The sequence below is a fragment of the Phyllobates terribilis genome, unplaced genomic scaffold, assembly GCF_046119375.1.
Source record: "Phyllobates terribilis strain yellow unplaced genomic scaffold, ASM4611937v1 Scaffold_6__1_contigs__length_29720123, whole genome shotgun sequence".
Taxonomy (NCBI): Eukaryota; Metazoa; Chordata; class Amphibia; order Anura; family Dendrobatidae; genus Phyllobates; species Phyllobates terribilis.
Window position 1 is genome coordinate 10,027,229 of NW_027362766.1, and position 63,815 is coordinate 10,091,043.

General features: G+C 49.7%; 1 protein-coding gene and 16 pseudogenes across 1 annotated transcript in view; all 17 read right to left on the minus strand.

The window, feature by feature from the left end:
* MRPL9 (mitochondrial ribosomal protein L9) overlaps positions 1-304 on the minus strand; it is a 20,627-nt gene extending 20,323 nt beyond the window's left edge. Inside the window, exon 1 of the mRNA XM_073637186.1 lies at positions 143-304. Coding sequence (XP_073493287.1) covers positions 143-202 — 60 coding nt within the window. The 5' untranslated portion in view covers positions 203-304. The remainder of the gene's footprint in view (positions 1-142) is intronic.
* A 4,794-nt stretch (positions 305-5,098) lies between these two features.
* Positions 5,099-5,215, minus strand: LOC141152796 (U2 spliceosomal RNA; annotated as a pseudogene).
* Positions 5,216-5,878: 663 nt separating this feature from the next.
* Positions 5,879-5,979, minus strand: LOC141152801 (U2 spliceosomal RNA; annotated as a pseudogene).
* A 641-nt stretch (positions 5,980-6,620) lies between these two features.
* LOC141152770 (U2 spliceosomal RNA) lies at positions 6,621-6,719 on the minus strand (annotated as a pseudogene).
* A 655-nt stretch (positions 6,720-7,374) lies between these two features.
* Positions 7,375-7,486, minus strand: LOC141152775 (U2 spliceosomal RNA; annotated as a pseudogene).
* Positions 7,487-29,958: 22,472 nt separating this feature from the next.
* On the minus strand, positions 29,959-30,164 carry LOC141152769 (U2 spliceosomal RNA; annotated as a pseudogene).
* A 2,566-nt stretch (positions 30,165-32,730) lies between these two features.
* On the minus strand, positions 32,731-32,831 carry LOC141152787 (U2 spliceosomal RNA; annotated as a pseudogene).
* Positions 32,832-33,486: 655 nt separating this feature from the next.
* Positions 33,487-33,586, minus strand: LOC141152785 (U2 spliceosomal RNA; annotated as a pseudogene).
* A 673-nt stretch (positions 33,587-34,259) lies between these two features.
* Positions 34,260-34,360, minus strand: LOC141152777 (U2 spliceosomal RNA; annotated as a pseudogene).
* A 668-nt stretch (positions 34,361-35,028) lies between these two features.
* LOC141152773 (U2 spliceosomal RNA) lies at positions 35,029-35,135 on the minus strand (annotated as a pseudogene).
* Positions 35,136-35,758: 623 nt separating this feature from the next.
* Positions 35,759-35,859, minus strand: LOC141152780 (U2 spliceosomal RNA; annotated as a pseudogene).
* Positions 35,860-36,487: 628 nt separating this feature from the next.
* LOC141152772 (U2 spliceosomal RNA) lies at positions 36,488-36,607 on the minus strand (annotated as a pseudogene).
* An 8,038-nt stretch (positions 36,608-44,645) lies between these two features.
* Positions 44,646-44,746, minus strand: LOC141152776 (U2 spliceosomal RNA; annotated as a pseudogene).
* A 628-nt stretch (positions 44,747-45,374) lies between these two features.
* LOC141152788 (U2 spliceosomal RNA) lies at positions 45,375-45,489 on the minus strand (annotated as a pseudogene).
* An 890-nt stretch (positions 45,490-46,379) lies between these two features.
* LOC141152783 (U2 spliceosomal RNA) lies at positions 46,380-46,493 on the minus strand (annotated as a pseudogene).
* A 659-nt stretch (positions 46,494-47,152) lies between these two features.
* Positions 47,153-47,268, minus strand: LOC141152803 (U2 spliceosomal RNA; annotated as a pseudogene).
* A 2,845-nt stretch (positions 47,269-50,113) lies between these two features.
* Positions 50,114-50,214, minus strand: LOC141152790 (U2 spliceosomal RNA; annotated as a pseudogene).
* Between the last annotated feature and the right edge of the window lie 13,601 nt (positions 50,215-63,815).

Here is a 63,815-nt window from a genome sequence, read left to right on the forward strand (position 1 = left end):
ACCTCTGACAATAGGCTGGTCTCCAGACCTCCCCCGCAGTGCTCTGCGCTCACTCTCTGGGCCCGGAGACATGCTCTGGATATCATACATGGGGAGCACGATGTGGTTTATGGGTGACACACAGGACATGACGGACACTCACCCGGGTGTGGGTGACTCTCGGTAACCGGAGGCTCAGGAGACTGCTGCAAGTCCTCAACATCCCGGCCAGAGACACAGACGACAAGGGCAGCACGTGTGAGTCTGCGGCCAACCAGCGCCGTCGCTCTGCATCAAGTGACCGAAAGGCGCGCTCTAGAGAGGTAAAGTAAGAATTGTAGGAGTTTGCCTTGTGGTACAGAAGTGCAGGCGCCGGCGGCCGCCATCTTCCCGGAGACCAGTAGTGATCTCCCACGTTATCACATATTGATAGGGAGGGAGGAGTCGGCAGACCCCACTGGTCTCAAAAACAGCCCGCTCTGACTGGTGGGAACACCGAGCAGAGCCCAGCACTCACCTATCCCACCTGCTCTACCTCTGCTCCATTCATCCTCTATGGGACTGTAAGAGATAGCAGAGCCTAGCACTCACCTATCCCACCTGCTCTACCTCTGCTCCATTCATCCTCTATGGGACTGTAAGAGATAGCAGAGCCCAGCACTCACCTATCCCACCTGCTCTACCTCTGCTCCTTTCATCCTCTATGGGACTGTAAGAGATAGCAGAGCCTAGCACTCACCTATCCCACCTGCTCTACCTCTGCTCCATTCATCCTCTATGGGACTGTAAGAGATAGCAGAGCCTAGCACTCACCTATCCCACCTGCTCTACCTCTGCTCCATTCATTCTCTATGGGACTGTAAGAGATAGCAGAGCCCAGCACTCACCTATCAGACCTGCTCTACCTCTACTCCATTCATCCTCTATGGACTGCAGGAGATAGCAGAGCCCAGCACTCACCTATCCCTCATGTTCTACCTCTGCTCCTTTCATCCTCTATGGGACTGTAGGAGATAGCAGAGCCTAGCACTCACCTATCCCTCATGTTCTACCTCTGCTCCATTCATCCTCTATGGGCTGCAGAAGATAGCAGAGCCTAGCACTCACCTATCCCTCATGTTCTACCTCTGCTCCTTTCATCCTCTATGGGACTGGAAGAGATAGCAGAGCTCGGCACTCACCTATCCCTCATGTTCTACCTCTGCTCCTTTCATCCTCTATGGGACTGTAAGAGATAGCAGAGCTCGGCACTCACCTATCCCTCATGTTCTACCTCTGCTCCTTTCATCCTCTATGGGACTGTAAGAGATAGCAGAGCCCAGCACTCGCCTATCCCTCATGTTCTACCTCTGCTCCTTTCATCCTCTATGGGACTGTAAGAGATAGCAGAGCTCAGCACTCACTCATCCCTCATGTTCTACCTCTGCTTCATTCATTCTCTATGGGCTGTAGGAGATAGCAGAGCCCAGCACTCACCTATCCCTCATGTTCTACCTCTGCTCCATTCATCCTCTATGGGACTGTAAGAGATAGCAGAGCCCAGCACTCACCTATCCCTCATGTTCTACCTCTGCTCCATTCCTCCTCTATGGGACTGTAAGAGATAGCAGAGCTCAGCACTCACCTATCCCTCATGTTCTACCTCTGCTCCATTCATCCTCTATGGGACTGTAAGAGATAGCAGAGCTCAGCACTCACCTATCCCTCATGTTCTACCTCTGCTCCATTCATCCTCTATGGGACTGTAAGAGATAGCAGAGCTCTGCACTCACCTATCCCTCATGTTCTACCTCTGCTCTTTTCATTCTCTATGGGGCTGCAGGAGATAGCAGAGCCCAGCAATCACCTATCAGACCTGCTCTACCTCTACTCCATTCATCCTCTTTGGGCTGTAGGAGATAGCAGAGCCTAGCACTCACCTATCCCACCTGCTCTACCTCTGCTCCTTTCATTCTCTATGGGCTGTAGGAGATAGCAGAGCCCACCACTCACCTATCCCTCATGTTCTACCTCTGCTCCATTCATCCTCTATGGGACTGTAAGAGATAGCCGAGCCCAGCACTCACCTATCAGACCTGCTGTACCTCTACTCCATTCATCCTCTATGGGCTGTAGGAGATAGCAGAGCCTAGCACTCACCTATCCCACCTGCTCTACCTCTGCTCCTTTCATTCTCTATGGGCTGTAGGAGATAGCAGAGCCCACCACTCACCTATCCCTCATGTTCTACCTCTGCTCCATTCATCCTCTATGGGACTGTAAGAGATAGCAGAGCCCAGCACTCACCTATCAGACCTGCTCTACCTCTACTCCATTCATCCTCTATGGGCTGTAGGAGATAGCTGAGCCTAGCACTCACCTATCCCACCTGCTCTATCTCTGCTCCTTTCATTCTCTATGGGCTGTAGGAGATAGCAGAGCCCAGCACTCACCTATCCCTCATGTTCAACGTCTGCTCCATTCATCCTCTATGGGACTGTAAGAGATAGCAGAGCCCAGCACTCACCTATCAGACCTGCTCTACCTCTACTCCATTCATCCTCTATGGGCTGTAGGAGATAGCTGAGCCTAGCACTCACCTATCCCACCTGCTCTATCTCTGCTCCTTTCATTCTCTATGGGCTGTAGGAGATAGCAGAGCCCAGCACTCACCTATCCCTCATGTTCAACGTCTGCTCTTTTCATTCTCTATGGGGCTGTAGGAGATAGCAGAGCCCAGCACTCACCTATCCCTCATGTTCAACCTCTGCTCTTTTCATTCTCTATGGGGCTGTAGGAGATAGCAGAGCCCAGCACTCACCTATCCCTCATGTTCTACCTCTGCTTCATTCATTCTCTATGGGCTGCAGGAGATAGCAGAGCCCAGCACTCACCTATCCCTCATGGTCTACCTCTGCTCCTTTTATTCTCTATAGGGCTGTAGGAGATAGCAGAGCCCAGCACTCACCTATCCCTCATGGTCTACCTCTGTTCCTTTTATTCTCTATAGGGCTGTAGGAGATAGCAGACCCAGCACTCGCGTATCCCTCATGTTCTACCTCTGCTCCTTTCATTCTCTATGGGGCTGTGGGATTAGCAGAGCCCAGCACTCACCTATCAAACCTGCTCTACCTCTGCTCCTTTCATTCTCTATGGGAATGTAAGAGATAGCAGAGCCCGGCACTCACCTATCCCTTATATTCTACCTCTGCTCCTTTCATGCTCTATGGGGCTGTAGGAAATTGCAGAGCCCAGCACTTACCTATCCCACCTGCTCCACCTCTCCTCTTTTCATTCTCTATGGGGTTGTAGGAGATAGCAGAGCCCAGCACTCACCTATCCCTCATGTTCCACCTCTGCTCTTTTCATCCTCTATGGGACTGTAAGAGATAGCAGAGCTCGGCACTCACCTATCCCTCATGTTCTACCTCTGCTCCATTCATTCTCTATGGGCTGTAGGAGATAGCAGAGCCCAGCACTCACCTATCCCTCATGTTCTACCTCTGCTCCATTCATTCTCTATGGCTGTAGGAGATAGCAGAGCCCAGCACTCGCGTATCCCTCATGCTCTACCTCTGCTCCTTTTATTCTCTATGGGGCTGTAGGAGATAGCAGAGCCCAGCACTCACCTATCCCTCATGTTCTACCTCTCCTCTTTTCATTCTCTGTGAGGTTGTAGGAGATAGCAGAGCCCAGCACTCGTCTATCCCACCGGCTCTACCTCTACTCTTTTCATTCTCTATAAGGCTGTAGGAGATAGCAGAGCCCTGCACTCGCCTATCCCACCTGCTCTACCTCTGCTCCATTCATCCTCTATGGGGCTGTAGGAGATAGCACAGTCCAGCACTTGCCTATCCCTCACGTCCTACCTCTGCTCCTTTCATTCTCTATGGGGTTTTAGGAGATAGCAGAGCCCAGCAATCACCTATCCCTCATGTGCTACCTCTGCTCTTTTCATTCTCTATGGGGCTGTAGGAGATAGCAGAGCCCAGCACTCGTCTATCCCACCTGCTCTACCTCTGCTCCTTTCATTCTCTATGGGGTTTTAGGAGATAGCAGAGCCCAGCAATCACCTATCCCTCATGTACTACCTCTGCTACTTTCATTCTCTATGGGCTGTAGGAGATAGCAGAACCCAGCATACACCTATTATACCTGCTCTACCTCTGCTCTTTTCATTCTCTATGGGCTGTAGGAGATAGCAGAGCCCAGCACTCACCTATCCCTCATGTTCTACCTCTGCTCTTTTCATTCCCTATGGGCTGTAGGAGATAGCAGAGCCTAGCACTCACCTATCCCTCATGTTCTACCTCTGCTCTTTTCATTCTCTATGGGCTGTAGGAGATAGCAGAGCCCAGCACTCACTCATCCCTCATGTTCTACCTATGCTCTTTTCATTTTCTATGGGGTTGTAGGAGATAGCAGAGCCCAGCACTCACCTATCCCACCTGATCTACCTCTGCTCTTTTCATTCTCTATGGGGCTGTAGGAGATAGGAGAGCCCAGCACTCACCTATCCCTCATGTTCCACCTCTGCTCTTTTCATTCTCTATGAGCTGTAGTAGATAGCAGAACCCAGCACTCACTCATCCCTCATGTTCTACCTATGCTCTTTTCATTTTCTATGGGGTTGTAGGAGATAGCAGAGCCCAGCACTCACCTATCCCACCTGATCTACCTCTGCTCTTTTCATTCTCTATGGGGCTGTAGGAGATAGGAGAGCCCAGCACTCACCTATCCCTCATGTTCCAACTCTGCTCTTTTCATTCTCTATGAGCTGTAGTAGATAGCAGAGCCCAGCACTCACCTATCCCTCATGTTCTACATCTGCTCATTTCATTCTCTATGAGCTGTAGTAGATAGCAGAGCCCAGCACTCACCTATCCCTCATGTTCTACATCTGCTCATTTCATTCTCTATGGGGCTGTAGGAGATAGCAGAGCCCAGCACTCGCCTATCCCTCATGTTCTACATCTGATCATTTCATTCTCTATGGCGCTGTAGGAGATAGCAGAGCCCAGCACTCACCTATCCCTCATGTTCTACCTCTGCTCCATTCATCCTTTATGGGGTTGTAGGAGATAGCAGAGCCCGGCACTCACCTATCCCTTATATCCTACCTCTGCTCCTTTCATTCTCTATGGGGTTGTAGGAGATAGCAGAGCCCAGCATTCGTCTATCCCACCTGTTCTATAGGGTATTAAACTCATAAGAAAAGATACTACACTTGATTTTAGCCAAAAGGCCAAGAAGCGATTACCTGAATTGGTTTTGGCCTATGTCTGCACCATGGCCCCAAGAAGGCACCCATTGTAAGGATAGGGACAAAGACTCCCCTTAGGAAGACATGTTGTTCATCAATAGACACCTTAAAACCCACAACTATACTGCTTGTTGCAGATACACCCCACACATTTTTAATCTCCATAAGTCCATCTATTTTCACACATTCTGCCCCCCCAATATTCCACGCGCCTCTAGACTGGGAGGGGGGTAGAGAGCATAACTAATTAATGAACAAACGAGCAGCAATCCCCCCCTACTTCCCAGTCTGTAGGCTCCCTACAGACTGAAGCTGACTGCTGCAGCACTGCCAGATAAAAGCCAGGAGCCCATTATGACATGCGCAATGTTTGTTCCATTTTTCCATTCATGCATTATTCCATTGTCCCAGTGTTCCATTGCCCTCTAACAAAGGGACAATGGAATAATGCAAGAATGGAACAGACATTGTACGTGTCATTATGGAATCCTGGGTGTTATCTAGCTGTGCTGCAGCAGCCAGCTTCAGTCTGTAGGGAGCCTACAGACTGGGAAGCAGGGGGGACCGCTGCTCATTTGTTCAATAATTAGTTACCCTCTCTACCCCGCACCCTTCACGGTCTTGAGGCGCATGGTACATTAGGGGAGAGAGGAGAGGAGAATGTGTGAAAATAGGTGGACGTATAGGGGACGTATCAGGTATTACACTGATAAGAAAAGATACTACACTTGATCTTAGCCAAAAGGCTGAGAAGCTATTATCTGAATTGGTTTTGGCCTATGGCTGCACCCTGGCCCCTAGAATGCACCCATTGTAAGGACAGGAACAAAGACTCCCCTTAGGAAGACATGTTGTTCATCAATAGACACCTTAAAAACCACAACTATACTGCTTGTTGCAGATGCAACCCACACGTTTTTAATCTGCATGAGTCCACCTATTTTCACACATTCTGCCCCTCCCCCAATGTCCCATGCACCTCAAAACTGGGTGGGGGGGGGAGAGGATAACTAATTAATGAACAGACTAGCAACGGTCCCCCTTGCATCCCAGTCTGTGGGCTCTCTACAGACTGAAGTTGGCTGCTGCAGCACTGCCAGATAAGAGCCAGGAGCCCATTATGACATGTACAATGTCTGTTCCATTCTTTCATTCTTGTTCCATTGCCCCCTAACAATGGGAAAATGGAATAATGCAAGAATGGAACAGACATTGCACATGTCCTAATGAGCTCCTGTCTTTTATCCAGGTGCGCTGCAGCAGCAAGCTTCAGTCTGTAGGGAGCCTACAGACTGGGAAGCAGGGGGGACCGCTGCTCATTTGTTTAATAATTAGTTAATCTCTCTACACCCCACCCTTCCCGGTCTTGAGGCGCTTGGGACATTAGGGGGGAGAGGAGAATGAGTGAAAATAGGTGGACGTATAGGGCACGTATCAGGTATTAAACTGATAAGAAAATATACTACACTTAATCTTAGCCAAAAGGCCGAGAAGTGATTACCTGAATTTGTTTTGGCCTACGGCTGCACCCTGGCCCCAAGAAGGCACCCATTGTAGGGATAGGGACAAAGACTCCCCTTAGGAAGACATGTTGTTCATCAATAGACACCTTAAAACTCACAACAATACTATTTGTTGCAGATGCACCCCACACATTTTTAATCTGCATAAGTCCACCTATTTTCACATTATCCCCCCCCCCCCAATGTCCCACGCACCTCAGGATCGGGAGAGGGGGGTAGAGATGGTAACTAATTAATGAACAAACGTGCAGCGGTCCCACCTGCTTCCCAGTCAGTAGGCTCCCTACAGACTGAAGCTGGCTGCTGCAGTGCAGCATTGCCCGATAAAAGCCAGGAGCCCATTATGACACGTGCAATGTCTGTTCCATTCTTGCATTATTCCATTTTCCCATTGTTCCATTGCCGCCTAATAATAGGACAATGGAATAGAGCAAGAATGAAAGAATGGAACAGACATTGCACGTGTCATAATGGGCTCCTGGCTTTTATCGGGCAATGCTGCAGCAGCCAGCTTCAGTCTTTAGGGAGCCTACAGACTGGGAAGCAGGGGGGACTGCTGCATGTTTGATCAATAATTAGTTACCCTCTTTGCCCCGCACCCTTCCCGGTCTTGAGGCGCTTGGGACATTAAGGGGGAGAGGAGAATGTGTGAAAATTGGTGGACGTATAGGGGACGTATCAGGTATTAAACTGATAAAAAAAGATACTACACTTAATCTTAGCCAAAAGGCCGAGAAGCGATTACCTGAATTGGTTTTGGCCTATGGCTGCACCCTGGCCCCAAGAAGGCACCCATTGTAGGGATAGGGACAAAGACTCCACTTAGGAAGACATGTTCATCAATAGACACCTTAAAACCCACAACTATACTACTCGTTTCAGATGCACCCCACATGTTTTTAATCTGCATAAGTCCACCTTTTTCATACATTCTCCCCCCTCCAATGTCCCATGCACCTCAAGACTGGGGGGGGGGGAGTGCTAGAGAGGATATCTAATTAATGAACAAACAAGCAGCCGTCCCCCCTGCTTCCCAGTCTGTATTCTCCTTACAGACTAAAGCTGGCTGCTGCAACAAGAAATCCCAAAGGCATATTGCCTTATAGCACACAACATTGCCTTATTGCCTTATAGCACACAACATATCTATGTACTCCATTCATAGAGTGGCATTTATGTTCTGTGTCTTTAAATGCACCCTATGTTATGTTGCTACCCACATTCTGTGCGCGTGCGTGTGGCGCGACCTTGCCCCGTTCAGCTGCGCCCGGCGTCTTCCCTTCTGTGATTATGCAGCCTCTTGCTGCGTACTCCCAGAAGTGACTGCCGTGTTGCAGCTGCGGGACCTGCTCGTTCCACTGCGCATGCGCCGTATTATGGATGTTATTGGCTGCTTGACGGTCACGTGGTGCACCACCTGACCTCCCACCTGATGTATTTTAAGGTCCTGTCTCCACACTACCATACCTTCCCTTGAGAAAGCCGATCAGTTTACACGCGAAACGCGCGTTGGGAAGCGGCTTTTCCCTTCTATTTGTTGATATACTGGCCTAGGGTAAGCATTGCTGCTTGTCATCCTCCTCTACTGTGTTTTTTTCTATATGCCCCAATGGGGGGTTCCTTTTTTCTCTTGTTTACTGGACTTTTATGGCTGACATATTTATTAGTGTCTGACTTTAATTGAATACTGCCATAATCCACAGTCTATTTGCAGGGCTCTACTCTGTGGAGTCTTACTGCCACAGTGAGGGATCTAGGGGATTCATGGGTGCAAGCTATATTTATTGATGTATGACTACCATTTTGGCATGTATCCCTCTGTAATCCCCATCCCCCCCTAGTACTGCCAGTATTCGCTGCTATTGATCCTAGCCCTCTTGCACATGTCTTTTTATTATGTGTCTTGTTTTGTCTCATATTCTGTGTCAATAAAATTTATACATTTTTTATCTTTAAACAAAAGCTCCATTCTCTCTTTTTGTGGTATAAAGCTGGCTGCTGCAGCACTGACAGATAAAAGCCAGGAGCCCAATATGACAAGTGCAATGTCTGTTCCATTCTTCTATTCTTGCATTGTTGCATGTTTCCATTGTCCCATTGTTACATTTCCCCGTAACAATGGGACAGGGGAATAATGCAAGAATGGAAGAATGGAACAGACATTGCACATGTCCTAATGAGCTCCTGTCTTTTATCCAAGTGCGCTGCAGCAGCCAGCTTCAGTCTGTAGGGAGCCTACAGACTGGGAAGCAGTGGGGACTGCTGCTCTTTTGTTCAATAATTAGTTACCCTCTCTACCCCCACCCTTCCCGGTCTTGAGGCTCGTGGGACATTAGGGGGGAGAGGAGAGGAAAATGTGTGAAAATAGGTGGACGTATAGGGGACGTATCCGGTATTAAACTGGTAAGAAAAGATGCGATTATCTGAATTGGTTTTGGACTATGGCTGCACCCTGGCCCCAAGAAGGCACCCGTTGTAGGGAGAGGGACAAAGATTCCCCTTAGGAAGACATGTTGTTCTTCAATAGACATCTTAAAACCCACAACTATATTGCTTGTTGCAGATGCACCCCACAAGTTTTTAATCTGTATAAGTAAGCCTATTTTAACACATCCCCCCCCCCCCCCAATGTCCCATGCACCTCAAGACTGGGGGGCTAGAGAGGATAACTAATTAATGAACAAACGAGCAGCGGTCCCCCCTGCTTCCCAGTCTGTAGGCTCCCTACAGACTGAAGCTGGCTGCTGCAGCATTGCCAGATAAAAGCCAGGAGCCCATTATGACATGTGCAATGTCTGTTCCATTCTTCCATTCTTGCATTATTCCATTGTCCCATTGTTCCATTGCCCCTTAACAATGGGACAATGGAATAATGGAAGAATGGAACAGACTTTGCACGTGTCATAATGGGCTCCTGACTTTTACTCCTGGCTTTTATCTAGCTGTGCGGCAGCAGCCAGCTTTAGTTATGAGCGAGCATGCTCGCTCATGCTCGGTGCTCGCCCCAGCATCTCCCCGAGTATTTCCGGGGTTGCTCGGCGGGAGCTCGGGTCTCCTCCCTGCATGTTTGGCGCTCTTTACAGTGCCAATGAACATGCAGTGATTGCCTGCCATTCACTGTAGTGCAGTAGCCATGTTGGATTGGCTGGCCACACAGCGTCATCAGGTCTATATCAGACCTTGCGCTGCCATGCTCGTCACAGTCACTCCGGAATCAGACAGTGTAGAGAGAGGTGCTGCTGAGCTGGCGAGAGATTTGCTTGTTTCTAGTTAGTGTAGGTATACCAAACTATATTAGAGACACATATCCATCTCAACAAACAGTCCTTCTGAGGACTAATCCATCTGCAAAGATATTAGGCAGGCAGTGTATATAGGCAGGCAGGCTGGGTATATAGCAGACTGCAGTGCACATAGCACAAGAGGCTCCAATCCAGTTATGTCTGCTGCTGTTAGATATTTCTAGACATAGGCCCAGGTCTCAGGGGCCAGGAATACTTTTCTTTGGATCTTAATCCTCATTATTTGCTTAAAAATCAATCCAGAGAACACCGTTGTTCTGCGCCATTTGCTTGTTGGCACTGCAGAATACAGCGAGGTCCTTTCCATATTACAGAGCTAAAAATCCAGCTATTTAAAACTGTGGTTTGTCCGTCACACAGATCACATATAATTGCGCTGAAAATACTGCCATTTCTGGCATCCATTAAAAATTTGTTTCAGTGTGTCAGTGAAGCAATTGACATGAGTTTGCTGTTCAAAATAGTTACCTACAAGCCAGGTATTGAAAACTGTGTTTTCTCCGTCACACGGATCACATATACGTTTTCAGAAAATACTGCCATTTCTGACCTCCATTAAAAATTTGTTTCAGTGTGTCAGTGAAGTAATTGACACCAGTTTGCGGTTCAAAATTGATACCTACAGGCCAGGTATTTGAAACTGTGGTTTGTCCGTCACACGGATCACATATACGTTTTCAGAAAATACTGCCATTTCTGACTTCCATAAAAAATTTGATTCAATGTGTCAGTGAAGTAATTGACACCAGTTTGCTGTTCAAAATATTTACCTACAGGCCAGGTATTTAAAACTGTGGTTTGACCGTCACACAGATCACATATAAGTTCGCTCCAAATTCAGTGATTTGTAGTGAGCGTGGAAGATATTGTCCTCCATTTAAAATGGACAAGACAACTGATCCCATACTTGGACACTCCGAAGAGCTGTTCACTTTTCCATTTATAGATTCGGGCCTCTCGCCCGGTCCACTTGAAGCGGAGCAAGAGGAGATCGCATGTAGCGATGCCCAAATATTTGAGCAGCCACGGTCACACGAACGCGACGGTGGGAAAGTGTCCCAAGAAGTGGACGATGATGAGACACAATTGCCAGAAAGTCAGGAGGAGGACCACAGTGCAGAAGTGGAAGACGAGGTGGTGGATGATATAGTAACTGACCCAACCTGACAGGAGGACATGCAGAGCGAGGAGAGCAGCACACAGAGGGAGGGAGGCAGAGCACCCCAACAGGCAGGAAGAAGCAGTGTGGTGGCCGCAGAAAGAAGGCAGGCAACCGTTCCCCGTAACACCAACACAAAGGAAGTTGCCAGTACAACTGTTAGGTCTTCCCGTGTCTGGTATTTTTTAAAGACTCTGCCGATAACCCCAAAAAGGCTATTTGCACCACCTGCCAGGCCAGCATCAGCAGGGGTGGCGAAACAACCAGGCTGACCACCACCAGCATGATAAGGCTCATGGCAGCAAAGCACCCGACTTTGTGGGCCGAACCCCAGGGCCCAGGAACAGTGTCTGCGGGTGGCAGCACTGCTTCTTCCACTGTTGTGCATGCAAGCCAATCCCCTGTCCATGGTGCATGCGAAGATGCCTCCTGCCCTGCACCTGTCATTGCACACTCTCAAGTAGCAGCATCAAGAAACACATCCACGTCCTTGTCCCAGCGCATCGTTCAGCTGTCCATACCCCAGTCCTTGGGACACAAGCGTAAATACGCAGCCAACGCCCAACAAGCCACACTACTAAATTCCCACATTTCGCGACTGCTTGCGCTAGAAATGTTGCCTTTTAGGCTTGTGGAGACCGAAGCATTCCGCAACCTGATGGCGGCGGCCATTCCTCGGTACTCGGTCGCCAGCCGCCACTATTTTTCCCGGTGTGCCATCTCCGCATTACACAAGCACGTGTCCCAAAACATTAGCTGTGCCCTCAACAACGCAGTTACCGGGAAAGTCCACCTAATCACGGACACGTTGACAAGTGCTTGTGGGCAGGGCTGGTACATCTCGCTGACGGCACACTGGGTTAACATAGTGGAAGCCAGGACCCAGTCGGACCTTGGAATGGAACATGTCCTTCCGACGCCAAGGATCGCAGTCCCTAGGTTAATCAGGGTTGCCCCCACAGTCTACTGCTCCTGCAACTCATGCTCCTCAGCCTCCTCCTCTTCAGCCTCCATCTCCGAAATGACCACATCAGTCACAAGCTGGAAGCACTGCTGCACAGCCTCAGCCAAGCGGCAACAGACTGTGTTGAAGCTAATATGCTTAGGTGACAAACCGCATAATGCTGAAGAGCTGTGGACAGCTCTGAAAGAGCAGGCAGATCTGTGGCTCACACCGCTGAACCTACAGCCAGGCATGGTCGTGTGTGACAATGGCCGGAACCTGGTGGCTGCTCTGAGGCGAGGCGAGCTCACACACGTACCATGCCTGGCCCATGTGCTTAACCTCGTGGTTCAGCGATTTCTCAAATCCTACCCAGAGCTACTGGATCTGCTTGTCAAAGTACGCCGCCTGTGTGCCCATTTTAGAAAGTTAACTACAGCTTCTGCTGCCCTTGCCGTGTTTCAGCAGCGCTTGCAGCTTCCAGCTCACCGACTGATCTGTGATGTCCCCACGCGTTGGAACTCTACACTGCAGATGTTGGGAAGGATTTGTGAGCAGAAGAGGGCAGTTGTTGAGTACCAGCATCAACAAGGCCGTCAGTATTCAGTTCAGACTCCACACATAAGATCTCAGAAGTGGACATGGATGTCAGACATCTGTACCATCCTCCAAAACTTTGAGGACTCCACCAAGATGGTGAGCGGTGATGATGCCATAATTAGCATCACCATCCCGCTTCTCTGTCTTCTGAAATGCTCTCTGCTCATGATCAAAGAGCATGCATTGCAGGCGGAGCACGATGAGATGGAGAAAGGAACCATACAGGGTGATTACACACAGCCAAGCCTCATCTCATCCCAATGTGAATTGGGTGACAATGAGGAAGAGGAGGAGGAAGAACAGGAGCTAGTTTCAAGCGCTATAGACGGTACTACCTGCACAACTGTCATACCGTCTGTTCAGCGTGGATGGTCTAAGAACAGAGAGGAGGAGGAGGAGAGCATGGTCACTCATCCTCCTGGTGAGGACACGGAAGTCTTGCCTGTTTGCAGTCTGGTATGCATGGCTGAGTTTATGTTATGCTGCCTTTCCCATGACCCTAGCGTTCTCATAATTTTGGGTGACAGTCATTACTGGTTGGTGACACTTCTAGACCCACGCTACAAGGAGAACTTTATATCTCTTATTCCTGAGTCGGACAGGTCTACAAAAATGGGGCAGTACCAGAAGGCCCTTGTTGCGGAACTATTAAAAAAATTCCCATTTGAATACGCTGGCAGCAGAAGTCATAGTTCGTTGGACAACCAAGGAGTACAGACGTGGGAGACACAAATGCAATCCAGCAGAGGCAGGGGAACACTGTCAAAGTTCTGGGAGAATTTTCTCAGTCCCCCCCATCGCACAGGCCCTGAGGCGCGTGGCACTCTCACAAGGAGTGCAAAGTTTGGTAAGATGCTGAGGGAGTACCTTGCTGACCATACCAAGATCCTCCGTAATTCCTCTGTGCCTTAGAATTATTGGGTATCCAAGTCCAAGGTGGATACGTGGAATAAACTGGCTCTCTACGCCTTGGAGGTCCTGGCCTGCCCTGCCGCCAGCGTTTTATCAGAGCGGGTTTTTAGTGCCGCTGGTGGAATTATAACTGATAAGTGCATCCGCCTGTCAACTGAAAATGCTGACAGGCTGACTCTTATAAAAATGAACAAGGGCTGGATTGGGCCGGACTTCTCAACACCACCGAATGATAGCAGCGTAACATAAACTCAAATCCAGTGTCTTTTCTTGGGAGGTGTATTCCCATGCACCTCTTCACACCCACACATGGGTATACGCTTCCTGATTTTGTCTATTTGCTCTTGTCCTCCTCCTTCTCCTCATCCTCCACCACCATATCACCAGAGTGACCGTGGTCCATGATGCAACACCACCATCATTTTTTTAAAGGGTGTTTATGATGACTGTAAAACCCCACAGGGGTAAATGTTTGTCAACCCATACACTTAGTGCATGGGCATTACAAGTATAAGAGACCCGCTCCTTTCTAATGGGAACATTTTTTTATGAGGCCCTCTAAGTCTCTTCCAAAGGGCATTGGAGTGCCTCCCAATTTTTGGCAGCCCTTGCATTCACTGCATAGGCCAACACTATGGGAGACCCTCTCCTTTCTAATGGTAATTTGTGGTTACTGTGGCCCTGGTCTATGTGTCTTAAATTCTTAGTGGGGTTTTTCCTAAAATTGGTCAGCCGTTGGACTCACTGCATACCCTATAACTGTATAGCAGACCCTCTCCTTTCTAATGGAAACATGTCGTACTTGTTACTGTGGCCCTGCTCTATGTGTCTTTAAATTCTTAGTGGGGTTTTTCCCAAATTTTGGCAGCACTTACAGTCACAGCATGGGCATTACCACTATAGGAGACTCTCTCCTTTATAATGGGAACATTTTTTTTACTGAGACCCTCCTCTATGTCTCGTCAAAGGGGTATTCGCCCTTGCATACACAATAACAGTATAGGAGACCCACTCGTTAATAATGGGAACAACAAAGCATAGCCGGCTGATGGCTCTCTAACAATAGCGAGGGCTGACTGCTGGCCTTTTAAGAATAGTAAGGGCCGCCTGATGGCCCTATAAAAATAGGCTTTGTAACTTTCAGAGTCCCTCCATCATAGATGAAACAGGATGTGTCTGATGATGTGTCACACACCACATTGCCAGATAAGGTTGTAAAATGTTAAAATAACATTTCCCCGTGAATGCATTTGTCTTAAAAATTAACGTAAAAAAAAAAAACAGTAGAATCTTTCTTTAGTATAAAAAACAGAGTCGCCAATGTAACCTCAATGTAATCACATTGTTCAGCTCATGCACCTCCTCCATCTCCGAATTGACCACATCAGTCACAATCTGAAAGCACTGCAGCACTGCCTTGGCTAAGCGGCAACAGGCTGTGCTGAAGATAACATGCTTAATGCTTAGGTGACAAACTGCCCAGCACTGCAGAGTTGTTGAAAGCTGTAACACAGCAGCCTGATCTGTGGCTCTCACCGCTGAACATACAGCAAGGCATGGTCGTGTGTGACAATGGGCGGAACCTGGTGACGGAGAAATAACAGTCGGAGTAGATTCGATTTCCCTCTATGCCAGTCCTTTCACCGAGCTAAAGAATATGGCGGTGGTGAAATACAACTCTCAGCAAAAAAAGCTGTGGACTGGCTCCGTACTGTCCCTGGCCACATTCACCTGTCCACGTGTTTATGGTTAGGTGGTCCTTCCCAGTAAGTGCACTGGGGAGGGCATGAGTAATGTTGTGGGACCCGTGCTTGTGGAAGATGGAGACGATACCGGGAGAAATAGTGGTGGCTGGGGACAAAGTATGGACACCCGTCCACCGCCCGCATTATGTTGTGAAAAGCTTCCGCCTCCACGAGCCTAAAAGGCCACATTTCAAGTTAAAGCAGCCTTTGAGGACTTCCTGGGAGAAATGAAAGCTGGAGTAGATATGGTTCGCCAAGTCCTTTCACCAAGCTAAAGAATATGGCTGTGGTGAAATACAACTCAACAAAAAAAGGTGTGGACTGGCTGCGTACCATCCCTGGCCACATTCACTTGACCACGTGTTTGTGGTTAGGCGGCCCATCCCAGTAAGTGCACTGGGGAGGGCACGGGTAATGTTTTGGGACCCGTGCTTGTGGAAGGCAGAGACGATACCGGGAGAAATAGTGGCGGCTGGGGACCGAGTATGGACACCTGCTGGGCAGAGACACCGATCCCCTCACCGCTGCGGTCCCGGTCCAGCGTCCTCCGGCTCCCCTCCTGCATCTGCAAGGGGTGCGTGCACCGCGCGCAGTTCCCCGGGCACTGTACTTAGGGCGTGTGCACGCTCCCTCCCTCTTAAAACGGCGGCGCGTGCCGTCCTAAAGAGTCCCTGGCCAATGGTCGAAGGACTGCCCTCATAAGGCACCTCTTCCAAAATGGAGGTGCATGTGCAAGATTGTTGTTTGTGTGCTAACACTTTCCTCAGTCCTCAGGTTCCAGTGCCCGCCTGCCTGTCTATCAGCCGTGCCTGCCAGTCTGTCTATCAGCCGTGTCCGCCAGCCTGTCTGTCAGCCGTGCCCGCCTGCTTGTCTACCCGCAGCACCTGCCTGTCTACCAGCCGTGCTCATCTGCTGTGCCTGTCGGCTTCGGCCATCTGTCCTGTGGGAGTCGCCTGCTCTCACACAAGGTCGGTCCCAGAGTGGCACCTGGTTCACCTTCCTGGTCCCTCCTTGGTTCACAGAGTCGACTAAGCCGCCGTGTGGCCAGGTTCGGTCCGGGTAGGCACTTAGTTACACCCCTCTGGTCCCTCCTTGTATCACAGCACAGAGGCTCCACCACCCGGATCCGTAAGTTTCCACAGGCCATGAAATCCGTTGGCTACCAGGCTCCTTTGCTCTCAGACCTGTACCAAGAGGTCTCTCACCAGAGATCCCAACAGGATACTATCCTGTCCTATCTGCGGACAGTCAACTCCTGCCTGGACGCGCTGTCCACCCCGACTGTGTCCGACTCTAACCAAGCGGCACCTGCTCTGGCGGCACCTAAACCCAGTGGCGCTGTGGTATCCAGCTTAGGACCCCGGCTTTCTGCGCCTCCACCTTTTGGTGGTGACCCTGCCCTATGTCGGTCTTCATAAATACTGTCCATTGTTTGAATCAGAAATTCGTATAACTTGGTCTTCATAAATCAGTGCACGCTGCACTTTGAGCTCCTGGCACACCAGTTCACCTCCGACTGGGCCAACGTGGCATTCTCACCTCACCGGAGAGGCGTTGGCGTGGCTTAACCCTCTGTGGCTTAACCCGCCGACCTCCAGGCCTTCCTCGCGGCTTTCTGGAAGGTGTTCGATGAGCGTTTCCGCACCCTCGCATCTGAACTTGCCTGGAACAATGAGGTTCTGGTGTCCACTTTTTGGGAGGACCTTTCCGGACGGATCAAGGATGAGCTAGCTGGTCGTGACATATGTCCCCCTCTTGACGACCTGGCGTCATTAGCTACGCGGATCGACATCCGTTTTCAGGAGGGTTCTAAGGAGGAGACCCGTGAGAGAAGACCCCTGCGCCTCGCACCAACCTTCCAAAGGCCAGTCTCGCAACCTGCATCCCCTCCAGTGTCTTCTCCAGAGTCTATGCAAATAGACCAAGTTAAGATGGTTAAGTCTCGCCAGGAGGTCCGCCGCGCCGAGGGGAGTTGCTTCTACTGTACAGAGCATCTTATCCGCTCCTGTCCGGTGAGACCGGGAAACTCCAGTGTCTAGGGTCGCTCGGAGAGGTTGTCCTAGGCAAAAGTTCTTCCTCTCTGCACTTGACTCTGTCCGTTTTGGTTACGAGTAGTGAGACCCACTTCTTTGAGACTGCCTATCTGGATTCCGGAGCCGCTGGGAACCTTATTCAACAGGCCGTTGTGGAGCGATATCAGATTCCTACCATACTTCTGGATGATCCTTTAGCGGTTTCCTCTGTGGATGGAAAGCTTCTCTCTGAGACTGTCTTCTTTGTCATTGAGACTGTAACCCCTCAGGTGGGAATGCTACATTCGGAGAGGATCTCCTTTTACGTACTGTCCGGTCTCTCTCATCCCCTTTTGCTTGGCCTGCTTTGGTTACAGAGACATGAGCCCGTCCTGAATTGGAGCTCGGGTGAGGTGCTCCGTTGGGGTCAGGAATGTCATAAGTTCTGTCTGGTTCCGGTTCGTCCTGCTCGACCTCCGTCTACTCCAGCTAACCTACCTGGCCTGCCGACACCCTACTGGTCATATGCGGACGTCTTTGATAAACAGGAGGCAGAGACACTACCACCTCATAGGCCGTATGATTGCCCCATCAACCTAATACCTGGTGCTTCACCTCCTCTAGAGCGAATCTGAGTACATAGAAGAGAATCTTGCTAGGGGATTTATCCAGAAATCCACCTCTCTGGCTGGAGCAGGTTCATGTATTGACTATAGAGGCCTAAACCAGATCACCATCAAAAATAAGTACCCCCTTCCTCTCATCTCGGAGCTGTTTGACCTCATAAAAGGCGCGAAGATCTTCACTAAGCTCAATCTTCATGGGGCATACAATCTGGTCCGGATTCGCCAGGGAGACGAGTGGAAGACAGCATTCAACACTTAGGATGATCACTACGAGTACCACGTGATGCCCTTCAGTCTCTGTAATACTTCAGCCGTCTTCCAGGAGTTAGTTAACGACATCTTCCGACATCTCCTGTATTCCTGCGTGGTGGTGTACCTGGACGACATCTTGGTGTTCTCCCCTGATCTGCCCTCTCACCGGAGGGATGTTCGTCAGGTACTGCTAAGGCTCCGGAAAAATCGCCTGTATGCAAAGTACGAGAAATGCCTCTTTGAGCAGACCTCCCTACCATTTTTGGGGTATATCATCTCTGAGGCCGGACTGCGGATGGATCCCGAGAAGGTGTCTGCCGTCTTAAAGTGGCCCCAACCTGAGGGGTTGAAGGTTATTCAGCGGTTTCTGGGATTCGCTAACTATTACCGCCTCTTCATTCCTCATTTCTCCTCCCGGACTGCTCCCATCTCTGCTCTCACCCGTAAAGGAGCAAATCCCAAGGAATGGACTTCTGAGGCGGAAAGTGCCTTTGTCTCTCTTAAACAAGCCTTCTCCTCCACTCCAGTGCTACATCGTCCAGATTGCAATAAACAGTTCTTCCTGGAGGGTGATACCTCTTCCTCCGGGACCGGAGCAGTGCTCACCCAGAAATCCTCGTCCGGGCGAATGGTGACCTGCAGCTTCTTCTCCAAACTCTTTTCTCGGTCCGAGCGCAATTACTCCATAGGATATCGAGAATTGCTGGCCATCAAATTAGCACTGGAGGAGTGTCGCTACTTGCTTGAGGGGGCTCTGCACTCGGTGGTCATCTACACTGACCATAAAAACCTCGCTTACTTGCAGACCGCCCAAAGACTAAACCCGCGTCAGGCCAGAAAGTCTTTGTTCTTTGCTTGTTTTAGTTTCACTCTCCATTATCGCCTGGCAGACAAGAATATTAAAGCTTACACTCTATCCCGCTCTTTCCTGTCTACCGACCAAGAGGAGGAGCCTCTACACATCTTTGACCCCTCCAGAATAATGACTGTTGCTCCATTTGACTTGTCTCATCTACCTCCTGGTAAGACCTTTGTAGCGGCTCAGGATCTGAAGAGGGTCTTACTCTGGGGTCATTCGTCCAAACTGGCTGGTCATGCCAGCTGTTAGAACCTTGCTGTTAGGTTTTTTTTCCCTTTGCTGGTCACATGACCTTGTTGGCCTATTTAATCCTGCTCCGCCCTTCTGGCTTTGCTGGACTTTATTGTATATCTACTTTCTGGCTAGCCTGTGCTCTGTATCTAACTCTGTTAGTTTGCTTGGTCTTCGGACCTCTATGTTCTATCTATTTTGTTTGTTCGTCTGTCTGCTACTATTTCTGTTAGGAGGTGTCCCATATTCCTCCCAGTCCTTAGTACTTGTAGGGATTCCCTCCCCACATCTATAGGTCTTCGTACAGACTAGATTAGGACTTTAGCAGGTCTGATCGCAGGATCAGGTTCCCTGTTACATCGTAGGGATTCAGCTGAGTCTTATAGTAGGGACAGATCTCCTCTCTTTCCTTAGCTTTGGTAGCAGAACATAACAGTAAGTCCAGCCAGCAAATTCTCTAAGGAAAGATTTTTCTGTTCCATCATGGTGTCGGTTCAGGATTTGGCTCATCGCCTGCAGGGACTCTCTCTGGAGGTGGCCGAGCTCCGTCAGCACGTGAGTAACTGTCCTGGAGCACATTTCTTGGAGCCTAAGGTATGTTTGCCGGATTTATTTTTTGGTGAACACCGAGAATTTTTTTCATTTAAAAATGCTTGCTTATTGTATTTTCGTTTGAGACCCAAGTCCTCTGGGGATGAATCCCAGCGCGTAGGGTTCATAATGTCACTTTTGCGCAAAGAGCCTCAGGAGTGGGCCTTTTCTTTGCAACCTAGTGATTCATGCTTCAGATCAGTGGATAGTTTTTTTTCTGCTTTGGGACTATTATATGATGATCCTGACCGTGTCGCATCAGCTGAGACTGAGTTGAGACGTCTAAAACAAGGATCGGGTAATGTGGAAAAATATTGTACACATTTTCGTCGTTGGTCCACTCAAACAGGGTGGAACGATTCTGCTCTGAAAAGTCTATTTCTTGCTGGGCTCAGTGAAAGGGTTAAAGACCTGCTAATTGCTTATCCTACACCTGAAGATTTGCAACAGGCTATGCAATTAGCTATACGGGTGGATAGAAGACTGCGTGCTAGGGTTAATGAGAGCAAATCCTCTGCTATGTCAGTTTCTGGTTATGATAATGTGTGTACTAACAGTGGTGAACCGATGGAGATTGGATCGGTGGCACCTCGCTCTCAAGAAAAAGACCGTCGTTTTTCAGAAGGCTTGTGCTTCTATTGCGGAAAATCTGGTCATTTGATTAAAGGCTGTGAGCTTCGTATGAAGAAAGAAAAAAAAATGGTCAGTCACGCCCGTATTGCCTGTTTAAATTCCAAGGGTGTATTTTTAGCTGCTTCCACGATTGCTCAGGAAAAATTAATGGAATTTCGGGTGTTTGTTGATTGCGGGTCTACACTGAATGTAATTGATGGGGGATTCGTGGAAAAACTCAATTTAAAACCTGAACCTTTATCATCCCCCATTGCTGTGGTTTCTGTGGATGGCTCCCCTTTGAAGAATATTACTCTCAAGGTCAGTGAATTTCCTCTCACTATTAATGGTGTTCACCATGAGAAATTGGATTTGGTAGTGTTGAATAACTTGCCTTCTCCAGTAATATTGGGATTGCCCTGGTTAAAATTTCACAATCCTGTACTGGATTGGTCTACCAGTGAAATTAAATCCTGGAGCCATAAATGTTATGACAAGTGTTGTAACGGGCGTATTGCAGCTTTGGATAGGGGAGAATTGCCTGTTCCTATTCAGGATTTTTGGAGAGTTTTTTCTGAGAAGGAATCGCAGGTTTTGCCTCCCCATAGAGACTATGATTGTTCTATTGAATTTGTCCCTGGAGCGACTCTTCCTAAAAGTCGTTTATTTAACCTTACTATTCCTGAGAGGAAGGCTTTGGAGGAATACATACAGACAAGTTTGGCCGCCGGTCACATTAGGCCCTCTAAGTCTCCTGTGGCGGTTGGATTTTTTTTTGTAAAAAAAAAGGACGGCGGTTTACGTCCTTGTCTGGATTTTCGTGAGATTAACAAAATTACGGTACGCAATCCTTACCCACTGCCATTGATTCCTGATCTGTTTAACCAGTTATTGGGGGCCAAGTGGTTCTCTAAAATTGACCTTAAGGGGGCATACAATCTGTTGCGCATGAAGGAGGGTGATGAATGGAAGACTGCTTTTAACACTCCTGTGGGTCATTTTGAGAATCTGGTTATGCCTTTTGGTCTTACTAATGCTCCTGCATTTTTTCAGAATCTGATTAATGACATCCTTAGACCTTTGATCGGTAAAAATGTGGTTGTGTATTTGGATGACATTCTGATTTATTCGCCAGATCTGGAGTCTCATTGGCGGAGCGTGCGTGAGGTATTACAGTTATTAATGGACAATTCGCTTTTTGCTAAGCTGGAGAAATGTGAGTTCGCTGTACAGAGAATTAGTTTTTTGGGCTACATTATCTCCAGCAAAGGTTTTGAGATGGATCCGGTTAAGGTTCAGGCTGTGCAGGAATGGCCTAGGCCTATTGGTTTGAAATCAATACAGAGGTTTTTGGGTTTCGCCAATTACTACAGAAAATTCATAAAAAATTTTTCTATTATTGTCAAACCTCTGACTGATCTCACCAGGAAAGGTGCTGATGCGGTTCAGTGGTCTTCTGAGGCCATTGAAGCTTTTGTGTATCTCAAGGAGAGGTTCACCTCTGCTCCCATCCTTATGCAGCCTGATGTTACTAAGCCGTTTTTGGTTGAGGTTGATGCTTCCTCTGTGGGGGTTGGCGCAGTATTGTCTCAGGATAACGGGGATGGATTACATCCCTGTGCCTTTTTTTCAAAAAAATTTTCGGAGACTGAACTGAATTACGATATTGGTAATCGGGAATTATTGGCTATTAAACTCGCATTTGAACACTGGCGCCACTTCTTGGAAGGTGCGGAATTTCCCGTTCAGGTTCTTACGGATCATAAAAATCTGATATATCTTGATGCTGCCAAGCGCCTGAATGCCCGTCAGGCTAGGTGGGCACTGTTTTTCTCGCGGTTTAATTTCTCCGTTACTTACATCCCTGGTACTAAGAATGTTAAGGCGGATGCCTTGTCTCGCAGTTTTTCTCCCATAGTCGGTGCTGAGAAAGAGGAAAACATTCTACAAGAAGGTGTTGTGATAGCTGCTTTAGACTCCGTTTTGGAAGATGAGATTCTTAAAGCTCAGGAGAATGCCCCATCTAACACTCCTCATGGGAGGTTGTTTGTGCCTGGGACCTTTAGGAGAGATTTGTTTGTTGAGTGTCACGAATCTCGATTGGCAGGTCATCCCGGAATCTCTGAGACCAAGAGACTGGTGGGTCGCAGTTTTTGGTGGCCTGGATGGCAGAAGGAAGTCATTAAGTGGGTGCGCCAATGTACTATATGTGCTAGATCTAAGTCCTCACATACTCCTGCTGCGGGGTTGCTTTGTCCTTTGGAGGTCCCCAGTGCTCCTTGGACACATTTGGCTATGGACTTTATAACTGACCTTCCCCCCTCTGAGGGTTTTACTGTCATCTGGGTGGTCGTGGACCGTTTTAGCAAGATGTGTCACTTGGTTCCCTTCGTCAAACTGCCCTGCGCTAAAACTCTCGCTAAGGCCTTTGTCAAGGAAATTGTCAGACTTCATGGCGTTCCTACTGACATTGTTTCTGATAGGGGTCCTCAGTTCGTGGCTCGTTTTTGGCGTGCCTTTTGTGACAGGTTGGGAATTCATTTGTCGTTTTCGTCCGGATATCATCCTGAATCTAATGGCCAGACAGAAAGGAAAAACCAGGATGTTGAGCAGTTCTTGCGTTGTTTTGTGGCAGACAATCAAGAGGGGTGGTCTGAGTTTCTGCCACTTGCCGAATTTGCTCTGAACAATCATACATCTTCTTCTGCTGGTTGTTCGCCTTTTTTTTGTTGTTCTGGGAGACATCCGTCGTTTGGGTCGTTCTCCAAGTTGGGATCTGCCGTGCCTGAGGAGGAGAATTTTTCCGGTGATTTGGAAAGAGTTTGGACGGATGTGCGTGGTAATCTTCAGGAGGCCAACAGAAAATCTAAAGACTACTTTGATAGGAAACGACAGGAGGTTTTGTTCGCTGTTGGTGACATGGTTTGGTTGTCCTCTAGGAATCTGCGGTTGAGGATTCCTTCTAAGAAATTGGGTCCCAAGTTTGTAGGGCCCTTTAAGGTGCTTCAGGTTGTCAACCAATCTGCTGTTAGGTTGGAGGTTCCTACCTCCTGGAGAATTAATCCGGTCTTTCATGTCTCTCTGTTAAAAAAAGCTGTTGTGTCGGATGGTGACGCCTCTGCCTCTGTTCCTCCGGTGGTGGAGGACGGGGAATATGAAATTTCTCGCATCCTTGACTCTAGACGGTATAGAGGTAGTTTGCAGTATCTTGTGGCCTGGAAAGGTTTCGGACCCGAGGATAACTCTTGGGTGAGGTCAGATGATGTTTCCGCGTCCAGACTTATCAGAGCGTTTCACAGGAGATTTCCTGATAAGCCTGGTCCTAGGGGATCCGGAGGATCCTCTTAGAAGGGGGGGGTACTGTTAGAACCTTGCTGTTAGGTTTTTTTTCCTTTGCTGGTCACATGACCTTGTTGGCCTATTTAATCCTGCTCTGCCCTTCTGGCTTTGCTGGACTTCATTGTATATCTACTTTCTAGCTAGCCTGTGCTCTGTATCTAACTCTGTTAGTTTGCTTGGTCTACGGACCTCTATGTTCTATCTATTTTGTTTGTTCGTCTGTCTGCTACTATTTCTGTTAGGAGGTGTCCCATATTCCTCCCAGTCCTTAGTACTTGTAGGGATTCCCTCCCCACATCTATAGGTCTTCGTACAGACTAGATTAGGACTTTAGCAGGTCTGATCGCAGGATCAGGTTCCCTGTTACATCGTAGGGATTCAGCTGAGTCTTATAGTAGGGACAGATCTCCTCTCTTTCCTTAGCTTTGGTAGCAGAACATAACACCAGCTAGAGGAAGACGCATCTGCTCATTGCCCGACATTATTGGTGGCCCACCCTGCGCAAGGATGTTGTGGATTTTGTCGCGGCTTGTTCCTGTGCCCGTAACAAGATACCTAGGCACCTTCCAGCTGGTCATCTTCTTCATCTCCCCGTGCCTTCTGCTCCTTGGCAACACATTGCTATGGACTTCATCACTGATCTTCTGGTATCTGTCGGTTCTACCGTCATATGGGGGGTCGCTGACCGCTTCTCCAAGATGGCTCACTTCATTCCTTTGCCTGGTCTTCCATCCGGACCTGTGCTGGCTAAGGACTTCATCCGTCACATCTTTCGTCTCCACGGCTTACCCCTCCACATTGTCTCGGACAGAGGAGTTCAGTTCACTTCTCGCTTCTGGAGAGCCACGTGCAAGCTGCTGGATGTCACTTTGGACTTTTCTTCGGCCTCTCATCCTCAGTCCAATGGTCAGGTGGAACGTATTAATCAGATTCTTACCAGTTTTCTTCGGCACTTTGTCAATGCTCACCATAGCGATTGGGTAGAACTTCTGCCTTGGGCCGAGTTTTCTTATAACAACTATGTGAGTGAGTCCTCTGCTAAGTCTCCTTTTTTTGTGGTTTACGGTGGACACGTCTGAATTCCGTTTCCCGTCTCTTCTTCTGCGGACAATCCTGCCGCGGAGTCTCTCGTCAGTGACTTTTCGGTGATTTGGGAAGACACTAGAACTGCGTTTCTTCAGTCCTCCGAGCGGATGAAGAAGCATGCTGATAAGAGACGTCTGGATCAACCTATATTTCGTCTGGGAGACAAGGTCTGGCTTTCCTCCAAATATGTCCATCTCAAGATACCATCATGCAAGTTGGGCCCACGGTTCATTGGTCCTTTCGAGATTTTAAACCAAATAAATCCAGTGGCGTAAAAGTTGAAACTCCCTGCCTCCTTACTGATTCCCAATTCCTTTGGGGGGGGGGGTACTGTAGCAACGGCATCTCTGCCTCCTGCCGGGCAGAGACGCCGATCCCCTCACGGCCGTGGTCACGGTCTGGCGTCCTCTGGCTCCCCTCCTGCGACCGCCCGGGGTGCGCGCACCGCGCGCAGTTCCCCGAGCACTGTACTTAGAGCTTGCGTGCATGCGCTCCCTCCCTCTTAAAGGGGCCGCACGCTTGAGGACTGCCCTTATATAAGGCACCTCCTCCAAAATGGAGGTGCCTGTGCAAGATTGTTGTTTGTGTGCTAACACGCTCTCAATCCTCAGGTTCTAGTGTCCGCCAGCCTGTCTATCAGCAGTGCCCGCCTGCCTGTCTATCAGCCGTGCCCGCCGGCTTGTCTACCCGCAACACCTGCTTGTCTCCAGCCGTGCTCATCTGCTGTGCCTGTCGGCCTCGGCCATCAGTCCCGTGGGAGTCACCTGCTCTCACACACGGTCGGTCCCAGAGTGGCACCTGGTTCAACTTCCCGGTCCCTCCTTGGTTCACAGAGTCGACTAAGCCGCTGTGTGGCCAGGGTCGGTCCGGGTAGGCACTTAGTTACGCCCCTCTGGTCCCTCTTCGTATCACAGCATCAGAGGTTCCACCACCCGGATCCGTAACAAGTGATTACCTGAATTGGTTTTGGCCTATATCTGCATCCTGGCCCCAAGAAGGCACCCATTGTAAGGATAGGGACAAAGACTACCCTTAGGAAGAAATGTTGTTCATCAATAGACACCTTAAAACCCACAACTATACTGCTTGTTGCAGATGCACCCCACACCTTTTTAATCTGTATAAGTCCACCTATTTTCACACATTCTCCCCCACACCCAATGTCCCACGCGTCTCAAGAACGGGGGCGGGTAGAGAGGATAACTAATTAATGAACAAACAAGCAGCGGCCCCCCTGCTTCCCAGTCTGTAGGCTCCCTACAGACTGAAACTGGCTGCTGCAGCAGAGCTAGAAAAAAGCCAGGAGCCCATTATGACACGTCCCATGTCTGTTCCATTCTTCCATTCTTGCATTATTCCATTGTCCCATTGTTCCGTTGCCCCTTGACAATGGAACAATAGAATAATGCAAGAATGGAAGAATGAAACAGACATTGCACATGTTATAATGTGCTCCTGGCCTTTATCTAGCTGTGCTGCAGAAGCCAGCTTCAGTCTGTAGGGAGCCTACAGACTGGGAAGCAGGGGGGACAGCTGCTCTTTAGTTCAATAATTAGTTACCCTCTCTACCCCCCACCCTTTCCTGTCTTGAGGCGCGTGGGACATTGGGGGGAGAGGAGAATGTGTGAAAATGTAACATCCCTGGCGGCGTGCTGGCATAGCTTACCACCTCCCACCATGCAAGACCACCATCTTACCTACCAGTCCTGGCTTCACACTTTGCTCCAGTATCTGCTGTGTGCATGTCTCTTGTCTGATTGCTTAAGGCGGCGGTGCGGTTACTGTCTGATTCTTATAGTTACTGTGTGCGCACTCCTAATGCGTCCCCAGCCTATTGTTGTGAGTCACTGGATACTTAAACCCCCTCCACCCAGTAGGAGGGGCCTGAGCAACAGTGTGTTCTGTGCAACTTAGTTGCCAGGTCCTGTCTTGTATCTTGTCTGTTTCCGCCACCCTGGGGGCTGAGTACCCAGGCCTGTTACATGTATCTGTGACTTCTAGTCTGTTCCGCCACCCTGGGGGCTGTTTACCCAGGCCCGTTACCTGTATCTGTGACTTCTAGTCTGTTTCCGCCACCCTGGGGGCTGAGTTCCCAGGCTCGTTCCTGTATCTTGTTCTTGGCTCAGTTCCTGTCTGGACAGTGTCCTAACCCGTTACTTGTTTGTCTCTATGTTTGTTTCTTCCCTTTTCCTGCAGTGTCTGAATCTGCAACTAACTCCAATTCGTTGTCTCTGTACTTCTGTTTGTGAGTTTAGTGTCCACTCGCTACTTCATTGTAAGTACCTTGTGTGTGTCTGCTTTGCTTGTCTGCCGCATCTGCGGATTTTGCTCTGCTCTGCTTGTATACCGCACCTGCGGTTTTGCTCTGCTCTGCTTGTGTACCGCACCTGTGGGTGTTGCTCTGCTTTGCTTGTCTACCGCACCTGTGGTTTTGCTCTGCTCTGCTGGTCTACGGCACCTGCGGGTTTTGCTCTGCTTTGCGTGTCTACTGCACTTGCGGATTTTGCTCTGCTCTGCTTGTCTACCGCACCTGCGGGTTTTGCTCTGCTCTGCTTGTCTACCACATCTGTGGTTTTGCGCTGCTCTGCTTGTCTACCGCACCTGCGGGTTTTGCTCTGCTTTGCTAGTCTACCGCACCTGCTGGTTTTGCTCTGCTCTGCTTGTCTACCCCACTGGCGGGTTTTGCTCTGCTCTGCTTGTCTACTGCACCTGCGCGTTTTGCTCTGCTCTGCTTGTCTACCGCACGTGAGGGTTTTGCTCTGCTCTGCTTCTCTACCGCACCTGTGGGTTTTGCTCTGCTCTGCTTGTCTACCGCACCTGCGGGTTTTGCTCTGCTCTGCTTGTCTACTGCACCTGTGGGTTTTGCTCTGCTCTACTTGTCTACCGCACCTGCGGGTTTTGCTCTGCTCTGCTTGTCTACCGCACTTGCAGGTTTTGCTCTGCTCTGCTTGTCTACCGCACCTGTCAGTTTTGCTCTGCTCTGCTTGTCTACCGCACATGCGGGTTTTGCTCTGCTCTACTTGTCTACCACACCTTGGGGTTTTGCTCTGCTCTGCTTGTCTACTGCACCTGTGGGTTGGTTATACTCTGCTTGTCTACCGCACCTGCGGGTTTTGCTCTGCTCTACTTGTCTACCGCACTTGCAGGTTTTGCTCTGCTCTGCTTGTCTACCGCACCTGTCAGTTTTGCTCTGCTCTGCTTGTCTACCGCACATGTGGTTTTTGCTCTGCTCAGCTTGTCTACCGCACCTTGGAGTTTTGCTCTGCTCTGCTTGTCTACTGCACCTGCGGGTTTGTTATACTCTGCTTGTCTACCGCACCTGCGGGTTTTGCTCTGCTCTGCTTGTCTACCGCACTTGCAGGTTTTGCTCTGCTCTGCTTGTCTACCGTACCTGTCAGTGTTGCTCTGCTCTGCTTGTCTACCCCACATGCGGGTTTTGCTCTGCTCTGCTTGTCTACCGCACCTTGGGGTTTTGCTCTGCTCTGCTTGTCTACTGCACCTGCGGGTTTGTTATACTCTGCTTGTCTACCGCACCTGCGGGTTTTGCTCTGCTCTGCTTGTCTACCGCACTTGCAGGTTTTGCTCTGCTCTGCTTGTCTACCGCACCTGTCAGTTTTGCTCTGCTCTGCTTGTCTACCGCACATGCGGGTTTTGCTCTGCTCTGCTTGTCTACCGCACCTTGGGGTTTTGCTCTGCTCTGCTTGTCTACTGCACCTGCGGGTTTTGTTATACTATGCTTGTCTACCGCACCTGCGGGTTTTGCTCTGCTCTGCTTGTCTACCGCACCTGCGGGTTTTGCTCTTCTCTACTCGTTTATCGCACCTGTGGGTTTTGCTCTGCTCTGCTTGTCTACTGCACCTATGGCTCTGTTCCTGTATTCCAGTCTGTACTGGTCCCTATCCTGCCTGCTTTCCTAACTGCCAGTACCCACCTGTCTGCATACCAGCCGTGCCTGCCAGTACTCACCTGTCTGCATACTAGCCATGCCTGCCAGTACCCACTTGTCAGTATGCCAGCCTAACTTGCCTGTTCCTGCATTCCCCGGTGTGGGTCAACATCTGTGACCGGGGTCTGACCTGGAGTAGCACCTGGTCCCTCTGCTCGGTTCCTCCCTGGTTCACGGAGTCGACTGAGCCGCCGTGCGACCTTGGTCGGACTGAGTTGATACTTAGTCACGCCCCTCCAGGCACTCCTCGGTTCATGGTCCAGTGGGATCACTAACCACGCTCATGCCAGTCAGTCCGTGCGTGTGCGTAACAGAAAATAGGTGGATGTATAGGGGACATATATGAGGTATTAAAGACATATATGAGGTATTAAAGTGATAAGAAAAGACTACACTTGATCTTAACCAAAAGGCCGGGAAGTGATTACCTGAATTGGTTTTGGCCTATGGCTGTACCCTGGCCCCAAGAAGGCACCCATTGTAGGGACAGGGACAAAGACTCCCCTTAGGAAGACATGTTGTTCATCAATAAACACCTTAAAACCCACAACTATACTGCTTGTTGCAGATGCAACCCACACGTTTTTAATATGCATAAGTCCACCTATTTTCACACATCCCCCCCCCCAATGTCCCACGTGCCTCAAGACCGGGATGGGGGGTTAGAGAGGATAAGTAATGAATGAACAAATGAGCAGCGGTCCATCCTACTTACTAGTCTGTAGGCTCCCTACAGACCGAAGCTGGCTGCTGCAGCACTGCCAGATAAAAGCCAGGAGCCCATTATGACACGTGCAATGTCTGTTCCATTCTTCTATTCTTGCATTGTTGCATTGTTCTATTGTCTCATTGTTCCATTGCCCCCTAGCAATGGGACAATGGAATAATGCATGAATGGAAGAATGGAACAGACATTGCACGTGTCATAATGGGCTCCTAGCTTGTAACTAGCTGTGCTGCAGCAGCCAGCTTCAGTCTGTAGGGAGCCTACAGACTGGGAAGCAGGGGGGACCGCTGCTAGTTTGTTCAATAATTAGTTACCCTTTCTACCCCTCACCGTTAACGGTCTTGAGGCGCGTGGGACATTAGAGGGAAGAGGAGAGGAGAATGTGAGAATAAAGGTGGATGTATAGGAGACGTATCAGGAATTAAACTGATAAGAAAAGATACTACACTTGATCATAGCCAAAAGGCCGAGAAGCGATTACCTGAATTGGTTTTGGCCTATGGCTGCAACCTGGCCCCAAGAAGGCACCCATTGTAGGGATAGGGACAAAGACCCCTCTTAGGAAGACATGTTCTTCATCAATAGACACCTTAAAACCCACAACTATACTGCTTGTTGCAGATGCACCCCACACGTTTTTAATCTGCATAAGTGTAGCATCGGCGTCTCTGCCCCCTGCCAGGCATAGATGCCGTCCCCCTTACCGTCGCGGTCCTGCTCCGGTGTTACGGGTCCGGGTGGTGGAACCTCTGTGCCGCGGTGCAAGGAAGGACCCAGAGGGGCGTGACTAAGTATCAACCCGAACCGACCCTGGTCGGACGGCGGCTAACGACTCCGTGACCAGGGAGGATCCGGGCAGAGGGACCAGGTGCTACTCTGGGGATGACCTTGTAAGAGAGCAGGTGGCTCCCATGGGTCAGATGGCTGGGGCTGACCGGTATGATGGATGGACACAGCAAGCAGGCAGAAGTCTCTGGTTAGCTGACAGGTGGTCACGGTACGTGACAGCAGAGCAAGCAGGTGGTCACGGCGGAGCCTCCAGGTAGGCAAGCAGGTAACAGACGGGTGCTCCCAGGTGAGCGGGCTGACGAACGCAGCAGGTAACAGGCGGGTGCTCCCAGGTGAGCGGGCTGACAGGCCAGGCAGGTAACAGGCAGGTAACATGTGAGCGCTCCCAGGTGAACGGACTGACGGGCACAGCAGGTAACAGGCGGGTGCTCCCAGGTGAGCGGGCTGTCAGACAAGGCAGGTAACAGGAAGGTGACAGGTGAGCGCTCCAGGTGAGCGGGCTGGCAGGCTCGGCAGGTAACGGGCAGATAACAGGCTGGCAGGCAGGACGAGGAGTCAGGCTAGCAGCGGAACCTGAGGGCTGAAGCAGAGATAAGTAACTGTGCAACAACTTTGCTCGGGCACCTCCATTTTGGAGGAGGTGCCTTATATATGGGAGGTCCTCCGGCTATTGGCCGGGGACTCCTTAGGGCGGCGTGTGCGGCCCCTTTAAGAGAGAGGGAGCATGCGTGCGCGCGCCCTAAGCACAGTGCCCGGGAAGGAACGCGCGCCGGCCGCTGCAGGAAGAGGAGCGCAGGAGGACGCCGCGCGGGGATTGGGGAGGTGAGAGGGGCGGCGTCTCTGCCTGGCAGGAGGCAGAGACGCTGATGCTACATCCGGCGTCTTCTGGCCTCCCTGCAGTGCTGCTGGTGCACGCAGCTTCCCTGGCTCTGTGCTTAGGGCACGTGCGCTCCCTCCTTCTTAAAGGGGCCATGCACGCCGTCCTAAAAAGTCCCCGGCCGGAGGACTTTCCCTATTTAAGGCACCTCCTCCAATATGGAGCTGCCCGTGCCAGGTTGTTGCTCTGTGATACTTACTTTGCTTCAGCCCTCAAGTCCTCTGCAAGTCAGTCTTGTCCGCCAGTCTGATCTTCAGTCCCGTCCGCAGTCTGTTCTTCAGTCCAGTCCGCCAGTCTGACTACTTTCCAGCCCGACAGTCTGATCTTCAGTCCAGTCCGCCAGTCTGTCTATGGGCTCTGCCCGCCTGCTTACCTGGAAGCACCTGCCTGTTACCTGCCATGCCTGCCAGCCTGCTTACCTGGAAGCACCTGCCTGTTACCTGCCGTTACAGCCGGCCTGCTTACCTGGAAGCACCTGCCTGTTACCTGCTGTGCCTGCTTGCCTGCCTTTACCTGCCGTGTCCACCTGCCTGCTTACCAGGAAGCACCTGCCCGTTATTTGTTGTGCCCACCAGCTTGCCTACCCGGAGCACCTGTCTGGCTATCAGCTGAATCAGCCTGCTTGACTACCTGGACCACCCGTCAGCCTGCCTGACGTGCTTTTCTGCTGTGCAGGTAAGTTCCTGCCTTCTGACCCGTGGGAGTAACCTGCTCTCATACAAGGTAGGTCCCAGAGTGGCACCTGGTCCCTCTGCTCGATCCCTCCCTGGTTCACAGAGTCGACTGAGTCGCCATGCGACCTTGGTCAGGCTGAGTGGATACTTAGTCACGCCCCTCTGGTCCCTCCTTGCACCGCAGCACAGATGTTCCACCACCCGGATCCGTAACAATAAGTCCATCTATTTTCACACATCCCCCCCCCCAATGTCCCACACGCCTCAAGACCGGAGGGGGGGAAGAGGATCACTAATTAATGAACAAACGAGCAGCTGTCCCCCCTGTTTCCCAGTCTGTAGGCTCCCTACAGACTGAAGCTGGCTGCTGCAGCACCACCACATAAAAGCCAGGAGCCTATTATGACATGTGCAATGTCTGTTCATTCTTCCATTCTTGCATTATTCCATTGTCCCATAGCTCCATTGCCCTCTAACAATGGGACAATGGAATAAAGCAAGACTGGAAGAATGGAACAGACATTTCACATGTCATAATGGGCTCCTGGCTTTTATCTAGCTGTGCTGCAGCAGCCAGCTTCAGTCTGTAGGGAGCCTAAAGACTGGGAAGCAGGGAGACCGCTGCTCGTTTATTCGGTAATTATTTACCCTCCTTACCCCCCACCCTTTCCGGTCTTGAGGCACGTGGGACGTTAGGGGAGAGGAGAATGTGTGAAAATAGGTGGACGTATAAGGGACGTAACAGGTATTAAACTGATAAGAAAGGATACTACACTTTATCTTAGCCAAAAGGCCAAGAAGCAGTTACCTGAATTGGTTTTGGCCTATGGCTGCACATTGACTGCAAGAAGGCACCCTTTGTAGGTATAGGGACAAAGATTCTCCTTAGGAAGACATGTTGTTCATAAATAGACATCTTAAAACCCACAACTATGCTGCTTATTACAGATGCCCCCACACATTTTTAATCTGCATAAGTCCACCTATTTTCACACATTCGCCCCCCCCAATTTCCCACGCGCCCCAAGCCCGGAGGATCACTAATTAATGAACAAACGTGCAGCAGTCCCCCCTACTTCCCAGTCTGTAGGCTCTCTACAGACTGAAGCTGGCTGTTGCAGCACTGCCAGATAAAAGCCAGGTGTCCATTACGACACGTGCAATGTCTGTTCCATTCTTCCATTCTTGCATTCTTGCATTATTCCATTGTTCCATTGCCCCCTAACAATGGGACTATGGAATAATGCAAGAGTAGAAGAATGGAACAGACATTGCACGTGTCATAATGGGCTCCTGGCTTTTATCTAGCTGGGCTGCAGCAGCCAGCTTCAGTCTGTAGGCAACCTACAGACTGGGATGCAGGGGGGACCGCTGCTCGTTTGTTCATATTTAATTACCCTCTCTACCACCCACCCTTCCCAGTCTTGAGGTACGTGGGACATTAGGGCGGAGAGGAGAGGAGAATGTGAGAATAAAGATGGATGTATAGGGGACGTATCAGGTATTAAACTGATAAGAAAAGATAATAACTTGATCTTAGCCAAAAGGCCGAGAAGCGATTACCTGAATTGGTTTTGGCCTATGGCTGCACCCTGGCCCCAAGAAGGCACCCATTGTAGGGATAGGGACAAAGACTCCCCTTAGGAAGACATGTTGTTCATCAATAGACACCTTAAAACCCACAACTATACTGCTTGTTGCAGATGCACCCCACATGTTTTTAATCTGCATAAGTCCACCTATTTTCACACATTCTACCCCCTCCCAATGACCCACGCTCCTCAAGACCGAGGGGTGAAAGTATAGAGGATAGCTAATTAATGAACAAACGAGCAGCGATGCCCCCAGCTTCCCAGTCTGTAGGCCCCCTACAGACTGAAGCTGGCTGCTGAAGTACTGCCAGATAAAAGCCAGGAGCCCATTATGACACGTGCAATGTCTGTTCCATTCTTCCATTCTTACATTATTCCATTGTCCCATTGTTCCATTGCCACCTAACAATGGGACAATGGAATAATGCAAGAGTGGAAGAATGGAGCAGACATTGCACATGTCATAATGGGCTCCTGGCTTTTATCTGGCAGTGCTGCAGCAGCCAGCTTCAGTTTGTAGGGAGCCTTCAGACTGGGAAGCAGGGGGACCGCTGCTCGTTTGTTCAATATTTAATTACCCTCTCTATCCCCCACCCTTCCCAGTCTTGAGGCGCGTGGGACATTAAGGGGGAGAGAAGAGGAGAATGTGTGAAAATAAATGGACGTATAGGGGACGTATCAGGTATTAAACTGATAAGAAAAGATACTACACTTGATCTTAGCCAAAAGGCCGAGAAGCGATTACCTGAATTGGTTTTGGCCTATGGCTGCAACCTGGCCCCAAGAAGGCACCAATTGTAGGGATAGGGACAAAGACTCCCCTTAGGAAGACATGTTGTTCATCAATAGACACTTTAAAACCCACAACTATACTGCTTGTTGCAGATGCACCCCACACGTTTTTAATCTGCATAAGTACACCTATTTTCACACATTCTCCCCCCTCCCAATGCCCCACGCTCCTCAAGACCGGGGGGTGGAAGTAGAGAGGATAACTAATTAACGAACAAACGAGCAGCGATGCCTCCAGCTTCCCAGTCTGTAGGCCCCCTACAGACTGAAGCTGACTGTTGAAGTACTGCCAGATAAAAGCCAGGAGCCCATTATGACACGTGCAATGTCGGTTCCATTCTTCCATTCTTGCATTATTCCATTGTCCCATTGTTCCATTGCCCCCTAACAATGGGACAATGGAATAATGCAAGAGTGGAAGAATGGAACAGACATTGCACGTGTCATAATGGGCTCCTGGCTTTTATCTACCTGTGCTGCAGCAGCCAGCTTCAGTCTGTAGGGAGCCTTCAGACTGGGAAGCATGGGGGACCGCTGCTCGTTTGTTCAATATTTAATTACCCTCTCTATCCCCCACCCTTCCCAGTCTTGAGGCGCGTGGGACATTAACGAGGAGAGAAGAGGAGAATGTGTTAAAATAAATGGACGTATAGGGGACGTATCAGGTATTAAACTGATCAGAAAAGATACTACACTTGATCTTAGCCAAAAGGCCGAGAAGTGAGTACCTGAATTGGTTTTGACCTATTGCTGCACCCTGGCCCCAAGAAGGCACCCATTGTAGGGATAGGGACAAAGACTCCCCTTAGGAAGACATGTTGTTCATCAATAGACACATTAAAACCCACAACTATACTGTTTGTTGCAGATGCACCCCACACATTTTTAATCTGCATAATTCCACCTATTTTCACACATTCCGCCTCCTCCCTCAATATCCCACGTGCCTCAAGACCGGGAGGGGGGATAGGGTAGAGAGGATAACTAATTAATGAACAAACTAGCAGCGGTCCCCCCTTCTTCCCAGTCTGTAGGCTCCCTACAGACTGAAGCTGGCTGCTCCAGCACTGCCAGATAAAAGCCAGGAGCCCATTATGACACGTGCAATGTCTGTTCCATTCTTACATTATTCCATTGTCCCATTGTTCCATTGCCTCCTAACAATGAGGCAATGGAATAATGCAAGAATGGAAGAATGGAACAGACATTGCATGTGTCATAATGGACTCCTGGCTTTTATCTAGCTGTGCTGCAGCAGCCAGCTCGTTTGTTCAATAATTAGTTACCTTCTCTACCCCCACCCTTCCCAGTCTTGAGGTGCGTGGGACATTAGGGGGGAGAGGAGAGGAGAATGTGTGAAAATAGGTGGACGTATAGGGGACATATCAGGTATTAAACTGATAAGAAAATATACTACACTTGATCGTAGCCAAAAGGCCGAGAAGCGAATACCTGATTTGGTTGTGGCCTATGGCTGCACCCAGCCCCCAAGAAGGCACCCATTGTAGGGATAGGGAAAAAGACTCCCCTTAGGAAGACTTGTTGTTCATCAATAGATACCTTAAAACCCACAACTATACTACTTGTTGCAGATGCACCCCACACGTTTTTAATCTGCATGTCCCGCACATTTCAAGATCGGGGGGATGGAATAGAGAAGATAACTAATTAATGAACAAATGAGCAACGGTCCTCCCTGCTTCCCAGTCTGTAGGTTTCCCACAGACTGAAACTGGCTGCTGCAGCACTGCCAGATAAAAGCCAGGAGCCCATTATGACACGTGCAATGTCTGTTCCATTCTTCCATTCTTGCATTCTTGCATTATTCCATTGTCCCATTGCTCCATTGCCCCATAACAATGGGACAATGAAATAGTGCAAGAATGGAAGAATTGAACAGACATTGCACGTGTTATAATGAGCTCCTGGCTTTTATCTAGCTGTGCTGCAGCTGTCAGCTTTAGTTTGTAGGGAGCCTGCAGACTGGGAAGCAGGGGGGACAGCTGCTCGTTTGTTCAATAATTAGTTACCCTCTCTATCCCCCATCCTTCCAGGTCTTGAGGCGCATGGGACATTAGAGGGGAGAGGAGAATGTGTGAAAATAGGTGGACGTATAGGGCACGTATCAGGTATTAAACTATTAAACTGATAAGAAAAGATACTACACTTGATCTTAGCCAAAAGGCCGAGAAGCGATTACTTGAATTGGTTTTGGCCTATGGCTGCACCCTGGCCCCAAGCACCTCAATACCGGGGGGGGGGGGGGGGGGGGGGTAGAGAGGATAACTAATTAATGAACTAACGAGCAGCGGTCACCCCTGCTTCCCAGTCTGTAGGCTCCCTACAGAGTGAAGTTGGCTGCTGCAGCACTGCCACATAAAAGCCAGGAGCCCATTGTGACACGTGCAATGTCTGTTCTATTCTTGCATTATTCCAATGTCCCATTGTTCCATTGCCGCCTAACAATGGGACAATGGAATAATGCAAGAATGGAAGAATGGAACAGACATTGTGTAATGACCGGAGGTCCGAGAGAGATTCAGTATTGCATGAATTAGTCTTAGGTTCTACCTGGGACACTGTCTCTACTAACTACACACAATCAGCAAAAGCTGAAATCAATGTGTCAATCTCAAGGTTTCCAGTTTACGTGAATTATACTAAAGATCTGGAACAATTTTACCTAAACACTGTGTCAATCTAGTGCGGGTGTTCTATAGGGACCCCTGAGATGGCACACTGAGTACAATCCTACCAGTATTAACAATAACAATGCATGAAACTATACCAATTGCTCTTAAACCCCTAGTATAGGGATACCCGGGCATTTTAAAGTTACGGTACCATTATCCTCAGATGCAGTCTATCACAGGCCTGTGAATCGCGGTGGCTGCAGCTAGTCCCGGAAAACTTTGGCGCCAAATAAAAAGCAACATTTACAAAAACAGCAGAGGTTCCTTGTCTTGTCAGCCGATGGCAAGCCCACACGCTGGGGACTTTAGTCCTGTATCATCAGGTTAAGGTCTGTGAAGAACTCTTCACCAGGCTTGTCAGTATCTTCTCAATGTGAATGGCAACGGACCCCGTCTCTTCTCTCGCAGTCACTCACTGTTTTCCAGACCACCGACCACGCGCTCCGTCACAGAGAAGATATCCTCAGTCTCTTTCCCTCTCACTCAACACTTGGCTCATTCAGCACAAAGTCTCTAGTCCACTCAGCATGGACTTCCACAAAACTCCAAAGAGCCACACAGCTTTCCCCAGCTCAGCACTCATTTTTAAGCAGGGGCAAAGCTTCACCAGGAAAGCTTGTAGAAAGAGAGTCTTGTTGAAGTTCAGTCCTCACAGTTCTCCTCAGACACTGCAGCGTCTCACACAGCAGACACACTCAGAACACACAGGGTCTCCCGATCTGACCCTGCTCTGATCTCAACCAGGCAAAACCCACAGGGTCCTAATGCTCTCCTGCTGCTATCACAGTTCATACTCTCACATGTCACCCCACCAGAGGTTGGCGTCCTTGACACACCTCCCCACTCAAATTCGTCTTGTGCATAGCGCTGTGGGGGTATACCCGCCGTAGCTCGAGTAGTTCTCTTGAGACCCACCCCAACAGGCTCGGTCCCCGAGGGGGCAGAAGTCTCTTCAGCGGTATCATCAGAGGGAGCCAATGAGGCTGCTCCCTCCTGAGGTGTGGCGCCCTGTTCCACATCATCCGGGTCAGGTAACTGACCTGATTTCCTCTTCTCTGAAGGACATACCACATTCTCAACACTTTCTCTACATGGGGACAGATTGATCGCAGGGGGCAAGTAAGCAGGCACAGAGGGAGTCTCACCATCAAATTCAAGAGCATTAGGAATACCCACCCCTCGGGACGCGGCCTGTGGTTCTGTGGGAACTGGGACTGCATCTTCAAAACAGCACCGTTGTAGCATGTTACGATGAAGATTACGGGTTGGTCCCCACTGGCTCGACCTCGTAGACTGGAATCTCAGGGCTCACCCGTTTTTTTTACCAGATACGGAGTCGCCTCCCATCATTCACTCAGCTTTCCGGACTGTCGTTTGATTCTCACCAACACTCTATTCCCCGGGGAGAAAGGCTCGGCTTGAACGGGACGTGCGTCCCTATGGGTAACCTGACTGAGTGGATCACCCACCACCTGATGCACCACCCTTAATCGCCGCCGGTGTTCTCGAACCTATTCTGATGCGGTCCGAGGGGGATTGGAGGAGGGACCTGGCATGCTCAAATTCTCAATGTCCCGCCCTGGTCTCCCGAACATCAACATGTGTGGTGAGTAGCCAGTAGTGCTGTGCACTCTATTATTGCAGGCCCACATCAATTCGGGGAGATAGTCAGATCAGCGTACCTGCTGTTTACCCTCTAACGTCCTCAACATCTGCAACAGAGTCCGATTAAAGCGCTCACAAGCTCCGCTACCTTGGGGATGGTAAGGTGTCGTTCTCGACGGTGCGATGCCATACAGCGGGTATAGATCCTTCATCAATGCCCCCTGGAAACATGCCCCTTGATCCGAGTGTATTCTTTGCGGACACCCAAACACCTGGATGAAATGTCAACACACGGCCTCAGCCGCCGACTCCACCGTCTGATCTCTTGTCGACACTGCTACAGCATAGTGGTGAAGTGGTCTGTCATTACCAAGCAATAGGAATATCCTATCAAGACATAGTCAATCATGAGCAGCTCTAAGGGAGCGGAAGTCTTAATAGATTGCGTGGGCGCCCGGTGCTCAGGGCTCTTACTGAGCCCACAGACCCGACACTGCTGACGAGCCTCTGTCACTACCCCCCCCAATTCAGGACAATAGAGGACTCGCTGTAGCCACTGGAGTGTCTTTTCACTCCCAAAGTGGGCCCCTTTCTCATGCACCTCGCGAGCGACCACCGGACCCATCCCCATAGGGATTACTAACTGGTACCGGTGCTGCAGCTCAGATGGCAGGTACACCTTACGGTACAAGAGGCCCTGTTCCACGCACAACTTATCCCACTGTCGCAGTAGTTTCATTCCTTCCGCGGACAGCTGGGCCTTTTCCTCTGCACGCGGCCAGACCCCTTTTTGTACCCAATTGCGCACTAGTGCAATGTCAGGGCAATCGTTCTGGTTTTTCGCCCAATCCGAGGGTGTTTTTCCTAGAACACACGGCATCCCTGACGCCACCCCACTTGAATGTACCACACTTCGGAAGATAGGTACCTGCCCCAAGTCAGGGGTTTCAGTGTCCTCAAGCTGGTCATCAACATTTTCCCCCGAGGACCCAAGGGGCACGCTTGAGAGTGCATCCACATTTCCGTTTTCCCACCCAAAGCGAAACTTAATTTGATAGTTAAACTTAGCAAGGCGAGCAACCCACCGCTGCTCCAACACCCCCAGTTTTGAGTTTTCTAGGTGAGCCAGAGGGTTATTATCAGTCATGACTAGCACCTCAGCTCCTGTTAAATGCTCGGCAAAGCGTTCTGTCATCGCCCACACCAGGGCTAGTAGCTCTAGGCAAAACGAGCTGTAGTTAGCTGGGTTGCGTTCAGTGTCTCTTAAGGACCTGCTGCCATAGGCGATTACTCGCTCCTGACCATCCTGCACTTGTGCTAGTACCGCCCCCAGCCCATGCAGACTGCCATCGGTGTATAACAGGAAAAGGGAATCAAATCGGGCAAACGCCAACAACGGAGCACTCACTAGGGCAGCCTTCACCTCCTCAAATGCCTTTTGCTGCTGGGGTCCCCATGGGATGGGACGATTTTGGGGGCCCTGTGCCGTCCGTCTTAAAAGCTCATTCAGGGGACTCACTACCTGTGAAAACTTATGTACAAATCGCCGATAGTACTCCGCTAAACCCAAGAAGGCCAAAACCTCTCGCAAGGTACGGGGAGGTGACCACTACTGCACGACCATGACCTTACTGGTCACGGGCAGCACCCCGTCCGGAGTCACCACGTGGCCTAAATACTCAATCTGACTCTGTAAATTCAATATATTCGACCCCAAGGCTGTAGGTCTAGTGGGGGGAGAAACAAAAAACATGCGCAGATCTAAGTGTAGATTTGTATATATATATGGGAACAGAAAAAAATGAACTGCTCACCTTTAGCAGATCTTGTACCAAGGCTTATCGACCAATTCTGGTCTAATGTGGATAGCTGGTCCCACCGGTATGCAGCTTCTATCCGGATTAAACGGATCTCCCAGCTGAGGAAGGCTATACATCTTTCATTTTAATAGCCGAAATGCGTTGTTTTATATATCAGTTTTATCTATTTATGAACTTGAATTAATCTTTTGAAGAAGAAAATCCTTTTTTGGATAATCATTCCTTGTGATCCTGGGAGCGCTCAATCAGCCGGATACACACTCCCAATCTGACTCTGTAACAATGGGCACTTCTTTGGTTTTATTTTTTGCCCGTAACAACTGAGCCGCCAGAGAACTTGACGTAACTTCTCAAGATGGTCTTCAAATGAGGTCCCGAACACCACAATGTCATCTAGATATATCAGGACTGATTCAAAATTCAGATCGCCTAACATTGTTCCATCAGGCGTTGGAAAGTTCCCGGGGCGTTAGTGAGCCCGGAGGGCATCCGGTTCAATTCAAAGAGCCCCATTGGTAGGACTAACGCCATCTTGGCCCGATGTTTTTTGGCCATTGGTACCTGCCAATAGCCACTTGCTAAATCCAACGTTGAGAAATATTTGGCCCGACCCAATGCGGACAGAGACTCTTCTATGCGAGGTAATGGATATGCGTCCCGCACCGTGTGAGCATTCAATTTGCGATAGTCCACACAAAACCGAAGGGTCCCATCCTTCTTCCGCACCAAGACCACAGGAGCCGCCCAGGGGCTCTGGCTCTCTCGGATCACTTGGTTGTCAAGCATACTGGCCACCATGCCCTTCACCTCTTGATAGGACGTCGGGGGAATTTGACGATAACGTTCCCTAATAGGAGGGGAACAACCGAAGTCCTCCGCATGTCACGAAAGGTCTCTTGATGTTCCCACAAGACCCTCTCCAGCTGCTCCAATTTCACAAGGGGCAGTTTCTCCCGATCCAATCCCATCTGGTCCATGATCACACGACCATTCCATTCTTCGGTAGGAGGTTCGGTCCGGCCTACTTCGACCGCGTATGTCCAGGAAGACTGTTCATCTGGGCGCAGTTTGAACACTGCCTTGTCAGGCACCTTCCCAGCTGGCACGAAAAGTTCAGCCAGAATGGTCCCAGCAGGAATTGTAACAGCCTCATCTAGAACGTTGATGCATGTGACCGGCACGCGTCCATTCTTCACAATCGCCAGAGACTGGGCCACGTGCGACTTGGCAAACAAGGACTTCTTTAGGGCTGGCTTGAGTAGTACTTCAAGCCCATTCAGTCTCTGTGCAGCCCCCACTGGTAGCATTAAGAGTTCTTCTTGTCGGGATACTAGCGAGATTGTGGTCCGCGTTGGCACTCGGACCAGACCCACCCGGCCCCCAGGGACCGCACTCTTCAGGAGATCGCAGCTCAGCACTAGACGGTGTAACAGTCTCTGTGTGGGTCAATGGTGGGTAGCACGAGCCCAGTATCAGGGTCCCTCACTGGCATACATCTGATGATTTAAATCTCGCAGAACATTCATTCCGAGCGTCACCTCCATCCCTCTTCTAGGAGGGTGGTCCACCAGCACTATCCCTTTCTGACCCAGCTCTTGACCAAACATTTTCAGTTGCATCCACACGATCCCCTTCACCATCAGTTGGCCATTGTTAGCGGCGGTAAGTCGTGTCACTTGGCCTTCCTCGGGAACCACTAGTTGACTGAAGTGCCTCTCGTACACCTCTAAGGGCATTACGGTACATTCGGATCCTGTGTCAACCAAGCATCTCATCTTCCGCCCTTCAAACTCTGCTTCCAGCACTGGACTGCAGGCGAACAAATCTTGTTCTTCCCATCAAGGGCTTTGTGGGGGGTGGGCCGCTGCTGCTCGCCCTCTCACAACAGAGGCTTGGAGTTTAACGCTGGCGAAGGAGGCTTCGGGGCTTCAGACATCCAGCAGTATCAGGAGATGTGTCCACGACGCCCACTCCTCCAGCAGGTGACTGCTCCTCATGGACGAGTAGTTGAATCATTCGAGGAGGACGACCTGGCAGACTGCGGAACCACCATTCCAGAGGACGCGGCCGGTGGCCCTTCCGTGGGAGTAGGGACCGGCACAGCTCTGAGTTTAGACACCTCCAGCTTTAGCTCCTTCAGTTTGGCAGGCAGAGCCTGTACAACGTTTACCAGTCCTTCCCCTCCTGAAACTGGCGGACGACCTCCCTCCAGCTGTGCACTGTCCACTGCCCCCTCGACCACCAGAGTAGACTCCTCCTCCCTCTCGACCGCGGCCTGATAAATCTGCCAGAAGGATAATTCCGGGGTAGCCCAGATCATCTCCATCAGTTTGTCTCGAAGGAGTTTATTGGCTAGCCCTGTTATGATCCTGGAGCAAGCGGTCTAGCTCTCGGAATGCCCCCATGGCCCCTGGGTCTAGTCGCTGCACCTTATTCAACGTTTCCTGTAAGGTATTCGAGTACTGCATCAAGGTCTCACATTCCCTTTGGGGCCGATTGAAAAACAAGGATCGAAGCTGGGCCACGCGAGCCCGGCCTCCTGAACTCCCCTCTAACAGCTCCAAGATTTTCTCTAACGTGCTCTTCTCTGACTCTGGACGTTCCATCACCATCCGCCTAGCGTCGCCCTCTAGTGCATTTAATGCCAGCTCTGCTCGTAACGCGTAACGCTCATAACGCTGGAGCCAGATTACACATCTGCAGAATACTCTGGACCCTCTCAGCCCAATCCTGCAACGCCATGTTACGCCTGTCGTATTTCGGCATGTGCTGGAGTAAAGCTCCTACCAGCACATATCCTCCCAAAGTCGCCGCGGCTGCCAGGGGTTACGCAACCAGTGAAGGGGCTGCTGGTGCGGCAGAGTCATTTCTTCCCTCACCTCCGTCCATGACAAGCACTGGATCCTGCCGACTACGCCAAAAATGTAATGACCGGAGGTCCGAGAGGAATCCAGTGAGTCACAAACTGAGACAGAGACAGAAATAAACAACACTTTCTTTACTAAAACAGGGATAAGACTAAAATTCAGTATTGCATGAATCAGTCTCAGGTTCTACCTGGGACACTGTCTCCACTAACTACACACAATCAGCAAAAGCTGAAATAAATGTGTCAACCTCAAGGTTTCCAGCTTGTGTGAATTATACTAAAGATCTGGAACAATTTTACCTAAACACTGTGTCAATCTTGTGAGGGTGTTCTATAGGGACCCCTGAGATAGCACACTGAGTACAATCCTACGGTTCCGTTAACCTCAGATGTGGTCTATCACAGGCCTGTGAATCGCGGTGGCTGCAGTTAGTCCCGGAAAACTTTGGCGCCAAATAAAAAGCAACGTTTACAAAAACAGCAAAGGTTCCTTATCTTGTCGGCCGATGCCGAGCCCACACGCCGGGAACTTTAGTCCTGTAGCCTCAGGTTAAGGTCTGGGAAGAACTCTTCACCAGGCTTGTCAGTATCCTCTCAATGTGAATGGCACCGGACCTCGTGTCTCCTCTCGCAGTGACTCACTTTTTTCCAGATCACCGACCTCGCGCTCCATCACAGAGATGATATCCTCAGTCTCTTTCCTTCTCATTCGACACTTGGCTCATTCAGCACAAAGTCTCTAGTCCACTCAGCATGGACTCCCACAAAACTCCAAAGAGCCACACAGCTTTCCCCAGCTCAGCACTCGTTCTTAAGCAGGGACACAGCTTCACCAGGGCCAGGGGTTAACAACCCCCACAGGAAAGCTTGTAGAGAGAGAGTCTTGTTGAAGTTCAGTCCTCACAGTTCTCCTCAGACTCTCCTTCCAGCGTCTCACACAGCAGACACCCTCAGAACACACAGGGTCTCCCGATCTACCCCTGCTCTGAGCTCAGCCAGGCAAAACCCACAGGGTTCTAACGCTTTCCTGCTGCTATCACAGTTCACACTCTCACACATTGCACGAGTCACAATGGGCTCCCGGCTTTTATCTAGCTGTGCTGCAGCAGCCAGATTCAGCCTGTAGGGAGCTTACAGACTGGGAAGCAGGGGCGACCGCTGCTCGTTTGTTCAACAATTAGTTACCCTCTCTACCCCTCACTCTTCCCGATTTTGAGACATGTGGGAAATTAGGGGGGAGAGGAGAGGAGAATGTGTGAAAATAGGTGGACATATAGGGCATGTATCAGGTATTAAAATGATAAGAAAAGATGCTACACTTGATCTTAGCCAAAAGGCCGAGAAGCAATTACCTGAATTGGTCTTGGCCTATGGCTGCACCCTGGCCCCAAGAAGGCACCAATTGTAGGGATAGGGACAAAGACTCCCCTTAGGAAGACATGTTGTTCATCAATAGACACCTTAAAACCCACAACTATACTTCTTGTTGGAGATGTACCCCACATGTTTTTAATCTGCATAAGTCCACCTATTTTCACACACCCCCCCCCCCCAATGTCCCACACACCTCAAGACCGGGGGGTGGGGGAGTAGAGAGGTTAACTAATGGTACCCCCTGCTTCCCAGTCTGTAGGCTCCCTACAGACTGAAGGTGGCTGCTGCAGCACTGCCAGATAAAAGCCAAGAGCCCATTATGACATGTGCAATGTCTGTTCCATTCTTGCATTATTCCATTGTCCCATTGTTCCATTGCCCCCTAACAAAGGGACAATGGAATAATGCAAGAATGGAAGAATGGAACAGACATTGCAGTTGTCGTAATGTGCTCCTGGCTTTTATCTAGCTGTGCTGCAGCAGCTAGTTTCAGTTTGCAGGGAGCCTACAGACTGGGACGCATGGGGGGACCGCTGCTCATTTGTTCAATAATTAGTTACCCTCTCTACCCCCCACCCTCTCCGGTCTTCAGGCGCGTGGGACATTAGGTGGGAAAGGAGAATGTGTGAAAAAAGGGGGACGTATAGGGGACGTATCAGGTATTAAACTATAAGAAAATATACTACACTTGATCTTAGCCAAAAGGCCGAGAAGCGATTACCTGAATTGGTTTTGACCTATGGCTTCACCCTGGCCCCAAGAAGGCACCCATTGTAGGGATAGGGACAAAGACTTCCCTTAGGAAGACATGTTGTTTATCAATAGACACCATAAAACTCACAACTATACATCTTGTTGCAGATGCACCCCACACGTTTTTAATCTGCATAAGCCCACCTATTTTCACACATTCCCCCACCCCAATGTCCCACGCGCCTTAAGACCGGGGGGATAGAGAGGATAACTAATAATTGAACTAACGAGCAGTGGTTTCCCCTGCTTCCCAGTCTGTAGGCTCCCTATAATGTAGATATAATGTTCCGTTGTGGTTTTCTATAATATTTTTCTTTGTATGATGTCATTTCCTCTAAATTTTTCTATATATGTGTGGAATTTGTCTTGTTATCCACAATTGACAAAAGCCTGCAAGGGGCTGAAATGTTTTGTTGTAGTTTTCCTACATGTGGAATAAATGAATTGATCGTATACACGTGAGTGCCGGGATCCTTCTACTTTGTTTGCATTCTACTTTGTAGGCTCCCTACAGACTGAAGCTGGATGCTGCAGCACTGCCAGATAAAAGCCAGGAGCCCATTATGACACGTGCAATGTCTGTTCCATTTTCCATTCTTGCATTATTCCATTATTCCATTGTTCCATTGGCCCCTAACAATGGGACAATGGAATAATGCAAGAATGTAAAAATGGAACAGACATTGCATGTGTCATAATGGGCTCCTGGCTTTTATCTAGCTGTGCTGCAACAGCCAGCTTCAGTCTGTAGGGAGCCTACAGACTGGTAAGCATGGTGGAACGCTGCTCGTTTATTCAATAATTAGTTACCCTCTCTACCCTCCACCTTTTCTGATCTTGAGGGACTTGGGACATTAGGGATGAGAGGAGAATGTGTGAAAATAGGTGGACGTATAGGGCATGTATCAGGTATTAAAATGATAAGAAAAAATGCTACACTTGATCTTAGCCAAAAGGCCGAGAAGCGATTACCTGAATTGGTCTTGGCGTATGGCTGCACCCTGGCCCCAAGAAGGCACCAATTGTAGGGATAGGGACAAAGACTCCCCTTAGGAAGACATGTTGTTCATCAATAGACACCTTAAAACCCACAACTATACATCTTGTTGGAGATGCACCCCACATGTTTTTAATCTGCATAAGTCCACCTATTTTCACACATCCCCCCCCCAATGTCCCACGCACCTCAAGACCGGGGGTGGGGGAATAGAGAGGTTAACTAATAATGAATAAACGAGCAGTGGTCCACCCGGCTTCCCAGTCTGTAGGCTCCCTACAGACTGAGGCTGGCTGCTGCAATACTGCCAGATAAAAGCCAAGAGCCCATTTTGACATGTGCAATGTCTGTTCAATTCTTCCATTCTTGCATTCTTGCATTATTCCATTGTCCCATTGTTCCATTGACCACTAACAATGGGACAATGGAATAATGCAATAATGGAAGAATGGAACAGACATTGAACTTGTCATAATGTGCTCCTGGCTTTTATCTAGCTGTGCTGCAGCAACTAGTTTCAGTCTGCAGGGAGCCTACAGACTGGGACGCATGGGGGGACCGCTGCTCGTTTGTTCAATAACTAGTTACCCTCTCTACCCCCCACCCTCTCCGGTCTTCAGGCGCGTGGGACATTAGGTGGGAAAGGAGAATGTGTGAAAAAAGGTGGACGTATAGGGGACGTATCAGGTATTAAACTGATAAGAAAATATACTACACTTGATCTTAGCCAAAAGGCCGAGAAGCGATTGTTACGCACACTCACGGACTGACTGGCGTGAGCGTGGTTAGTGATCCCACTGGACCATGAACCGAGGAGTGCCTGGAGGGGAGTGACTAAGTATCAACCCGGTCCGACCAAGGTCACACGGCGGCTCAGTCGACTCCGTGAACCAGGGAGGAACCAAGCAGAGGGACCAGGTGCTACTCCAAGTCAGACCCTAGTCACAGCTGTTGACCCACACCGGGGAATGCAGGAACAGGCAGGTTAGACTGGCATATAGACAGGTGGGTACTGGCAGGCACGGCTGGTATGCAGACAGGTGGGTATTGGCAGGCACGGCTGGTATGCAGACAGGTGGGCACTGGCAGGCACGGCTGCCATGCAGTCAGGTGGGCACTGGCAGGCATGGCTGGCATGCAGACAGGCGGGTACTGGCAGGTAGGAACGCAGACAGGATAGAGACCAGTACAGTCTGGGATACAGGAACAGAGCCGCAGGTGCGGTAGACAAGCAAAGCAGAGCAAAACCCGCAGGTGCGGTAGACAAGCAGAGCAGAGGAACACCCGCAGGTGCCGTAGACAAGCAGAACAGAGCAAAACCCACAGAAGCGGTAGACAAGCAGAGCAGAGAAAAACCCGCAGGTGCGGTAGACCAGCAAAGCAGAGCAAAGCCCGCAGGTGCGGTAGACAAGCAGAGCAGAGCAAAGCCCGCAGGTGCGGTAGATAAGCAGGGCAGAGCAAAACCCGCAGGTGCGGTAAACAAGCAGAGTAGAGCAAAACCCGCAGGGGCGGTGAAGAAGCAGAGCAGAGCGAAATCACAGGTGCGGTGAAACAAGCCAAGCAGAGCGAAACCGCCGGCGCGGTTAACAAGCAGAGCGGAGCAGAGCGAAACCGCTGGTGCAGTGGACAAGCAGAGCGGAGCGAAACTGCCGGTGGACAAGCAGAGCAGAGCAAAACCACAAGTGCGGTGAACAAGCAGAGCAGAGCGAAACCGCAGGTGTGGTGATCAAGCAGAGCAGAGCAAAACCGCAGGTGCGGTGAACAAACAGAACCAGATACACACAAGGTACTTACAATGAAGTAGCGAGTGTACACAAAACTCACAAACAGAAGAACAGAGACAACGAGTTGGAGTTAGGTGCAGGTTCAGACACTGCAGGAAAAGGGAAGGTTCGGACATAGAGACAAACAGGTAACGGGCTAGGACACAGTTCAGACAGGAACTGAACCAGAAACAAGATACAGGAATGAGCCTGGGAATTCAGCCCCCAGGGTGGCGGAGACAGACTAGAAGTCACAGATACATGTAACAGGCCTGGGTATACAGCCCCCAGGGTGGCGGAACAGACAAGATACAGGACAGGACCTGGTAACTCAGTTGCAAGGAAATCACTGAAGAAAAGTGTTGCTCAGGCACCCCCTACTGGGTGGAGGGGGTATAAGTATCCAGTGACTCACAGCAATAAGCTGGGGAGGCATTAGGAGTGCGCACACAGTAACTATAAGAATCAGAAAACCAAGCAATGTGAACTGAGGTCTAAGATGGTAGACATGCAAGAAATAGGAGCATGTTCACACTAGCAAAAAGAAGCAAAACCTACAAAAGACAAAAATATATCTCATACCCTACCATCATTATATATAAATGTAAAGCAAAGTTGCATAATAAATATAGGGTACTTAGTGAACTATTTTTGATCAAAAAAAGTATACAAGCCGTCCCACCAGCGGCAAGGTGACCCTAAATTGGGACGGTACCTATACTGCCTATATTAAAAACCTTACTGTATATCAAAGTTGAAGTAATGCATATAAAAGGGTAGACAAATAGGACCGGGTCCCAACTCCAGACCACCTAGGCCCGTGGTAAGCTACATATATACTAATAAGCTCAACAAAGGGGATGCCACACCCTTAAATTGCACAGAATGCAAACAAGACAAAAAACCAAGCAATGTGAACTGAGGTCTAAGATGGTAGACATGCAAGAAATAGGAGCATGTTCACACTAGCAAAAAGAAGCAAAACCTACAAAAGACAAAAATATATCTCATACCCTACCATCATTATATATAAATGTAAAGCAAAGTTGCATAATAAATATAGGGTACTTAGTGAACTATTTTTGATCAAAAAAAGTATACAAGCCGTCCCACCAGCGGCAAGGTGACCCTAAATTGGGACGGTACCTATACTGCCTATATTATAAACCTTACTGTATATCAAAGTTGAAGTAATGCATATAAAAGGGTAGACAAATAGGACCGGGTCCCAACTCCAGACCACCTAGGCCCGTGGTAAGCTACATATATACTAATCAGCTCAACAAAGGGGATGCCACACCCTTAAATTGCACAGAATGCAAACAAGACAAAAAACCAAGCAATGTGAACTGAGGTCTAAGATGGTAGACATGCAAGAAATAGAAAAAGACATGTTGTTCATCAATAGACACCTTAAAACCCACAACTATACTTTTTGCTGGAGATGCACCCCACACGTTTTTAATCTTCATAAGTCCACTTATTTTCATACACTGCAGCACTGCCAGATAAAACCCATTAGCCCATTATGACATGTGCAACGTCTGTTCCATTCTTGCATTATTCCATTGTCCTATTGTTCCATTGCCCCCTAACAATGGGACAATGGAATAATGCAAGAATGGAAGAATGGAACAGACATGGGACGTGTCATAATGGGCTCCTGGCTTTTTTCTAGCTCTGCTGCTGCAGCCAGCTTCAGTCTGTAGGGAGCCTAAAGACTGAGCAGCAGGGGGGACCGCTGCTCGTTTGTTCAATAATTGTTACCCTATCTACCATCCACCCTTCCAGGTTTTGAGGTGCGTGGGACATTAGGGGGAGAGGAGAGGAGAATGTGAGCAAAAAGGTGGACGTATAGAGGACGTATCAGGTATTAAACTGATAAGAAAAGATTCTACAGTTGATATTAGCCAAAAAGCCGAGAAGCGATTACCTGAATTTGTTTTGGCCTATGGCTACACCCTGGCCCCAAGAAGGCACCCATTGTAGGGATAGGGACAAAGACTCCCCTAAGGAAGACATGTTGTTCATCAATAGACACCTTAAAACCCACAACTATACTGCTTGTTGCCGATGCACCCCACACGTTTTTAATCTGCATAAGTCCACCTATTTTCACACATTACCCCCCCCCCTAATGTCCCACGCGCCTCAAGATGGGGGGGGGGTAGAGAGGGTAACTAATTATTGAACAAACGAGCAGCAGTCCCCCCTGCTTCCCAGTCTGTAGGCTCCCTACAGACTGAAGCTGGCTGCTGCAGCACAGCTAGATAAAAGCCAGGAGCCCATTATGACACGTGCAATGTCTGTTCCATTCTTCAATTCTTGCATTCTTGCATTATTCCATTATCCCATTGTTCCATTGCCCCCTAACAATGGGACAATGGAATAATGGAAGAATGGAACAGACATTGCACGTGTCATAATGGGCTCCTTGCTTTATCTAGTTGTGCTGCAGCAGCCAGCTTCAGTTTGTAGGGAGCCTACAGACTGGGAAGCAGGGGGGACCGCTGCTCGTTTGTACAATAATTAGTTACCCTCTCTACCACCCACCCTTACCATTCTTGAGGCGCGTGGGTCATTAGGGGGGAGAGGAGAGGAAAATGTGTGAAAATAGGTGGCTGTATAGGGGACGTATCAGGTATTAAACTGATAAGAAAAGATTTTTTTTTTTTTTGAAAGCCACAATTCATGTGCTAAACCCGAGTGCGCTCAAAAAGTGACAAGTGCCACAAAAAAAGTGCACTAGGATGCTGGTCAACATGAAACCCTCTCCAACAGGAGAAGGGTCCCCCAAACCATTCAATGTCCCTCCGACCCAGAAGGCCACAACGAGGAACAGGGACAAATAGCCACCTCCAGCCGAAGCCAGAGGCGACTCAATCTTATCCCCATCATCTTCCCGAGTTCTCACCCGAGCAAGGTACTGGGAGCCAAGACTGTGCTCCCCTTCCAGAAGAGGGAAGCCAACAATGCTCTCTTCCCGAAAGAGAAGAGCCAGGGGGCTTCAGGGGGGAGCGGAATCTGATGGCCACACACTCCCCCCTAGACTTGCCAAGAGAGGAACCCTTTAGGGAACCGCATTCTGACAAAATCCTAGTAGGACGTGACACATGTGAATAAGTGGACACACAGTGACAAAAAGATTAAATAAATAGTGAAGGTTTCACAGTATAATACTGCCCGGACCTTCGGCAGGGAATTGAAAAATTCCCCATCCCAAGGCCAGAAGGCCCGGAATAAGGGTGTGTGCGAAGAAAGAAAAATTTGAAGTGCTTGTGCAAATGTGCCACAAACTCAAGTGGGGTTCCCAGTCCCAGTGAGTTAAGGCACCCCAGGGTCACCACTGCTGGGGCACTTCACACTTCTGGCTTTCGATTTTCCCCTGCCCAATGGCGTTGATCCTGGGTTCCATGCTTTCCACCAGATGACTATATAAGCCACCTGGCGTACCAATAAGCGCCCAAACCCCAGTGTGCATAATGTGTCAATCTACTAGGGCGGCTGACAGTCAAAGCCGCCTTTTCGAAAGATTTTTTTTTTTTTTCAAAACCACTCAGGTTAGATAAAAGCAAACAGTAAAGCAGACGTCGTCATAAGTGCTACTTCATAAACATCATTGGGGTTACTTTATTAAAGTATTATTCAACAAAAATACATAAAGGAAACTTATACCAGAGAAAACTCCAGAAATTTTTTTTAACGATATTTAACCATATCCTGCCACTTAAGGTGTTTCCACACACCTTCAGAATCTGTTCCACCACCACCACCTTCTCTTGTGTCCCACAAATAGATTACATATAGCCTTGCTAAGATCAACCTAATACAATCATTAACTGTTAAATTTACCCTTTTAAACACACACAAAGTTCTCACATCCCACAAGCTCTCCTGCAGACACACCATAATAAACCACATCATCCTTTTTGTAGGCCACGACGACTAGCACCAAACCCAAACATAGCCTCTCTCCAATCAATCAACTTCACACCAATCCCTTTACACAGTCCACCCACACCTTTCCACACGTCATACGCAAAATTACAATCCCACATAAGGTGCCTCACCGTCTCATTCGCTCCACAACCATCCCTTGGACATACTGCAGATCTTATGAGATCTCTTTTCTTCTGAAAATCTCTCACTGGCAAAATATTATGAAGGCCCATCCATACTATATCCCGCTGTCTATTCGACACACCTTGAATACTTAACTTCTTCCATACCCGCGCAACTTCCATAGAATGCAATCCCACCACATTACTCTCACACTCATTCACACACATCTTCCCCATCACCTTCTAAACCAACTCAAAGTCTTTCATTGCAACTGCTAACAAGTCATTCTTCCTCACAAACTTCTCAATCAAACCATACCACTCAGGACACTGAAACGCAACAGGCACATTCTTATCATGCTTCACCCAATTCAGACCATACAGCATCCATCCAGCCAAATACTTACACATAAATGCCCCTTTATTATTCTTCCCAATCAAAATGACCGTAGTCTTAATAAAATGCAATGTTAGAAACACTGCAATACTCGGGAACTTCAGTCCCCCATGCAAATATTGCTTAAACAAAATCTCCCTCTTAAGTCTTTTCCGACCTACTGCCCCCAAAAAAACACAAAAATTAGTTTCTCCACTTTTTTAATTTTCCTATAGGGCACTGGAAAGATACAAGAAACATAAAGCAAAATAGGGAGAATAACAGCCTTAATAATAAGAACCTTCCCTACCAAAGACAAAGAACGTAACTTCCAAAAATTCATCTTCCGCACTCACCACATTCATCCCAACTCTCATAACCTTACAAATCATCATTAAAAAAACCTCCCAACACTTTAATTGCACCATTCACACCAGCCACACCATCCATCTTAATCCTATTGTCACCAAAACATTTAAACATGCTTTTGTTCCAATTCACGCGAAACGCTAACGCGCAACAATAAAAAATTCAACAACAATTTTACTCTCTCCATAGAGGTCACACTCTCACTCACCACTACCACATTATCCATATATCCTAAGACTTTCACAGTCATTCCACCACTCCCCGGCACTAACAAACCACGCACCACTTTCTCTTTCCGAATCACAGCAGTGGCTCAGTCACACACACAAATAATACCGGTGACATGGGGCAACCTTGCCTCACGCCAGACCTAATACACACTTTCTCACTCAAAAACCCATTCACCAGAAATTCACTCACCACCTTCCCATACAATCCTCTTACGGCACGCACAAATTTCTCCGGAAAACCTGTTGTACGCAAAACCTCAAATAGAAACACATGAGACACACGATCAAACGCCTTTTATCCACTTTCTTATGGATTAAGACCACCACTCCCTCCTTCATTGAACCCGCAAGCATCCCATTCTCCCACATAAACTGACACACCTCCACTAAATCCATACCCATCACTTCCCACATCATAATGACGCGCCCCCTGGGCCGTGTGTGCACGTGTGTGGGTTACCCGGAGCCGGGTCTCTGGGGGTTGTAGTCTCCGTGGCGGTGACCCGGTCCGTGGCTCAGGGTGGTCAGACCAATGGCCGTCTTTTATAGGGTTTTTATGATTTAATGTCCGACTACGCCACTCGTGGATTGCGGTCAGAGTGAACCGCCGCTGCGAGGCAGACCGCTGAGGCTGGTGTGGTGTGCGCAGCAGAGGATGGGACAACTACCCTCGGGAGGAGTATAGCCTCAGGGCAGTGAGTGTGGATGATGGGAGTGATGGTGCACGGGTGAAGCAGGAACGACTCAGAGTCTTTGCAGTGCAGTTCAGGGTCTTTACTGATGATGATAAGGCAGACCCTCCCGGGAGTACTGGCTAGCATAAGGGGCCTGGTCAGTCTGTGAACAAACAGGAGTTCCCCTGGCCAGGTGGAGTTGTAGGCCTCTCCGTCTATCTGCACTCTTCCTGGCTACCTTGCTGTAAGCGAGAGGAAGTAGCCCACGTCCCTGAGTATACTGTGTGGTGCTCACCCGTATGGCTGGTGACTTGGACCCTCTGGTAGCTTCCGTTCCTCGATGGCGGTACCGGTCCCTTGTGTGTGACTGAGCCTCCGGGCTTCCTATGGCCAGAGGACCTGAAATCCCCTGCCGGCTGGTTTCTGCTGCTGGATATATAAGTCCTCACAGCCTCGGACTCCTGTGTCCGGTCGTAGTGTCTTCAGCCAGGACGAGCAATATCTACTTCCAGTCCCTGGCACTCAGCTCCTGCTCCTACAGAGCTCCTAGCTGTTGCTCTCCCTGTGTCTCTCTCTCTCTTCTCTCTCTCTGTTCTCTCTCTGTTCTCTCTCCCCTAACCCCGCCCCAGATCCAGTTTATATAGGGCAGGTTCCTCCCCTATCTGGTCTGGGACAGGAGGTGTTGCCTGTTCAAGGGCGCCTGACCAGGGAACCTCCCACTTGCTCTCAGACGTGATATTTCTATCACTGTGGCAACCAGACCCCTGGGGTGCCACATTCCCCCCTAGTGAAATTTAGTACTCCGGGACTAAGCACATTTTTAAGAAAAACACAAATACAAGGGTATAAACAATAACAGGAAAAGTACATTTTGTCTTGATGGTCACGGCATTTCCGTAACCGGGTGTCCATATCACCCAAGGTGAAGTTTTAGAACGGAATAGGGGACCTGTCCAAAGCAAACCCCAAACGTTGGCCCTGGGCGTGGCTGCAAGGCGAAGCGAACTACTTTGGACCACACGAGGCCACGCCAGACAGGTTTTTCTTCCGTGGCCGACTTCGCAAGAGGCACCAAGTGCAACTGTTTACAATGTAGTTCCGGTTATTCAGCGTCCATAACCTGTCAGTCCAAATAAACCTGCAGGGTAACTAGAGAAACATAATTACTAAACAGGCAACAAAAACATAAACCATTTTCAGCATTTGCAATTTACAGCTTAATCCACATTACATTTTAGATTTTCCAGCGAGCAGGCATTTGTCCTCTAGTGCTCCTGGTGGACCTACGTAACCCACTATCTGGTGCTGCACTACAGGGTGTAAGAGGTGTTGCGGGTAGGCCTGGCAGCTTCCTGCGTACTCTTTGGCTTACTAGGGGCACGGCAGGCTCACTACTAGCAGAGGGTTGATTCTCCTGGGCTGCTGGTATGGATTCTTCTGCCTCCTGGGCCGGCTGCTCTCCCGACACTCCCTGTTCTTCTGTAGGCCCTTGAGGGGCTGGCTGGAGAAAGGTGATGACTGGTACCACGACTGCGTTGTTAATTTGAGTCCAGGACCGGGGAAAATCACCGAGTACGGTACTGATCATTTCTTCCTTTTCCTCTGCGGGTTGAAGGATATCCTGGTCTTCTTCAGCACCTTGTAGCTGCTCGGGACACTTCTTCAGGTGGTCTCTGGAGACAGTGGCTGTGGTCTCTCCTCCATCCTTACTGATGACACATACTTTTGGGTTCTCATGGCTTGAGGGCAGTACGGTGTACGGGTCCTTCTCCCACTGGTCATCCAACTTGTGGAGCCGTCTCTTCCTCTTCAAGACCTGCTCTCCAGGTGCCAGGGGAGCAGCGGGAGCATGTTGGTTATAAGTCCTCTCTTGCCTTCCTCTTGCTTGAGACAGACTTCGCTCCACGGTCTCCTGTACTTTCCGGTACTGCTGCTGCCGTTCCGTGTCCCAGTCTGCTTCTGGCGAGGTGTCCTCGGGTGTCAGGACTCCCATCTCCAGGTCGATTGGCAGCTTACCTGGTCTGGCGCGCATCAGGTAAGCCGGGGTGCAATTTGTAGCATTCACCGGGATATGGTTGTACAAGTCAATCAGGTCTGGCAGCTTCTCCGGCCACAGGCTGCGTTCTTCCAGGGGCAACATCTTGAGGAGATCAATGACGATATTGTTCATTTTCTCACACAGCCCGTTGGTTTGGGGGTGGTAAGGTGTTGTCCTTATCTTCTTGCAGCCATACAAGTTGCAGAACTCCTTGAAGACCTCCGCTTCGAAGGCTGGACCTTGGTCAGTCAACACTTGCTCCGGATACCCGTGTGGACGGCAGAAGTGCTGCTGGAAGGCTCTAGCTGCTGTTTGAGCCATTAAGTCCTTGACAGGGACCACCACCAGGAACCGGGAGTAGTGGTCTACGATGGTGAGGGCATAGACGTACCCGGACCTACTCGGAGCCAGCTTCACATGGTCCAGGGCTACCAGTTCTAGTGGTTGCTTCGTGATGATGGGCTGCAGGGGGGTCTTCTGGCTGGCACGGCCCTTCCTCCTCAGGTTGCATGGGCCGCAGTCTCTGCACCATCTCTCAATGGCCCCTCTCATGTCTACCCAGAAGAACCGGTCACGCAACAGGAACTCCAGCTTCTTCCATCTGAAGTGCCCTGCTCCGTCATGGTATGCCTCCAGGACCATAGCTGCGTCCCGTCTCGGGACCACTACCTGCCAGGTCAGCTCATGTGTCCGGGAGTTGACAATCCTTCGGCACAGCTTCCCCTTGTAGAGAAACAGTTTACTCTTCTCCTTCCACAGCTGTTTGGTCTCCTCCGGGGCGTCTGGGTCAAGGCGGGCATCAGCCTGTGTCAGCATTTCCTTCACCAGACGGACTGCGGGGTCACTGTCTTGAGTCTCTGCCCAGCTGTAGTGGGGAAAGGGATTGAACGTAGCAGAGTGCCTGTCCCTTACATGGTGGGAATACTGGGTAATCCCATGACGGTGGAATGCAGGGAGTTCGATCTCTTCCAGTTCCTCTGGATTCTCCCCTCCGTCCGGTAAGTTCGGCATCCTGGACAGGGCGTCTGCGTTGGCATTTGAGCGTCCCGCCCGGTATTTGATGGTGAATTCATAGTTGGACAGGCGGGCCATCCATCTCTGCTCCATGGCACCAAGTTTTGCAGTGTCCAGATGTGTCAACGGGTTGTTGTCCGTGTACACGGTGAACTTGGAGGAGGCAAGGTAATGCTTGAAACGTTCCGTCACTGCCCACACCACTGCCAGGAACTCTAGCTTGAATGAGCTATAATTCTCAGGGTTTCTCTCTGTGGGCCATAGTTTTCGGCTGGCATAAGCGATTACCCGTTCTCTCCCCTGCTGGATCTGGGACAGTACGGCTCCTAGCCCTATGTTGCTCGTGACCGTGTGGAGGATAAAGGGCTGGCTGTAGTCAGGGTACGCCAGGATTTCATCCCCAGTGAGGGCCATCTTCAGCTGGCGGAAGGACTCCTCTTCCAGCTTTTCCCACCTGAAGGGTGGTTTCTGGTTTTTGGCCTTCCTGGATTGACCTATCAGGAGGTCCTGCATAGGAGCTGCCATTTTGGTGAAACCGGGAATGAATGTTCGGTAGTAGCCTACCAACCCGAGGAACTACCGCTCTTCCTTTATGTTGGAGGGTCTTGGCCAGTCCTGAATCACGGTGATCTTATCGGGGTCGGGAGCCACTCCATCGGCATTCACCACGTGTCCCAGGTACTGTACCTTTGGTTTCAGCAGATGACACTTGGAGGGTTTCACCTTTAGGCCGTAGCTTGCCAGGGCGTCAAACACCTCTGCCAGGTGTTTCAGATGGTCCTCGTAGGTTTTGGAATAAACGATGACATCGTCCAGGTATAACAGGACCGTCTCGAAATTCCGGTGTCCCAGACAGCATTCCATCAACCGCTGGAAGGTTCCTGGTGCGTTGCAGAGCCCGAACGGCATACAGTTGAATTCGCTGAGACCCATCGGGGTGGTGAACGCAGTCTTCTCCTTGTCCGCCTCTGCTACAGGAACCTGCCAGTACCCGCTAGTAAGATCCAAAGTGGAGAAGAAGTTAGCAGATTTTAATTCAGCTAAAGATTCTTCTATCCTAGGTAACGGGTACGCATCTTTGTGTGTGATACGGTTGACCTTTCTGTAGTCTACGCACGTTCTCATTGTGTTGTCCTTCTTTTTCACTAGAACTAGTGGAGCTGCCCAGGGGCTACAGCTGTCCCTGATTACCCCAGCCTCCTTCATGTCTCGCAACATCCCCTTTGCATGCTGATAGTGTGCAGGGGGTACAGGTCGGTATCTTTCCTTTATGGGTGGATGGTCTCCTGTGGGGATGTGATGCTCTACCCCCTTTACTCGCCCGAAGTCTAGCGGGTGTTTACTAAAGACTCTTTCGTACTCCTGAACCACCCGGTAGACTCCCTGTTTTTGGTGTGAGGGAGTGGAGTCAGTACCCAAATGCAGCTGCTGACACCAGTCTTCCATTTGTTTCTTAGAGCCGTTACCTTCCTCTGGTTGAGATGGAGGCAAGGGTTCCACGGCCCTTACAGAATTTTGGGTTATGGTGAACAATTTGGCTAGCGTGGCATACCGGGACAGGTATACTTCTCTCTCCCCGATATTTATGATGTAGACGGGTACCCTCCCATGGCGTACATCGACCACCCCCCGTGCTGTCAAAATGGTGGGCCTAATGTCTGAGTAGACGGGTTCTACCATTGCTTGGTAGTCTCTACCTCTCAGACCAATAGCTGCCCGGCACCAGATCATCATCTCACTCTTTGGGGGCATGGCGATAGGGAACGGGTCACTCATCCTAACGCTACCAATCTCACCACCCGACAGTTCTACCTGTTGCCGCTTCATCAGTGCCCGGATCTCCTTTTGTAGGACCCGCTGCTGGCCAGAGCTGGCGTTCATGGCAACCTGCTGTAAAATGGCAATTACTTCTGAAAGGCAATTCTCAATAACGTTAGTACCCAAGGTTATTTTAGGGTGACTTTCACGACGATCAATGTCCACAATAATCAGTCCTTGTGCCGCCAGTTCGACCTTACCGATTTTAATGGTCACCTCTTTGAATCCCACCTGCGGCACGGGCTGACCATTGCTGGCGATGATACTCAGGTCGTCATCTGGGTAGCGGGTTATGTCCGAGTCATTCTAGTACCGCATAAAAAGCACATAAGGGATGGTAGTTACCTGTGACCCGGTGTCTAGTAGGGCACTCATAGGAATGCCATCCAGTACCACAGGCAAGACTGGACGTCCCCCTACGTATTTATCACACCTGTTCGATGGGCCTGATGATCTTATGCCTGGGGATTGGCCCTCTGCCCCAGGTTGTGCCCGTTTAAATGACAGTACCTTGCCATATGTCCGGGTTGATTGCAGCGGCGGCAGATGAGTTGTCCGTCCTCGTTGTATCTGTCACTGGGTCTTCCTCTGGACGATGGGATCCTCCTCTGTCGGCGCCACGGGACGTCCTCCGGACTGGTGGCCAGCTTGATCCTTCCTGGAGGAGAGACCTGTAAAGACTGTACAGTCCTGGTTAATGCGGCAACGCTTTTGGTCAGTTCTTGGACCTGATGGTGCAGGTCTGCAGCCGGGTCTTTATCCAAAGCCTGCGCACCAGCTCCCATAGGCTCTGCAGACAAGGGCGCCGCCTCCTGGTGATAGGTAATAGCCGGGCACCGGTGGGTTACAGCGCTACCCGGTGCCGGTTCTCGGAGCACCCGGATGGCCCTGTCTTTGAACTTTGCAAAGTCTAACCCAGGGTTCTGCAAGGCCATTGCACGTAACTGGGTTCGGTGGGTGTTGGACAGCAGACCCTCAATGAATTGCTCAGTCAACAGTTCATCTGCATTCCGCACACTGTCAGGGTCTGCCTGTTTAATGGCTCCCAGTGCCTCCTGCAAATTCAAGGCATAGTCTCTTATACTGTCTTGGGCCTGCTGCTTGCAACCATAAAATCTCATTTTGATCTCTGCTGAGCCGTGCCGGTTAGCTGGCCTACCAATATGCTCACTTTTTGTCCCTCTGTCAGGGGGTACACTTTAAATAGGCTGTACAGTTTCTCTTTAAAGTCGCTTAGGGTATGCGACTCCCCTGAGTATTGGGGCAGCCAAGCTGCTCCTGGGATGTAAGGCATTGTAAATGGCATAAATGCGGCAGCGGCCGCGCTGGCAGTGGGAGCTCCCTCCATTCCTGGTATCTTCCGCCCCCCTAGTTAACCGTGGCCTACCTTTTGCTGCTTTTCCTCCGTAGGCCGTGGCTCCGCTGGTGCTGCTCCGGACGAGGACCTTGCGTCGCGTCCTGGTGACGTCAGCGTCGCTCTCTCTCCTTCCAGGACCTTGAGCAGCTTGGTGCATAGGGCGGGGCTTCAGGTCTCGCGCGGTTTGGACGTCCACGCCCCTCTTCTTCCCGCGCGGCATCCTGAAGATGGCGTCCGATGGCGGGAAAACGGCTGAAGACGGCGGGAAACGACCGAAGATGGCGGGAGACGACCGAAGATGGCGGGAAACGGCTCCGGATGGCGGGAAACTTCACTCAGGTAAGTACAAAGTCTTTTTCAGGCACGCAATACCCGTTTGTGGCGGGTTGGTCACAATCCTGCCGACTACGCCAAAAGTTGACGCGCCCCCTGGGCCGTGTGTGCACGTGTGTTGGTTACCCGGAGCCGGGTCTCTGGGGGTTGTAGTCTCCGTGGCGGTGACCCGGTCCGTGGCTCAGGGTGGTCAGACCAGTGGCCGTCTTTTATAGGGTTTTTATGATTTAATGTCCGACTACGCCACCCGTGGATTGCGGTCAGGGTGTACCGCCGCTGCGAGGCAGACCGCTGAGGCTGGTGTGGTGTGCGCAGCAGAGGATGGCACAACTCCCCACGGGAGGAATATAGCCTCAGGGCAGTGAGTGTGGATGATGGGAGTGATGGTGCACGGGTGAAGCAGGAACGACTCAGAGTCTTTGCAGTGCAGTTCAGGGTCTTTACTGATGATGATAAGGCAGACCCTCCCGGGAGTACTGGCTAGCATAAGGGGCCTGGTTAGTCTGTGAACAAACAGGAGTTCCCCTGGCCAGGTGGAGTTGTAGGCCTCCCCGTCTATCTGCACTCTTCCTGGCTACCTTGCTGTAAGCGAGTGGAAGTAGCCCACGTCCCTGAGTATACTGTGTGGTGCTCACCCGTATGGCTGGTGACTTGGACCCTCTGGTAGCTTCCACTCCTCGAAGGCGGTACCGGTACCTTGTGTGTGACTGAGCCTTCGGGCTTCCTATGGCCAGAGGACCTGAAATCCCCTGCCGCCTGGTTTCTGCTGCTGGATATATAAGCCCTCACAGCACCGGACTCCTGTGTCCGGTCGTAGTGTCTTCAGCCAGGACGAGCAATATCTACTTCCAGTCCCTGGCACTCAGCTCCTGCTCCTACAGAGCTCCTAGCTGTTGCTCTCCCTGTGTCTCTCTCTCTCCTTTTAACCCCGCCCCAGATCCAGTTTATATAGGGCAGGTTCCTCCCCTATCTGGTCTGGGACAGGAGGTGTTGCTTGTTCAAGGGCTCCTGACCAGGAAACCTCCCACTTGCTCTCAGACGTGATATTTCTATCACTGTGGCAACCAGACCCCTGGGGTGCTACAATAACATATAGCTCCACAGGCAAACCATCCTTCCCGGGCGTCACATTCTTCTTTGCACCAAACACCGCTTTCTTAACTTCTTCCTCAATCACTGTCACGCTGTCTCTGTATACTGGAGGAGGGGGGCCTAAGCTGACCCTAAGCTGGGGCCCTGACTAATCCCTCAACCTGGAGGTACTGTTAAAGGTACAGAGGTCCAGGCCACCAGCGTAACCCCTACCTCCTGAGGATCCCTGCACCTAAGTAATCTAGTCCTGAGAAGGACCCCGATCACAACAAAAGGGGACAAGTAATAATATGCCCACACACAGTACTTAGACGAACGAGACAGTACAAGGGAAAAACCAAAACCACCTTGCATACAAAAACTACACAACTACAACAGAGGGAACACCAACGGGAAAGGAGATAAATGATAAAGCGAGGAAGGGAAAAAACACTCCAAATACACTTATCTCTGAAACTCCAAAAACCACGATCCGCTCTGTTAGTCTGCATGAAATGCTTTCACCGACACTTCCCTAACAGACCAGCAGGCATTTGAAGGAGTCTCACTACAGCAGCATTGATTGCAGCTGGGCGAGGCTGGACCTCGTCTAGCACAGAGAGAGAGAGAATTAACTCCCTCACTGCCGAAAAACACAAAGCACCAAAAAGTCAGCTGCGAGAAGTCAGGCTGTGTAATCGTGAGGATCTTCGTGGCGACACACCCGTGACAATCACTGCCTCACATAGACCAGATCATCCATCCTCATCCACCTTACAATCCAAGGTCTTAAGCACTTCTTCTTCAAACTCTCATCCACCCACTTCCTGCCAAACAACTCAGCATAAAACGCAACCACTTCCTTCATTACATCCTTCCCACTCACACAAACACCATCCACATCAAAAATCTCCTCCATACCCTCCTTACCGTATATATTTTTTAAAGAAATATCTTGAACATCTTCATCTTCATCTTTATCAAGATGGACCACCTTAGGCCTAAAAATTATTTCTCTTCCCTTCCTCTCCAAAGTCTTCTTCAAATCCTCTCTCGCACTTCTTAATAAATCATCCACGTCCTCACCACACATCCTCATTTTCTCCAGCCATTCCACCCTCATCATTAAATCTTTATATTGACTCCTTACCATGGCAGCCTTTTTATAGCCCCATCGACGAAAAAACTTTTGCACCTCGTACTTCATCCAATCCCACCACACCGAAACACTTTCAAACTTACTCTTTTGAGATTTACACCAACTATATTTTTTCTTAAAATCATTCACAACTTTCTCATCCTCAAGCAAACTCACATTCAATTTCCACACACCTCTCCCATGCACCCGCCTTAAATCCCCTCTAAACTCACCTTTCAGGCACACATGGTCCGAAAAAGGAACCTAGATGTTATCCCACCCCTGTCAGCTTTATAGGTTGGTGGTGGCGGCTTCCCCCAAAAAACCTCAGCAGCATCAAAAAAGAAAAAATCAGAAATAATTTTTGCCAATTTTTTCCCTGAGGCATCAACTTTCCCCTCCGTTACACCGTTAAAATCACCTGTTACTATCCCAGGGATCCTACCAGGTAATTCCAAACATAATTTATCTAATAAACTTAACCTGTCTTCTTTTTTTGTAGGGCCATAAAAATTTATATTTTTAACTTTCCACCCCCTCCCACACACAACTGCAGAGATGCAACGACCCACCTCTATTACCTTATAACATTCAAAAACAAAATTTCTATTATTTAATATATTATATGGTTATGTAAGAAGTCCAGAATCACAGATCTTCTAACTCTAGACTTTAGAAGTCTTACATTAAGGGACGCGATGTCCCAATTTGTTTTAGAGACCATTCATTGGCTCAACAAACCACAAACTCAGCCTCAGAAAAAATCAGGCCTTACTTATCCTTTCTCATCCGGCGAACTCTCACTTAGCTGAAAGATAGTGGACTCCAAATTCTCCTCCAGGTAAGCCGTTGACGCAGGAGAACAAGAACCCGTTGTGTAATCCCACTCACTCACCGGACTTGCTACGCATTGGTTACTTGATGGTTCAGACAACTGGGCCCTTTTATTCTTAGCGTGGTCCGGTTCCTCAGAAGACCTCACCCCAGTCTCAGTGAAGCCTCCTTGACCCCCAACTCCCTCTTCATCCATACTTTCACTGCTCCAACTGAGA